The sequence below is a fragment of the Vulpes vulpes genome, chromosome 8, assembly GCF_048418805.1.
Source record: "Vulpes vulpes isolate BD-2025 chromosome 8, VulVul3, whole genome shotgun sequence".
Classification (NCBI taxonomy): domain Eukaryota; kingdom Metazoa; phylum Chordata; class Mammalia; order Carnivora; family Canidae; genus Vulpes; species Vulpes vulpes.
In genome coordinates this window covers 7,996,356-8,068,444 of record NC_132787.1, presented here as the reverse complement: position 1 = coordinate 8,068,444, position 72,089 = coordinate 7,996,356, and the positions used below count along the sequence as shown (strand labels likewise).

At 41.3% G+C, this 72,089-nt stretch overlaps 1 protein-coding gene and 2 long non-coding RNA genes across 4 annotated transcripts in view; 1 reads left to right on the top strand and 2 right to left on the bottom strand.

Moving 5' to 3' along the window:
- Positions 1-8,219, bottom strand: part of SLC38A2 (solute carrier family 38 member 2) — a 14,348-nt gene extending 6,129 nt beyond the window's left edge. Inside the window, exons 1-10 of one of the 2 annotated variants that reach the window (XM_072765474.1) lie at positions 7,799-8,219; positions 6,407-6,601; positions 5,915-5,996; positions 5,641-5,756; positions 2,619-2,692; positions 2,435-2,527; positions 2,225-2,306; positions 688-770; positions 233-291; positions 1-142 (exon numbers count right to left, since the gene is read on the bottom strand). The exon at positions 1-142 is cut by the window's left edge and continues 26 nt beyond it. In XM_072765474.1, the coding sequence (XP_072621575.1) occupies positions 1-142; positions 233-291; positions 688-770; positions 2,225-2,306; positions 2,435-2,527; positions 2,619-2,692; positions 5,641-5,756; positions 5,915-5,996; positions 6,407-6,522 (847 nt within the window). In that variant the 5' untranslated portion in view covers positions 6,523-6,601; positions 7,799-8,219. The remainder of the gene's footprint in view (positions 143-232; positions 292-687; positions 771-2,224; positions 2,307-2,434; positions 2,528-2,618; positions 2,693-5,640; positions 5,757-5,914; positions 5,997-6,406; positions 6,602-7,798) is intronic. The other variant, XM_072765475.1, reaches the window with a different exon arrangement.
- An 8,990-nt stretch (positions 8,220-17,209) lies between these two features.
- LOC140599882 (uncharacterized) lies at positions 17,210-26,113 on the top strand. Its single transcript, XR_012002883.1, has 2 exons — positions 17,210-17,693; positions 24,807-26,113. It is a non-coding gene; the product is annotated as an uncharacterized lncRNA (long non-coding RNA).
- An 8,124-nt stretch (positions 26,114-34,237) lies between these two features.
- On the bottom strand, positions 34,238-70,236 carry LOC140599881 (uncharacterized). Its single transcript, XR_012002882.1, has 4 exons — positions 70,086-70,236; positions 66,486-66,701; positions 44,969-45,019; positions 34,238-36,370 (listed from the first exon to the last, which is right to left on the bottom strand). It is a non-coding gene; the product is annotated as an uncharacterized lncRNA (long non-coding RNA).
- Between the last annotated feature and the right edge of the window lie 1,853 nt (positions 70,237-72,089).

Below are 72,089 nucleotides of genomic sequence, written 5' to 3'. Positions count from 1 at the left end.
GTCTGCAAGAATCATCATCAGTCACATTAAACACCATGTCAGATGCCAAAGGTGTTGGATGTGTTAAGGTACTGTTTATTGTTTCATTAATTATCAAACCAACTTCCACAGGACAAGGAATCTGGAATTTCTTGCAAATCACCTGCCAACATATTATTTTGCATTTGTTAAACTGGGTAACACGACTGGGCTTATAAACAAATCTCTAGCTTTAAAGAAAAGTTATACCTACCACAATTAGGAAGAACATCATACACAGTAAGGAAAGGCCACTGGTATATCCCAAATATCCTGTAAGGGGTGGCAGAAATTATTACTTCAATACAACAGACTTCAGGCAAATGTATCTTCTCAACCAAGCAACCCAAGTCTGCTTGGAAGACTTTAGTATGAACCCAACACCAAATTTCTAATTCTTACACACTAACATACAGAATTACTTAAAAACACTTGCTAATAAAATAAAAGGGACTTTAATTTCATATCATCATTTAAAAGCAAAGATATCCTCCAATATCAACAAAATATCCCAGCCCTGCCTGGAAGCCATCATGCTGGGATTTTGAAAGGCCTAGGCGTGTAATGCGGCAGCTCCCAAAGTTACATTCTTGGGGCTTTTTAGCTTTCAATTTCTATTAAGAGGACATATAGCTAGTGAGAATTCCCTTTAGAGATGGGTTTACTCACCTAAATTTCTCAGCAGTGACAAAGGAAGAATGAGCACCAGTGACACCAGCAAAACCAAATAATCACCATTCAGATACCACAATCTGAATTAAAAAAAAAAAAAAAGAAAAAGAAACAAGGTCAAAACCAATCATGAGAACCCCCAGAATACTAGACACTTCTTCTTACTGGACTCATTTCATAGATATACTATAAAAATAAACACAAAAATTAAGGCAGGTTTGGAAAAAAGCACTGCTTATTCACAAAAAACCTATACATAGGAATAAATTTCTAACTGTGTGTGCTAGCTGAATATTTACTCAGGTTAGAAATGGGGTATGAACAGTATAACTTTTGTCTCACTGTTTGCCCTGGGAAGGCTGCCCAGCTGATTCATAACATAAAATGCTTCTTAAAGGCTTGATACTAATGTAGTGTACAAAGCAGCATTGTTAAGGCAGTAATCTTATCTTTAAGCATTTTTAGAAAAATTGTACACCAACTCGGTCATAGCTTTAGCTTGCAATTTTTAATGCTAGAAACAAGGAAATTCAAAGCAAGTTCCTTTTAGACATCTATTAGCAAATATAATTATTCAACTCCCCAGCAAGAAAATTTTTTTATACTTAGGTAAAATACATAGGCAAAGACACATAACAAAACTCAACCCCCGCCCCCAACCAGGATTTATTCCAGACTGTCAGGAGTATGTTGTGACACACACCTTGACCCACCTTGACTCCAAAAACAGTCAAAAGGTCCCTTTCCGAACTTAGAGAAAATATTACTCAGGTCTCCTTTAAGAGTTCTAGCAGTTAGCAGTATCTTTTCCTTTCCAGGTAATCAACCATACCCTCTCTTAAGTCACTATTTTCAAATTCTAATGCCCTGTGAATTCCACTCCACTTACTTACTTCAGCAACAAAGACCCCACAGAAAACTCATGTTTAAAGAACAGCTTATTCAATTTCTAAGCCAAAGAGATAACCACACTTCTCTATTTTGAGATAATGAGCTTCAAGTAGGTGGGGAAGTAAATTATTCTTCCCCATGTTTACTTTAGATAAAAACCTGTTAGTCCGCTGGGAGGAATAGCTGTGTTACAAGGATAAGGTTTCTACAGCACCGCCATCCGTTTTCTGGTCTTATGCATTTGAACAGATTAAGTTTTAAAAACTCAAATTTATAAAAAAAAAAAAAAAAATCAGATAGGACTGATTTGTAATGTAATTCAAAGCTTCAACCTGACTTAGGTTGGACTTCGTGAGTTATTCAGCTACAATTTCTCAGGGAATAAATATAAAGTTCAGTTCTAGAAAAACCTGCTTTCACACACAGGTTAAAGATACTATCCAAAATTAGAGCGTGAGCTTCAATCTTCCGGCTTTCATTCTTAAGAGTTCAAATCAGTCCATGAGGGACTTCTTGGTCAATTTCAATAGGAACATTACGAAAAATAACTCATTAATAATTATTTTGTATCCACCTTTGAGAAAATGTATCTAACCATTTTAGACTGTAATTTTTCTTATGAGTAACCTTACTTAGCACCTACCCAGTTGTATCTTCAATGTTCATTAATGCCTGGATCACCAAAGGTAACTCATATTTCACTATGAAGAGGTAGCTTGACATAGCTGGAGGAAAACAAAATTATACCATTACAAGTGCAAAATGTGGCATGTGACACCAAAAGTAACGTGTCACCACTCTGCTACACAAAGAGCAAAAAGTCTACCCAAATCACCTTTTAAAAAATTCTTACCTCCAATGTTCTGCATGGTAATTGATCCAGAGGCTGCAAGCTTTCCAACTAATCCAAATGCTTTATGCCCCAACTGTTCATATAATAAAGACCCTAAAATACAAAGAACACAGAAGCATGAAGCAAAGGAGGAAAATCCTGACAGGCGTTAATTGCTTTAGAAATAGCAAGAATGCTACCATACCTCCTTCGTTGGCAGTTTTCAAAAGGAGATGAACAGAATACAGGGAAAATATTGACACAAACGTCAAGAGAATTCTGGTGAGAGAAGGAAAAGGCACAGGGTTATAAATAAGCACACCTATATTTAAAGACAATCTTTTGCTTGTTACTGAAACACTGAATATGGAACGTGTCCTAATATTTCTGTGCTAGATAGAAAGCCCCTAAGACCTGGTGTTTACAATCCTGGCTAGAGTGTCAACATCTCTGAATCTGGTACTAAAAACTCGCATCGCTTCTCAGGTGTTCTACAGTATTGGTGGAGAGCAGGGCTTTACCAACTGCACACCAAAGGTGTCGGGAGACCCAGGAAAGCTTAAGTTTAAGGTGGTGGAGTTATAAGACTTATAATTTGGTTCTGGCACCATAATATTTAACTGTACTCTTGCCACTTCTCTGCTTTTTTTTTTGTTTTTTTTTTTTAAATGATGGGTATGTCTGCCAGTAAATCCAGCCCACAAGGCACTTGTGAAATCCAAACTGAGACAGATTCAGGAAAGACCTTGAGACCACCTGGACTACATAAGAGGAATGGGACTAGAAAGGGACATCGATACTAACATTTCAAGTGTCAGGCACAGCTTTACAAATAACTGGGCACAAGTCAGAAGTAACCGCTGTGAAGATATGCTGTATTGTGTGCCATGGTGTGGAATACAGGCCTGGTATTATGACAACATTAAACAATGCCTGTGCTAGAACAAGGAGCCCAGCCCATCAGTCTGACGGGCTAGCTAGCTCTTTGCTCAATCGGGTGGATCAGGGAAAATAAAAAATAAAAATAAAATCTAAAGAAAAAAAAAAAAAAAAAGGAGGAACCAGAGGTTCCCTAATGTCACTTAGTTTTCCTTTAAGGATACAAGTTCTCCCTCACTCCAGATTCACTTTCCTCCCCTCCTGGGCAAGCCAAGGAAAATACAAATTTCTTTCTATTAAAAATAAAACAACCCCCCTCTCCCCCAAATCAGGGAAACACGTAGAAAACTCTGTAAACAAGATGGTTACTTTGATTCTGTACAGGAATACTGAATCCGGTACCATAGTAAGGTCTAGCAAAGAAACTGATGTCTGTTAGTTAAAACCTAGATAGTGGCACTGAATTGCCAGTCTAATGCCAAAAGCTTTATGGGGCCTAGTCTGAGGTGGAAAAATGACACCTCTGGCCTCACCTCTCACTGAACAACGTTGTTAGTTTAATCAAAAACCATGTTCAAAGTATGCTGACAAACTCAGTCCTAACTACAACGAGGGATCAATGGACTTTATAACCTTTGAGGTCGCTTTCAACCTCAGGTCTGCGTCTGCCTAATAAGGTTTGCTAGAGTTGTTTAACCATGCCGTGGCAGCCACATGGGTTTTGGCCCATTTACCTCTTACACCTCTATCTACATCCCCTAAAAGTACCTTGTAAAATACTGAGGAGGTTAAAAACTCACTTTCACACACTCAAGATTATTTAACCATTTATTAAAAGAGTTGCTCAAGCACATAGACCCTATTGCAGTGTAATTTCAGAAGTGCAAGGATAACATCAGAATTTTGTTTTTACTTATGAAACAGGTGCCATCTTATCTCATGATAAATAGAACCACGCTGGCGGCATTTAAAGTTGATCTCCAGTTTTCATAGTAAGATTCAGGAAGGATTTCGAATATTTTAACAATAAGGTCATTCGAGATCTCCAGTAAAAACTTTAAAAAACTCTTAAGAGTCCCTTCCATGTAAATTCCTGGTCCTTCACCTTAGTAAGAGAAGTCAGGGAGCCTCATGCTAATGAAGCAAGTTGGCGGGATCCTAGCTTCCCATGCTCAAAGCCAGGCTCAACTTCAGTACAGATATTCACCACAAAGCACAACTTTGCAAAGGTCCGCTTTTCTTTTCATGAACATTCTATTCTGGAGAAAATAACTTGAGTAGATGGCACCAGTCAGCTAACTAAAAACACAACTGTCACAATGGGACAAGTCCCTGCTCCCTGTAAGGCATGGTTTCTTCATTTGTGCAACAAATCATACTATCCTCCACAGAAATCGCCTTACCTAGGAGGTAAGGAGCCCAGAGGTACCTAAACTCAACAGCTACAATACAAACTTCATTGAAAATGTACGTTCAAGTTTACACGTACTTTTGTCTTGTACTATTCCCTCCTCTGGAAATAGGGTCCAATTTTTCTGATATTATCTGAGAATCAGTAACCCCACAACAGTTAAGCAGCACTGCTCTCAAGTCTTCTATAGATCCAAAGTCCTATCCTAGGCATTTATGCTAGGAAGCACAGGAATAAATCATTTTAACTGGGTAACTAGAGAAATAACATTTAAAAACAGGTACTATTAAAATAGTTATTTTATTGCTATGGCATGTGGCAATCACACAGACCTGGAAGAAATAAATATTAAAAAAACAAAAAGTGAAAAACATAAATAAAAAAAACCAACCCCAACATATGGGTTTCTTTTCAGTGTCCAGAAAATCATGACTCACTTTTCTTAGAACAAACATGTTCCAGGTTAAGCAAATACCACCACACCCCATATATTCTAAAAAGTCTTTTCGCCTTATACAAAGGTTTTTGGGGGAGACTATGCCAATTTATAAATGGACTTGGAGGTACCATCCTAATTAATTTTGTTTCCTATTTGGCCAGAACAAAACTTCTAACTACCCTGGATTTATCATCGACGGTTCTTTTCAAATATCCAACCCGTTACAACTTTTAACTATTCCCACTGATTTTGGTTTAATGATCAGTTTTCACTGTGGTCCTACAGCTCTTCTTAATTGGCTTTCTTGGTTATCATGCAGTTTACATATCAGAGTTAATTAAGGTTTCCCGGTTTCTCATTGTAAATTTCACACAAAGGATTTTTCTTTTTTAAGTCAACTATTTCAACTGTAAATTCTGTCTCTGGAGCCAAAAGTTTCACGTTTTATCATCAGATCAACTGCCCTGCATGGCAGACTCACTACTTACACATACTTACATAAAAAGAGCAATTCCAGTATTAGCCATGGCATAAGAAAGCCCAAGGATTCCACTGCCCACAATCGCATTGCTCAGATTAAATACTGACATTCCAAAGGAAGTAGTACCTGGATGCTACATAGAGGGAAAACGATAACCAAACATATAACAATAATTAAATGGAGAAAACCAGCTTTGGGCAAGTTAGATTGAAATCTAAAAGTCAAACTATTCTTTTTTTTTTTTTTACTCCATAAAGCCACAGACACACAAAATGAGTATTTCCAACTTACAAAGTCTGTTTCATACTTCTTCTTCCCCACGTTGGATTCAAGTAAAAAGTTCTGGTTTTCGGGATCTACGTCTGCATAATGGCTGTGAAGAGGGGGGGTGGGGGGTGAAGGAAAAAAAAAAAAAAAAAGCAATTCTCAGTCGTTTTGCAAAATACCACGGGTCGCGGGAACACAAAGAGCTAGCTGTCACACACCTTCCCCGAAATGCCCAAGTGTCAAGCGGGAGTCGGCTTTCACCCCAGAGACTGTCACTGCGACAATCGGATACTCTTTTTTTTTTTTTTTTTCCCCCAGAGATTGCACAGTCTCTCCAGATGCTGGGGAGGGAGCTGTGCATTGCAACAGCAGAAGCAGAGTCCTAGGTAAAGAGCCCCTGATTGCAAGCCGTTAAAAAAAATAAATAAAATTAAAAAAAAAAAAAAAGTCAAAAATTAAAAAAAAAAAAAAAAAAGGGAAAGAAGAGAGGAGAGGAGAGCTCACAACTTCTCCCACCTTTTCAGAGCGGCTTGCTTGGTGGGGTAGGAGTAGTTGAAGTCGCTGTTGGAACTGTAGCTGCTGCTGTCCTCATCGGGGGAGATGTTGAACCTTCCCATTTCGGCCTTCTTCATGCTGCTCTCGGGAGGCACAGGGCGCAGCGCTGGACACGGCGGCTTTTGTCCTTGGCGGTGCACCGGCCCGCGCGGCTGCCTGCGAGCAAGGTAGAGGCGGCGCGTCAGGACTGCAGCGCGCCCGCCCGCCGCCCGCCCGCCCGCCGCCGCGGTCACGTGACGCCGCCGGGAGGCGCAGCGCGGCTGATTCATCCCCGGCCAGGCGAGTGGAAAAGTACCAGCCGCGCGCGAGGGGCGGGGGCGCGCCGAGGGGCGGAAAAGTACAGACAGCGGAGCCGCCGAGAACAAAGATGGTCCCGCCGCGGCGCTGCGCTGCGCTGCGCCCGCAGAGGCCCGCGCCCTCCAGACCCCGGGGCCCCTCTCCGGCCGCTGCGAGCGTGGCGCGCTCCCCGTCACCCCCAGTCCGTCCGCGGGGAGGGGTGCACGGGGGGCCCTGGGACGCTTTTCCTGCAGCCTCGCGGGGCGTGCACGGGCGTGCAGCGCGCACTCCGCACCCGGGCGCCGGCCGGCCGTGCGCGCAGCCCCAGCGCGGAGCCCCAGCTCCTCGTCCTTTTGCAACGGGCGATGCGCGTCATCCGGCTTTTTCGTGCGCGGAGTCCCCAGGTGGGGAAATGCCTCTGCGGCGGGCAGCAAGGGCTGACACGGGTCCCCCCCCGACAAGGGGGAGAGCGCGCCCGTTCCCCGGCGCCCAGGGTTTGTTTACACGCGCACGCCCGTGCCCTCGAGCACACCCGTCCACAGGCATTTGGCTCGCGAGCGGCGCCCGGCCGGCCCCTCCTATGCCCGGAAAGGAAACTGATGCAATATCGATCGCCGATTATCAAATGTTCCTGGCCCGCCTTTCCCCGCCGTGGCCTCTATTCCAGAAGCCCCAACCCTCCTCCTCGGCTGCCCCCATATCCCAGGGCCCCTCCGAGCTCATTTTTTTTTTCTTATTAATGCAAATCAGTCACAAGACTTGCCGCAGCGGAGCCGCGGGGCCGGGCTGGTTCCCCTCCCCTCCCCTCCCCCCCCCCCCCCACGGGAGGATGCGGCTCCGCTCTCGGCGGGCACGAGGCCCCCGCGCCGCGCCCCTCCCCCGCTCCGAGGAGGGCGGCGACCCCCGCACGGGCCGCGGCCGGAGGCGGAGGCGGGTCCCACCGGCCCGTGTCACCCGCCAGTCCCGGGAGCAGGTGACCCCCGCAGCTGCCTGCGCGCCGCGGCCCCTCCCGGCCGCCCCTCCCCCACTCCCGCCCGCGCCCCGCGCCCCGGGCACGGACGCCCCCGCGCACGTTACCTCGGTGGTCCCCGCGCCTGCGATCCCGGAAACGTCACGCAAACGCCTTCAGCGGCTTCTCCTCCGCCGAACCGAAATCGTTGAACAACAAAAAAAAAAACCCAAACCAACAATGGGCAGGAAAATTTAAAAAAAAAAAAAAAATTTTTTTTTTTTAATTAAAAAAAAAAAAAAAAACAGGGAAATATGGCAAGTTGCCGCCCCAACCGTCCGGCGTCTCGAGGGAAAGGCGTGAGTGTGCGGGACGCGTGGCCGGGCTGCGGGCGCTGCTGCGGGCCGAGCGCTCCGGGACGGCGGCGACGCGCGGCTCTGCCGCTGCCCGCCGAGCCCGCGGGTTATAGCGGCCGCCCCGGAGGACGCGTCAGGGGGCGGGGCCGCGGCGCCCGGGTGCCTTGTCTTTGTGTATCAACACCACCTGGGCTCCGCCCCCGGCCCGCCCGGGCCCGCAGGCCCCGCCCCCGCCCGCTGGCGCCCCCCCGCCCTCGGGCAGAGCCTAACCCCTTCCTCCCGGGCCCCCCGCCCGCTCCTCTCGGCCCCGATGGGTGCCCCGCGCAGGCGGCTGCCTTTAAGGAGGCTCCTCCTTGCTTCAGCCCTTCCCTCCGAGTCACCAGCAGTCTTTGCTTTCTCCCCAAGGCGTTTTGGGGACACATCCCGCCCACCCAACCCTTCCCTTCCCTGCCTGTTATTTCTGGGGTTTGCTTGGGGTTTTTCTCTCTCAAACTTGGACCGACGCAACAGCGTCGTCTCCATGGCCGGTTTCTGTTCTGGTTCTTTCTTCTCCATGTAGACCTGCTTTCACTCTTCAGGACTAGCCTGAGCGGGTCCGTTGGCAGCTCCATTTCCGTCCACCCTTTTTTTGTATGAACGTGGAAAACCCTTGCATGGGGGAAATGCTGCTGCATCCTGACCTGCCAGCCAGACCTCTTGGAAGGGGATCCCGATGGGTCCTGGGCTGGGGGTGGGGGTGGGGGTGGGGGTGGGGGTGGGTGGGGAAGCTGGTTCTTTTGGGGAGGGGGACAGGGTCCCCCTTTGCAGACCCACTTCGCTCATCCCAGCACCCCCGACCCAGTTGGAGACCTCTCCTCGCCCTCCTCGCCTCTCTTCCCCTGTATTTACAGAGGCGCTGCCCCCCCCACCCCCCCCCCCCCACCCAATGCTGGTCTGGGAGACTTTCTCCCTTCCAGTGGTGATGTGGTCTTGCTGAGCCAGGCAACTAGGGGGCCCCTTCGCTGCGGAATACTTTGTGCTGCGGAAAAGGCACGAGTCCGTCCCTTGCTGGAAACAAAGGCCCCTCAGCAGAAATGCTTGTTGAATGAATGAACAAACAAACGAGTTTGACCTACTGCTCTCTTCCTTTTGGGGACGTGGGAGAGATTGGGCAGGGCAGAGAGGAAAGGGTTGGGTGTGATCACAATTTTTGCTTTCAATGTTTTCCTGAGGAAATCTGTACAGCTGTCTATTTCCGTGGCACGTGAGGCTACGGGTGCCCTGGGCCCGCACAGGCGGTTCAGGAGTGACAAGGGAGGACCCGATTTCCCCTCTGCACTCCACTGTTCCCCACCCCTCCTGCTGGGCAGACCTAACAATACTCTTCCTTGCTTTACAGCCCAACTTCCCCTCACCATCACTCAAGGCTCATTCACTGAGCCGCTCAGGCTGGCCCCCGTCTTTTTTGCAGGAATTGTTTTCTAGACCATGTGGTTGCTGGACTTCTTGAAACCTGTGCTGTCTTGTACTCAAAATTGTTCCAGTTTGTTTGTAGCCTGGTCTCCCCAGGGAGATTGTGCACTTCCCCAAGGCAGGTTTGGCATTTGACATGCACTGGGAGCTGAAAAGACTTACCTTTCTTCCACATTCATTCCCTAATAACACCCATCAACGCTTGTCAGGCGAGCACTCTTAGTGGTGGGTTGGAGGGGACTCCCTGCAAGTTTCTCTATATCAGGTTTCCACCGATAAAAATCAAAAGGTCTTAAACCACTTTTTCGTCCAGGTGAGTCCCCCTGCCCAGTCAGATGTGCTACGGAAGCCCTCAGGATTGGTGGTTTTGGCTGGCAAGTTGCACCGTTCACAGCTGGGTGGCCTGTCCTTTGGACTTTTTGGTGGTTTGTACTGCAACACATACTTAAGAGAACCTGTAAAATTCAGGGTGTCTGTGTGTGTGTTGAGGGGAGGGCTGTAATCTTGTTCTGATCTCTGTATAAGATCTTGAACGGTAAATGAGGAAAAAGAGAAAAAGGGGGAGACCTCGAAGCATCTGATTTCTAATTCCCAGTTTTTCAAAGGCCAATCTGGAGTATATCTACTAACTGAAGTGACTTCCAATGGAGGCCCTAGGTGCTTGGGGTTTTGCGGGTACGGTTACGCTTTGGGCTAAAATGCGTGCGACATGGTGCCCTAACCCAGTTCCTGAGTGCCTGTGCTGCCTCATGCTTGTTGGTCAGAAGTGCTACAATTTTGCTTCATTTCCAAGCCAATGTTTTAAAAGAATGTTTTTCAAATTGCAGAATGGAGCCCAATGGTGGACAGAGATGAATTCAAAGGATTACTATGAGCTTTTTATTTTCTTTAGTGCGGAAGAACAAACTAGAATAAGAGATACCACTATGCTATATATAGTAATGCTAAGTACTATTCTATAAAACTTTAATTTTGATTTATACATATGCATATATTCTGAGTTATGATGTAAAATGTGTTTCTTACTGTGGGTTGGGATCAAAGAATATTGAAAGCTACTGAAAGCAAACCTATCCGAAGACAGAAAAATAACCACAAATATCAGTTGTCAGCTTTGGATTTTCAGAAATGCAGTCAAGGTAGATTGTTAGAAGTTTCAGGGTGGGGTGGAGGATCCCTGGGTGGTTCAGCGGTTTGGTGCCTGCCTTAGGCCCAGAGCGTGATCTTGGAGTCCCGGGATCGAGTCCCACATCAGGCTCCCTGCATGGAGCCTGCTTCTCCCTCTGCCTGTGTCTCTGCCTCTCTCTCTCTCTGTCTCTCATGAATAAATAAATTAAAAAAAAAAAAAAAAAAAAGAAGTTTGGAGGGGTAGTTTTCTTCTGTAGAATTATTTGACCATTATCACTTAATAAAGTACAAGAGTTTTGTTTCCTGGGGGCATAAAGAGTTGACTTTCCCAAATGGTTGCTAAACAATTGGTCTTTAGGATGTTCTTCAAAATTCTATTAAATTTTTTTTTTCTTTTTTCAAAAACCTATTTATCCAGCATTTCACTTTGCCTGAAATGGGCTTAAATAAATTTGCTTCTTTCGGGCGCCTGGATGGCTCAGTGGTTGAGGGTCTGAGCCTTTGGCTCAGGTCGTGACCCCCAGGGTCCTGGGATCAACTCCTGTATCAGGTTCCCCTCAGGGAGCCTGCTTCTCCCTCTGCTTATGTCTCTGCCTCTCTCTGTGTGTCTCTCGTGAATAAATAAATAAAATCTTTAAAAATAAATAAATTTGCTTCTCTCTAGTCTCCATTTCCAACCAAACAGATTTGTTTTCCTCTTTCCTTGTTTTTATTTGAGAGAGAGAGGGAGCCTGGGAGGAGGAGCAGAGGGAGAGAGAGAATCTCAAGCAGACTGCCTGCTAAGCAAGCACCTTGATGCTGCATCTCATAATTTTGAAATCATGACCTGAGCAGAAATCAAGAGTCAAACACTTAACCGATCGAGGCACCCCTAAATGGTTTCTTTTTCAGTTTGGCTTTTGTGACTTTCTTTGATTTGGCCCTAGCCTATATTTCTACCTCTATCCTTTAGTTCCTGTGGTAGGCAGCTCCCTGCCATTACTGTATATCTAAACTTTATCTTTCCTTTGAAAATCAGCTTAAATATCACACCTTTCATTAGTCTTTTTTTATTAGATGCTTCCATTTGAGACTGTGCTCATTCTACTTGAACTTAGTGCTTTATAAATGCTTATCTCTTTGTGGCCCTTTTTGTGTTGTCCATGTAACAGATTTTACGTTCGTGTCTTTTCAGGATAGAGTCTGGCTAACCATACCCAGCGTAGTAACCTGTAAAAAAGAAGGTACTTACCGAGTCGATGGATGAATTAAATACGCTTTTTTCCTCTGTAATATCTATCCCTACCTGAATTATATTTACTTATTTGCTTATTTATTGTTTATCTCCCTCACTATAAGCTCTGTGAAAGCTGGAATTTAATCCCGTGAAAATTAATAAAGGGAAACCTCACTAAAGTGGATTTGGGATGCTAGAACGGGAGGCTGGTAGGGGTTCTGGTACCACTCAACATCAATTATGGAAAGAATTGTCAATTATAGACCCAACAGAAGAATCCTCAACAGGAAAGAATCAGGAATTACAGGCTCCAACATGAGAAGATGTACCTTGCATCTTATAAGAAATTACCCCTGTAACTCAGTACATGAGAAACTGTCATCACTAGAACTCTTGCTTCTCTCCAATGGACTTTTGTTCAAAACAACCCCTCCCAACTTCCTCCTTCTTCTCCATAAAATAAGGTTCCTCTCTTTTGTTTTTTGGACTTGCCTATGGTTTTGCCTTGGCTTGCCTGTCCCGGATTGTAATTCTCTGCCCTTTCCAAATAAACCCATTTTTGCTGGTAAAATAACTGGCAGTTTTATTTTTAAGGTTAACAATCTGCTTTGATCACTGTTCGCTCCAGCACCTATTACATGCCTGACAACACATTTTTGTTGAATGAATACATGCAGGAGTAAAGAGTTTTGAGCTTCTCTTGGACCAGGAGGAAACATGCTATCTGGTATGTCTAGAGGGCATCTATCTCATCCCTTACTAGCCAAAGCAGAACTCTTGATTTCTAGCAAAACTGTTCCTCTCTTAATTCTTAGAATTTAGAAAAACAAAAATGTCGTTCATGAGATAGCTTAGGCCCCAAATCACAGAGTCATCTTGAGCCCTGTTATCCTCAAATATCCAATCCATCAGCAAATATTGAGGGCTCTGCCTCCAAACAAATTCAGAATCCTGCCACTTCTTACCCTCTGCACTGCTCTGGTCCAAGTGACTGTCACTCCTCTTCTAGATCACTGCCAAAGCCACCGTCTAACTCAGCTCTGGGTTTCTGCACTTAGTGCTCACTTTCCATTCTCCACCCAGCAGTCAGAAAGATCTCAGAACAAAAATAAAATCCCTTGCTTAAGGGGATGAATTATTTCTCTTCCTTTAAGCCCTCCAGTGACTCCTCATGGCAAACAGAATAAAATCCATATTCCTCACTCCATGGCATTACCAGGTTGTGCCCTTGCCTACCTCCTCAGCCTCATCTCTTTTTTCTTCTCTGCACATTCTAGCCACATTGATTTTTATTTCTCTCCCTAAAGCACTCCAAGTTATTCCCTTTCAGGGAATAACTTTCTGCACTTGCTCTTTCTTCCGCCAAGAAATCTCCTTGCCTCAATCTTTATATGATGGTTTCTTATCACTTAGGTCTCAGTTTAAGTGTTGCTTCCTAAAAAAAAAAAAAAAAAAAAAAAAAAAAATCAAACCAAAACAAAAAACTTCCTTGACCATTCTGGCAAAAGTTGCCCCTTGCATGCAATCTCCTTTTTACCACTGTCCTATGTGATTTGTTTATAGCATTTATTTCATGATTTGAAAATACATTATTTAATCCTTTGTTTATTTGCTTGCGACCTCCCCCTACCTGTAACTCTCCCGGACGTCTTAGTGAAATAACTCCAAGAGGAAAAGTCCTTTGTTTTGCCAAATCACTCAGTCTTCAGTGCCTAAACAGCACCAGGTACATAGAGTTCTTTTAGAGAATTAGTATGTTTAACACAGTGCCTTGCAAATAATAAACTGAGTCGATGTTGGAAAAGGGCAGATTTTTCTTCCACCCAGTCTTCTGCAAGCCACAGTGTGAGAACTGATCCCAAGAACTTGCTCTCTAATGGCTCCATTTCACCTAATTAATATGACCTTTTGCAATGTACACAGCCTGACATCCTTGTCCAGACAGTGTTATTCAAAATTCAAGTATGGATGCTGGCATTATGAAGAAATAGTGAAATCTTGCCCTTCCCCAACCACAGCTGTCCCTTTATTCCAATGACTTACATATTTCTTAGCAGTCATCTGTCCCAGTTTCCTCAACAAATTTCTTATCATTTTATGTATTTTTTAAAAAAGCTTTTATTTATTTATTCATGAGAAACAGAGAGACAGAGAGGTAGAGACACAGGCAGAGGGAGAAGCAGGCTCCATGCAGGGAGCCCGATGTAGGACTCGAACCCGGGTCTCCAGGATCATGCCCTGGGCCAAAGGTGGCACTAAACCGCTGAGCCACCCAGGCTGCCCATTTTATGTATTTTATTCTTGGCATTATGTTTAGTAGGTGCTCAACAAATGCAGTGTTGTATTTTATCTTTATAAGACAGCTCTCAAGCCCAAAGCAATAATATTAACTGCCAGAGCCCTCTGGTGACTTGAGCATGTTTTTCTGGTGCTGAAGGATACTCCATTAGGTAGCAATTGCTGTGTAATAAATGATTCCACAAGTTAGTGGCTGAAATTTCAAAGTTTCAGTCTGTGAAGCGGACACTCAAGAGCAGGTCAGTTGTGCATTTTGGCTTCGAGTCTCCTATGAGGCTGGAGTCAGCTGACAGTTAGCTCTGTAGTTATCTGATGGCCTGACTGGCAAGCCCTGATTCGGTGTAGGAGGGGACTACACAAAGATGTGAATGCCAGGAGGTGAGGGTCATTGGGGTCTATCCTGGAGGCTGGCCTCCACAGAGGGGCTGTCAGCAGTGAAAACATTTTATTGCAAAAAACCCAATATGCAATGAAAAGTGGCTTAAGTAATAAGGACTCACATACTGTCCCATATAATAGGAAGCCGATAGGGCAGTCATAGGGTTAATTCTTGGGCTTGATAATCTCCTCAAAGATTAAGAGCTCACCATCTCTTTACTCTGACATCTTTGGCATGCTGGAGATGTCTCCTGTCATGGTCACATGTTGGCTGCAGTGGTTTCAGGGGTCATATGCAGACTTGGCCACATCCACAAAGAAAGGAATGTCAATTCTGTGAATCAATTTTATTATGAGAGATAACATTTCCTGGAAGTACTGTTGTAGACATCTTAGGTCCTACTGGCCAGAATTAGGTAACATAGTCCTGCACAAAAAATACAAGATGCATATTGTGAAGCCATATGTTTGGAAGCATTACTGTTCTGCAGGTAGACACCTCACTTTGCAGTCAGAAAAAGAAAATCATGGTGTCCCCGGAAGCTCAAATTAAAAAAAAAAAAAAGAAAAGAAAGAAATAAAAAGATTTAGGTAATTTTACAGATATTTTATTTATTTTTTTAATTTTTATTTATTTATGATAGTCACAGAGAGAGAGAGGCAGAGACACAGGCAGGCTCCATGCACCGGGAGCCCGACGTGGGATTCGATCCTGAGTCTCCAGGATCGCGCCCTGGGCCAAAGGCAGGCGCCAAACCGCTGCGCCACCCAGGGATCCCTTTTACAGATATTTTAGTATCAATATATTAACTTCTGTCAGGACTATAGAACGTTCCAGAGTGTCAGTACTCTGTTTTTCTTGTCTCCTCCCCAAGGAAAGGGGGAAGGAATGGCTTGAATAATGACCTTTTTGTGGTATTTATCCATTGGCCTTTTCATGTGACCCTGGGATAGTCTATTTTGCTAGGTGTGATATGTAATAATGAAAGTGAAAAAGAAACAGTGTCAGAAAGATGAAGGACTTATTGACCATAGTTCTTGCACTGGACAAACTGACACCTGCTAATTAGCAATAAGTGGCTTGGGAAGTGAAATGCGAAAGCAAAATCACAGACGAGAATTCTCGCGTGCCCGCTTCCAGGTTATTCAGAACGTGCCAAGTTCTCACTAAGAATCACAAATTAAGCTAAGAAGTCAAGATGTGTATATACTTAGTAGAGAGGAGATTTATGTTTTATGGAATAGAGTAGTACGTACGCTCCATTCCTTAGAAAATTAGAATTTTTCACTCTCTTAAAATTCTCCGAAATAAGGTGGTTTAAAAATACCTTTATTTCTAGGCTTGTTAGTGGTCTGTTTTCTCGCCCAAAGAGAAATGACAGCCAACTGCAGGATGTGTTCTACTCAAACCACTCTTAGGCCACAGTAGACTTGGGTTAGTTTCTGGATCTTTCTTTGCCCAGGGCTAAGATACTCAATTAGGGGTTTATTAAAATTAACATACCCGAAATTCTGGTTCTGAGACGGAAAGCATTCTAATATCCGAGCTTGGTTCTGGAATCCTGACTCAGGTTTTAGCACTAATCCCTGGCACCCCGTGTCTGATTGCGATGCCTCCCTCCAGCTCCAGGTAACCCTCACGTTGGGGACACCTGGCGCTAATGCCACTCCTCATCCCCACCCCGTCCAGGGACATCCGTCCACCCAGAGGGGTCGTGCACAGCCACCGGCCGCTCAAACTGTGACATGCATTTGCTTTCTGGAGGTGAACCGCGCGCATAGCACGCCCCTGGGGGGGGGGGGGCGGATAATGTCATCGTGTAGCCACGTGTCAGCCCTGGGGGGGGATGAGGTCAACCGACTCCCCAAAGTTGCCGTCTCGGGAATGAATGTCGCTCGCGGTTGGGAAAGCGAAGCAAGGAACGCTACGGGATGGAGAAAACAACTAGTTTATTTGCCAAGCAAATAAGCAGGGGGAAGTTGCAAGAAAATTGGGCCGAGCGTGCGCTTTGCCGGGGCGACGACGCGGTGCGTTGAGCGGCGCGGCAGGCAGGACGCCGATCGGGGCTGCCCCCGCCTTTGTCTCCCGCGCCACCCGGGCTGGGGGCGGGGCGTGTCCTGCGGATCTGGGGTGGCGGCCCCGAGGGCGCTTGCGGCGCCCCAGAGGCGAAGGCGGAGGCGCCAGGATGCCAGCGGGCTACGCACAAGGTCGGGGGCAAGGCCGCGCGGCGGCCCGGAGCCCCAAGGAGGGGCGCGAAGGAAGCGAGCGCGGCCAACCCGAGGGCGAGCGGCGCGGGCGGCGCCAGCCCGGGGGCCGCAGCGGGCGGGGCGTGCGCAGCGCAGCCCCCGGGGGACCGAGGAACCTCCGCAGGGGCGGGGCCGGGCCGCGGCCGGAAGACGGGGGCAGGCGGGCGGGCGGGCGGGCGCGCGGCGCGGCGAGGGGGCGGGGCCTCCGGCGCGCAGCCTCAGTAGGTCTCCGGGAATTTTCCACTCGAGCGCCGGAGCCGCCGAGACGCCGCCCGCCTCTGCGCACCGGGGGCCCACGTGACGGTGATTCACCAGGCGCCGCCCCCCGAGCCCGAGGCGGGGAAGCGACGGGGAGAGGAGCGAGTGAGGAGAAGAGGAGGAGGAGGAGGAGGAGGAGGGGCGGGCCCTGGAGGTGCGGAGGCCCCGCGGCGCGGCGCGGCGAGGGGGGGCGGGGCCGGGCGGGCCACGCTGGCCTCCGCCTGCGACGCGGAACCTAGACGGCGCTCGGACGGGGACGGCACGACGGGCCCCCGGCTGCGTGGAGGAAAGGGGCGGGCGGGCCTGCGGCTTCCCGCGGAGGGAGCCCCGCCGCGGACATCGCAGCGCGGGGCACGGCGGCGCCCCCGTGGCGCGCGTCCGCGCGTGTGGACGTGGCTCCTGACGTGGAGAGCCCCGGCGGCGGGGCGCGCGCGCCGGACGCACGCACGCACGCACGCTCGCACGCACGCACGCACGCCGGAAGCGAGGGTGCGGCCCGGCCCGACCCGCGTGCCCCGGGAGGCCTGCGGGCCCGGCCTTGCAGCCGGTCCCACGTGAGTCCCCCGTGGACACTCGGGAGGCGGCGCCCCGGAGGTTTCCTGTGTCCGCCTGCTGTGCTGAGTAGCCGCGGCGCGGACACCCCGGCCCCGGCGCTGCTCTACAGGAGCGCGCCCAACTGTTTCATCTCAAGTGCGTGCCCCCGTTTACGTTCTTTCTAGTAATTGTGGCCTTTTTTTTTTTTTTTTTTCTTCTTCTTCCTTTTCCTCAAGTCGTCCCATCAAAGAGTTGGAAGCAAATTAAAAGGAAAGAAACTACCAGCCTGAATTAGAAAGTTGAGATTTTTGTTTACCAGCTGTGCTGGCTGCGGAGGCATCGGGGGTTTGCTCTGTTCCGGGCCCCCTGGCAGCCTGTTCTGGGGCCTTTTCCTCTCTTTTCCACCTCGAGGCGAAAACACGGGCTAGAAAAAGCTGCTGGACCTGCCCGATGCCTTTTCTACGCTTTTTTGTTTGTTTGTTTGACTTTTGCACCAGAACGGCGTATATTGTTTCTGCCGTTAGAATTATTGTATCTAAGAAGAATAGTGAATACTTGTGTACTGCTTGAGATAGGTGCTGTCTTGTTTTTTTTTTCCCCCCCAAATTTTATTTATTTATTCATGAGAGACAGAGAGAGAGAGAGAGACAGAGACACAGGCAGAGGGAGAAGCAGGACTCGATCCCAGGACCCTGCAAGGGAGCTGGATGCAGGACTCGATTCCAGGACCCCAGGATCAGGCCCTGGGCTGCAGGCAGAGGCTCAACCACTGAGCCACCCGGGCTGCCCTGTTTTAAGTTCTTTATAAATATGTGACGATTCACGTATTTATATATGTCAACATATTTATTTATTTATTTATTTATTGTTTTTTTTTTAAATTTTTTATTTATTTATTTTTAAATTTTTCATTTACTTATGATAGTCACAGAGAGAGAGAGAGAGGAGGGAGAAGCAGGCTCCATGCACCGGGAGCCCGATGTGGGATTCGATCCCGGGTCTCCAGGATCGCGCCCTGGGCCAAAGGCAGGCGCCAAACCGCAGCGCCACCCAGGGATCCCTATTTATTTATTTTTTTAAAGATTTTATTTATTCATGTGTGGGGGAGAGAGAGAGAGAGAGAATGGCAGAGACACAGGCAGAGGGAGAAGCAGGCTCCATGCAGTGAGCCTGATGTGGGATTTGATCCTGGGTCTCCAGGATCACGCCCTGGGCTGAAGGCAGGCACTTAACCGCTGAGCCACCCAGGGATCCCTATGTCAACATATTTAAATTCGTCAGCTCTGTGAGGTGGGGGTTGCTTCTGTCTCCTTATACGCCTTACCTCATCCCTTACAGCTAGGGAGGTTGAGGCATACATAAATCAGATAACTTGGCAAAGGCCGTCCAGCTTGTAAGTGGAGCAACTGGAATTTGAAGCCAGGCTGTTGGAGGTAAATCCCTCGCTGTGGTCACTTGCTATGGAAATTTCCTACCAACAAACATAATTGTATTGAAATATTAAATTTACATTTTGGCAGGATTCCTTCCTCCCCCCCTCCCCCTTTTATTCATTTAACCTTCCTGAAGTTTAGTTCGAAGAACTGTCTAAATTTAGTTTGAGTGGAAAACCACACACAATTTAAAAAAAGAAACTTACGAAGAACTCCTGCATTCCAAGGCAATATTACATGTTTTATACATGGAAGCGTATTGACATATTTGACCTAGGAACTTCTTTTTCTCTGGAGTAGTGTTTGTCTTCAAAGACCTTTAGCCCCTAGGAAGTGGTGAGACCTCCAGGAAAGTGAGGATGAGGCTTCTCAATTGTCAGTGTTGGATAAGTATATATTGATTGAAACATACTCAAGAAGTGAACACCCTTGAAATGGTCAATGACAACGTAAAGTGAAAAGGAAATTTCCAAAAGAAACAGTAATATTGGGTACATTCACTAAGAAGGTAACTATGGGTTCCTTCCTCCCTCTGTCCCTCCCTTCTTTCATTTTTTTCTGGAACCTTCTTCTCTGCCCTCAAAACCTCCCTTGACCCCTTCAGGATTGGCTTAGAAGCCTCCTGTGTGTGCTCACTTGCCACCCAGAGGCTACTGTGGTGGCACCTATAACCACACTGTATTCTCATTGCTTGTTCATGTGGCTTTGCCTCCTAGGAGATGCGTAAGTTTCCTGAACGGCAGACATTCTGTGCTGCTCAACAGTGTGTCCCCAGAGCTCAGCACAGTTGTTTGTCCTAAAATAGGAACTCAGTAGTACTGGTTAAGAGGGTGAGTTTGCATCAGTCTTATCTTTTTTTTTTTTTTTTTTTTTTTTATTTATTTATGATAGTCACAGAGAGAGAGAGAGAGGCAGAAACACAGGCGGAGGGAGAAGCAGGCTCCATGCACCGGGAGCCCGATGTGGGATTCGATCCCGGGTCTCCAGGATCGCGCCCTGGGCCAAAGGCAGGCGCCAAACCGCTGCGCCACCCAGGGATCCCGCATCAGTCTTATCTTGTAAAGATGTACTGAATTGAGATTTAAGAAACCAGGAGACCAATGTGCCCTTGGGAACATTGTCCATTCTTGGTCCATACTGAACTACTCAACCTCCCTTCTTTCTTATTCCTTGTATTCCCTATCATTTACAAAAAAAAATTGATTTTTAAAAGATTTTATTTATTTACTCATGAGAGATACAGAGGCAGAGACATAGGCAGAGGGAGAAGCAAGCTCCTAGCAGAGAGCCTGATGCAGGACTTGATCCCAGGACCCTGGATCACAACCTGAGCCAAAGGCTGCTGTTCAACCACTGAGCTACCCAGGCTCCCTCCATCATCTTTTCATTAGGTACTAACTGCCCAATGCCAGGGATATATATTTTGTTTCGCTATGTATATATACTACTGCCCCACTTGTTATTTTGCACCTAATAGTTTTCTTGGAGTGTACTAAATAAGAACAAAAACAACTGAAAAATTCTGTATGGTTAGCCAATTTTACTTCAGTACCTAATTAATGTTCAGTTTATTAACCACAGGTTTAATCCTGGCGTCATAGTTTGGGATCCTTAGAATAATAGAATCATAGGATTTTTTATTGCTGTAGGGGGACCTTATTAGTGCTCTGTCTGATACATATCTACTAGCCACACAAAGTTGTTTAATTAAAATTAAATATAATAAACCAAGTTCTTCCTAGCATTAGCTAAATTTCAAGTACTCAATAGCTACATGTGACTGGTGGTTACCCTATTGCAAGCACTGAAATAGACATTTTCATTATTGCAGTAAGTTCTGCTAGACAGAACTGATAAATTACAAAAAATAGGTCAAAGAAGAGTTTATTGGCTTAAACATACCACTATTGCTAAAAATATTTCAGATTGCTTAGTTCTTTTACATGCAAAGAACATCACATATTTCAGATGTCTTACTCCTTGTAGATAACACTTTCTTCTTTAACAGTTGTGTTTAAATTAATGCAAATTTAAACCTATTCAGAAGGAGTGATGGTTCAAAACGATTTGTCTTTGTTTTCCGTAAAGTGACTATTCACCCTTTGTTCTCTCTCTCTGAAATAAATAAATCTTTAAAAATGGAGGGGGCGGGCAAGGTTGCTCAGTCAATTAAGTGGCCAGCTCTTGATTTTGACTAAGGTCATGATCTCAGGGTACTGGAATTGAGCTCCCCATGGGGCACCACACAGTGGGAGTCTGCGTGGCATTCTCCCTCTCTCTGAGCCCCTACCCCCGCTCATTTGCACGCTCTTTCCAATAAATACTTTTTTTTTTTTTTAACGATTTTATTTACTTATTTATGATAGACCTAGAGAGAAAGAGAGAGGCAGAGACACAGGCAGAAGGAGAAGCAGGCTCCATGCCGGCAGCCTGACACAGGACTCGATCCTGGGACTCCAGGATCATGCCCTGGGCCAAAGGCAGGCACTAAACTGCTGAGCCACCCAGGGATCCCAAATAAATAAATCTTTAAAAAAAAAAAAGTAAATATTCACCCCCAACAGATCCTTTGTGAATCTTAAATGTTTTTCTGTGTAAAAGCACTCTGATCAACTTGAGTCGCTGCACAAGTTTGACATTCATTAGATTCAGCTGTACATTTTAAGCTCACATGATTGAGAAACTAAAATAGTAATGTTGGTAAAGGACAAATGCCAGATAGTTTTGGAATGACCAAATATATATTTAATGATATCACACATGCAATACAGACAGTTGTCAGTTTACGGACACTATTCGGAAGCAGCCCCAATATGAAAGCATCCTGGCATACCTTTTTAAAACTTTCTTAGAACAGGTAGCCGAAGTAGCTATTGCGCAAACAAATTAGTAAATTAAAAAAATAAAGATAAATCTTGAAATTCTGAGAAAATGTATAGCTTGAGTTGTGGAGGTAATGCAAAAGCTATGAAAAACCCTGGGGAATTAGTACAGGTAATTTCCACAGTGGAGCAGATTTGCTTAAGTGGTAACCCCCTGACAAAAATAGTCCAGTTCCACCTTTCCCCACTAGGCCCCGCCCCTCCTTGCCCAGCCAATCCCACTCCCTCCCGGGGTTTAAAAAATCCTCCACTTTCATTTGTACTCCAGTTTAATTTCTGTCCAAAGTTTTGTGGTTCAGGGCAAGTTTGCCAGCTTCTGTGAGCCTCAGTTTCCTAAACTCTAAGATACGAATAATAACATGCTGATTGTTGAGAACTAAAGGAAAATTCATGTGAAAATATATTTTTTTAAAGATTTTATTAATTTATTCATGAGAAATGCAGAGAGGCAGAGACACAGGCAGAGGGAGAAGCAGGCCCCATGCGGGGAGCCTGACTTGATCTTGGGTCTTTGGGATCACACCCTGGGCTGAAGGCGGCGCTAAACCGTTGAGCCAAACCGCTGAGCCACCCAGGCTGCCAGTGAAAATACTTTAGAGATTAGAAAATATATAAAAAGAAGGCATTATGATTACATATATTATTAAAGGTCAAAGCCACCCCTCCCCTGAAGGTTAAATAGTTATCAGTCACTGCATATGATGAGAATCTGGCTCATCAGAATATTTACACCAGTTGATGCCTTGAAGTTTCTTGGGAGGGAAGGGTATTCTGGGAGGTGAAAGATTTAAAAAAGGAGCTGGAAGGCAGTGAAAACTTACAAAATTTGGAAGGAGGCCTGTAGGCACTAGTGTCTGTCCAACTAAACCCCCCCCCCACCCATGAGGCAGAAAAATACCATATATTTTTGAAGATTTTATTTATTTACTTTAGGAAGAGAGCACAAGAAGAGGTAGAGGGAGAAGCAGACTGCCCCCTGAGCAGGGAGCCTGATAGTGGGGCTCGATCCCAGGACCCCGAGATCATGATCTGAGCCAAAGGCGGGTGCTTAACCAACTGAGCCACCCAGACGCCCCCCCCAACCAAGTTTTCTTTTAAAGAATGAATATAATTGCTTGCATTTTCCCTCTACTTCCTTCTTCTGTTTCATTGATCATTGCTAAGGCTTAAGTTTCTCCTTTACATTTTAATTCATCTGACATAGCATGTTTTTAAAAATTTAGTGTTGCTTGCTTTGATTTTCCAGCTGTCTTTTGCTGATGGAGCTTCTGTGAAGGGCAAACTCAAAATACAGCCGGCTGCACAGCACAGAGGGAGGAAAGTGGTGCTTGCGATGGGGGGGACCTGGGCAGCTACACCTTTAGCCCTGGCAGAAGCAATGTGGGTCACAGCTACTTGCTGGGCTAAGGCAGAGGCAGCAGTAGTTAGACCAGACCAGACCCAACCAAGCAAAAACAAACAACAAACAAAAGGGAGAGAGAGAGAGAAAGAGAAAGAGAACAGGGGAATGGAAGTGGTGAAGAGGAAGGGAAGGCTACCAAAGACAGGAATGGATAACATCAATGGTTCTAAGTACAGTTCATGTACCGACTCATAAGCCACATGACAATACTGTGAGGTGAGCTGGATTATTATTATGCCCATTTGATAGATGAAGAAATTGAGGCCCAGAAATGTTGAGCAACTGTCCGCAATGTCACGCAGCTCGTAAGTGGTACAAGTGGGATTTGAAGTCAGCCAGGCTGGCTCTGCTGTACTTGTAGTTCTCAAACTTTCTGGATTTAGGACTCTCCCCCCCAATCCCTGTACTTCTAAAACTATTGAGGACTGCAAAGGGTTTGTTCAGGTGGGTTTTATCTGTTGATGTTTGCCATATTAGAATCTTAAACATACTTAAGTCGTTGAAAAATAACAAACCAATAATGTGCTAACATAAATAATATCCTAAAGTGAAAATAGCTCTATTTTTCAAAATAATTAACATTTAGGGAGAAGGATGGCATTGTACAGTTTTGAAAATTTCTGCACCATACCATATCCCTTTTGGTGTGATGGTGGGTAAGAAGTGGGAAGGAAATGAGAGAGACTAAAAGGTATAAACCATGGGAACTCAAAGCCTATTTCAGTGAGCACCCCATGTGACCTGTATGAGGAAGAAATGATAACTAAAGACTTGTCTGAATAGGATAGAGCAGCATCTGGATTTTCATGCCTGTTTTACTCTTCAACAGGTTGTTTGGAATCCCTCCTCCCATCTACATACACATACATCTATATTTGCACGTCTGAGGTTCAGTAAAAAACTTTGAGTCTAAGATTCTGAATTGGAAGAGATTTTCAAGATTTATCTGAACTAATTTTATGAAGGGAAGCAGTTGAGGCTGGGCACAAAATCAACATCACTGGCTTAGCTACTTACTGGTTAATGGGAAAACAGGGGCTAGAACCTAGGTCTCCCGTCTTCTCATTCCACTTCAGAATGTCATGTCATGGGAATTAATAAATCTTTTTTTTAAATAATAAATTTATTTTTATTGGTGTTCAATTTGCCAACATACAGAATAACACCCAGTGCTCATCCCATCAAGTGCCCCCCTCAGTGCCCGTCACCCATTCACCCCCACCCCCCTGCTCTCCTCCCCTTGTACCACCCCTAGTTCGTTTTCCAGAGTTAGGAGTCTTTATGTTCTGTCTCCCTCTCTGATATTTCCTACCCATTTCTTCTCCCTTCCCTTCTAGGGAATTAATAAATCTTATTCAGCCATTAGATAAATCTGTTTCCACCAGAAAACTTGTGAATTGACAACTGCACAATCTATAGTCCATTCATATGCTTTATCAATGACATCGTGAAAAATTGCTCATCTCTGAAAATTGCCTCTCCCAAAATGTCTTGGTCTGATGTTTTGTTAGGACTAGTTACAACTTCTTGCTTATTGTCTTTTGTTTCACAGGTTGTGCTGAAGAGAATATGGGCTTGACTTTGGAAAGAGAGTAAGGATAGGAGACCCAACGGTTCTGAGACATCTGAGAACCACTGATTGGCCAGTCCATTATCTGCAGGATCTACCTTTCTTAAGGATGAGCATATTTTGGTCCATAGGTTTCCAAGACAAGCACATTCCTGCCACCATGATCCCTGGACAAGCTGTTCTGGAATTTGAACTTGCTACTGAAAAGGGGTTAAGTCCAGGACACACACACTCATTTCAGTGGGGGGTGAGCCGTAGTTGGCTATGTTAGCACCTCATTATACAACAGTTTCAGAATAAAGTGATTCCAGATGTGTTCTCAGCAAGTACCTAGTACTTATGTTTTTAATCCATTAGGCTAAAATCCACCTTTCTGAATATGGGAGGAACCTGAAGTTAGTTAACTAGTAATTCCTAGTTACTTTATAAAGTTGATTCTAAATTGGCCATAATTTGCAGGATACTTTAAGCTAGCTGATTCCAACCTTATAAAACATAGATATTTACACATACATACGTGTATTCACACACATATGTATCTGATTAGGATTAGAAGTTCATTTTGAGTACCAGTTTGATGAACATGAAGTTCCTCTGTCCATCTAAGGAGTAGTAATTTAGTTTCCTTCTTCTGACTAATGAAACTGCTTGTCATTCTGAAGACCAACTTCATGGGAAGTCCTGGTTAAAGACTCCCCCTCTCCTTTGCCTTTTGTTTTGTTTTGTTTTTTTGTTTTTTAGATTTTATTTATTCATGAGAGACACAGAGAGAAAGAGAGGCAGAGACACAGGTAGAGGGAGGAGCAGGCTCCATGCAGGGAGCCCTATGTGGGATTTGATCCCAGGACTCCAGGATCATGCCCTAGGCCAAAGGCAGGTACCAAACCGCTGAGCCATTTGCCTTTTTAAACACAGTTGACATTTTTCACTTCATAAACTTTGTAACCTGAATTTATAAACAAGAATTAAAGAGAAAAAGTGCCGAAGGTCTTCTCTGACAAGTCAGATTATTGTTAATATGGGATATTTGTATCACTTGGTTCTGGAAAGTGAGGAGCTGAGGGCGAGTATTTCACTTTGCTTTAAAATATTTCAGATTTGGGGCACCTAGGTGACGTAGTTGGTTGAGCAGCTGACTCTTGGTTTCAGCTCATGTTGTGATCTCAAGGTCGTGAGATCAAGCCCCACATCCAGCTCCATGCTCAGTGTGGAATCTGCTTGAAGCTCTCTCTCCCACTCCTCCCAACCCCACTCTCTCTAAAATAAATAAGTCTTTGAAAAAAGTTTCAGATTTGTCTGCAGAAAGTATGTGAGTTTTTTTTTTTTGAATACAAAGCAAACCTGGTCTTTACTTACTGTAGTTGAGAACATTGCATTCTAATAGGCTCTTTGATGTGATACTAAACATATTTTTAGGGGCACCTGGGTGGCTCCATGGTTGAGCATCTGCCTTTGGCTCAGGTTGTGATCCTGGGGTCCTGGGATCGAGTCCCACGTCAGGCTCCCTCCGGGGAGCCTGCTTCTCTCTCTGCCTGTATTCGTGCCTCTTAGGAATAAATAAATAAAATCTTTTAAAAAACATTTTTAAAAATTTAGGCATTGTATCTGGTTTTCAGGACGACAACATTTATTTGTCAAAGACTTTAACCTAGGACATTACTCACTGGGTGGAGATACTGGAAAACATATTTCTCAGACATACCTGTTTTGTTGCAGCTAGAGTGGCAACCACAGCGGGCAATTTAGATTGGAGAATGGATTCTGGATCTAGACTGCCTAGCTTGATTCCTGGTTCTGCTTTTTGCTAGCTATGTGCTTCCGTTTTCACAAATGTAAAGAATGAATAATGACTGGTGAGGATTTAATGAGTCTGTGCTCGTAAAGAAAGCACTTAGAACTGTGCCAAATACGTATTAAACACTTACGCAAGTGTTTATTTAAACAAAAAAATCTCAAACTTTGTCTTTGCCCAGTCGTAGATGCTAATATCGAGTACCAGCAGAAGCAACATATCAGTAGTTAAAAGAAAAACAATCCTTGGGCTTAATCCACTGTTGTGAAGACTTGTCTTCTAGGTGCTTCCATTCAATGGGCTGAAGCTGGAAGACAAGAAGGTGAGGAAAATATACCAGAGTGTCATGCCCTTGCTTAAAGCCTCAGAGAGTGAGACCTTGCTAGATAATTTGTTTATGTTATTTCCAATTAAAGCTAAAGACCCTTGGTGTTACCCATCAGTGGGTGATGGATGGACATGGTCAGTGTGTGGATTGTCAAACATTTGTAGTTTAATAATATGAAGGGCTTACTCTGGATGAAATGAAAAAGTTCTGGTTTTCCCTAAGTCATATAGGGAGTCACTGCTGAGTCAGCAGGGCCCACTAGTCTATGTGACAGTTTTGTGACAGTTTTATGCTATTGCAGCCCTTCAGAGGCATGGGGCCTTTCCCTTGGAGACAACTCCTTTTCAGGCTGGCTGACAGAGCTTGTCCCAGAACGTAGAACCTGACAAGTGGAGTACAGGTTGGCTTGCAGCTCCCTCCTCCCCTCTATCCAGGATCTGGTGCCATTCACAAACTACACACTGAATGCCATAGCTCCGGAGACAGGTTTTTGCATATCACTTCCTATGCTTCTGCTCAGAGTATGCGTTGTTCATTCTGTACTTAGTCTACTTAAATAGCTGGGGTTGGGGAAGAGATGGTTTAGTGGTTTTTGTCATTGAATCCAATGGACAATTGCTAATCACTACTTAGGATAATCCACAAGCATCTTGCTGACAGTCCACAGCTGTTTTCTATCAGAGGTTTTATTAAGACACTTAATTTAGGGTTAAGGTACCACTGGACCTTTTAGGAGTCTGACAACAAAGAGAAAGACACACCAGAGTATTAGACCCTTTTAGCCATCAATCATATTTCTGCAATGCTATTGGTTCTTTTTTTCCTACATCCATTTATGATTTAAGATGATGCATTTTATTATTTTTAATTTTATTTATTATTATTTATTACTATTTTATTTTTATTTCCAATGGTTTGCAAGCTGTAGCTGAAAGATTGAAAGCTTGGGAAGGACCGTGGGTAAACCAGTCAGTCTGTCGACATAGAATCACGTCAGGAATGGCCTCACAAGATTTGTGAGTTTTGGCCTCTTCTGTTTCTCATCAAATATTTCTCTTCAATATTATCCACAGTCGATTCCTCATTGGATATGCAATAGGTTAAAATCCCCATTAAAGTTTGGACTTCAACCAAACATAGCAGAAAGTCTTAATTCTTTAACGTTATCTCTCCAGATTCTTTTATTACAGTTTCAGTGGTCCTGAAATTTGGAAGGTGTGGATCAGGATCTTTACTATCCCCTCACAAAGAGAGTGCCACCTATACAAAGTTTTATTGTTTCAATTGTATTTACTCATATTCTTAAGGAAACTTGGAATATATTCTATTGTTCTAATCTTATCCCTTTTCATTTAGAAACTCCTCATTTTTCATTCCCATCTCCTACTCTGGATTTGTTCCATTCTAAAATGAGTAGGAACTCTGCTTTTTTATTTTTAGTTCACTCATGGTCCAAGCATAGCTTTGGAAACAGGTGTTTTGATCATCAAACTTCTATCTAATAAGTCGTATGTATGCAACACATTATACTTCCTAAAGTACTCTTCAAAAAAAAAAAATAAAGTACTCTTCAAATACATTATCACATGTAATCAACCTGAGATTTTGCAATTGCTTTTATGATTTTCTCCTTTTTTGCAAACTGGAAAACTAAAGCTCAGAGGTCTACATACTGTGCTACCCAAAGGCTATGAAGACATCCAGGCTTTTCACTTTTTATTGACTAAAGTGAAAGGTTCCCCTTCCATAGATAGAATTACCCAACAGTACAATTTTAAGACATATTTTGCTCATTTGATTATGTGTAGCACAGTTCATGTAGTGGGAAATATCTATATTGGTAGCTAGCCTGTGATTTTGTTCCAACTTACTTATAGAATCTTTTGGAATGGTTTAAAATTCGTAGGGTTTTCAACTCAAACTAGACAAAAGGATAATGCACAGTTCTTCAGCAAAATTTACAGTAGTTAGCATATCTACAGCTTTTCAAAGTAATCAGTTGGAGAGAACCTTGAATTTCTTTTTTCTTTTCTGTTGTGCTTATCATGTGTCCCAGCTAATTCAACATTTTCACTTTTTCTAACTTTTTCTCAGGGTGTGTTGACACTCAGGTTAATTTTGAGCTGCTTTTAAGAATATTCAGGGCCTTGGGGTGTCTAGGTGGCTCTGTCAGTTAAGTGTCTACCTTTGGCTCGGATCATGATCCCAGGGTCCTGAGATCAAGCCCCAGCTCTCTGCTCAGCAAGGAAATCTGCTTTTCCCTTTTCCCCTGCCCCTCCCTCTGCTTGTGTTTTTTTTTCTCTCTCTCAAATAAAATCTTTAAAAAAAATTTTTTTTAAAGATTTTATTTATTGATGAGAGACACACAGAGAGAAAGAGAGAGAGAGAGAGGCAGAAACAGGCAGAGGGAGAAGTAGGCTCCATGCAGGGAGCTTGATGTGGGACTCGATCTGGGGTCTCCAGGATCACGCCCTGGGCTGAAGGCAGGCGCTAAACTGCTGAGCTACCCAGGTTGCCCAAATAAAGAAAATCTTAAAAAAAAAAAAAAAAAAAAAGACTATCCAGAGCCTAGCATATAATAGGTAGCACTAACTGCATTTCTTTCTTTCTTTTTTTTTTTTTTAAAGATTTTATTCATTTATTCATGAGAGACAGAGGAGAGAGGCAGAGACACAGGCAGAGGGAGGAGCAGGCCCCATGCAGGGAGCCTGATGTGGGACTCGATCCCGGGTCTCCAGGACCAGGCCCCGGACTGAAGGCAGCGCTAAACCGCTGAGCCACCCGGGCTGCCCCAACTGCATTTCAAATAAATGAATTGTTCACCATATGAGCATAGGGCAATTTGAAAGTTAGTATCCCTAAAATGCAAATAGTTACATTATGTTTATTGTTTCCAATTTTTAAAAATTTTATTTATTCGTGAAAGACACACAGAGAGAGAGAGAGAGGCAGAGACACAGGCAGAGGGAGAAGCAGGCTCCATGCAAGGAGCCCGATGTGGGACTCGATCCCTGGAGTCCAGGATCAAGCCCTGGGCTAAAGGCAGGTAGGTGCTAAACCAGTGAGCCACCTAGGGATCCTGTTTCTAATTTTTTTTGAAGTTTATTTATTTTTTAGTAATCTCTACATCCAATGTGGGGCTCAAACTCACAATCCCAAAATGAAGAGTCACATGCTCTTCCAACTGAGGCAGCCAGGTGCCCCATGCTATGTTTATTTTATTTTTTTATTTTTAAAGATTATTTATTTATCATACACACACACACACACACACACACACACACACACACACACACACAGAGGCAGAGACACAGAGGGAGAAGCAGGCTCCATGCAGGGAGGCTGACATGGGACTCGATCCCCGGTCTCCAGGATCAGGCCCTGGACTGAAGGCGGCACTAAACTGCTGAGCCACCAGGCTGCCCCTGTTTATTGTTTTAAACTAGAAGATTTTTAACATAGTCTAAAGTGTTATAGGGAGGATCAAAGACTTTGAAATCTGAACATTTCTGGGCTTGAATCTTCACTCTATAATGTATTACTTATACGTTATAGTATAACGTACCTTCCTTAGGCAATAACTTCTCTGGTCTTCAATCTCCTCACCTGTAAGTTTGGGATTATATTATCTACCTTGCAAGAGTGTTGTAAGGATGATCTGGAAAGTCATATGCAAAGTATTGAGAATTATGCTTGGTACATAAAATGTGCTCAAAGCTCATACCCAGCATTTGATTAAGACTGAGATAGCTATAGTAGCTCCAAGTTATTATACATTATTATAATTTTAAAAAAGGTATTTCTGAGTACTGTTATGTAGTAAATATATGAGAGGAATGTAAAGATACATGTAAAATTATCTTAGCTCCCCAAGATTCGTACATTTGCTGCTGAAGCAGTGACAAGCCTGAAGTTTCTGAATGTACAAAGATTAATTTAAATCCTATCCTAGAGGTGTGATTAATGTTGAGAACTCTGAGGGGCAAGCAGCCTGGAGGTGCTAGGGGAGTAGTAGTATAGACGAAGTGGGACATTTTCTTTTTTTTTTTTTTAAGATTTTATTTATTTATTCATGAGAGAGAGAGAAAGAGGCAGAGACATAGGCAGAGGGAGAAGCAGGCTCCATGCAGAGAGCCCGATGCGGGACTTGGTCCTGGGACTCCAGGATCTGCCCTGAGCCGAAGACAGACACTCAACTGCTGAGCTACCCAGGCATCCCTAAGTGAGACTTTTTTCAGTCTCACCTCCCATACTGATGCTGGTGCTAGGGTTTCCTCCTCCTTCAGGAATCATGGAAGCTCCTGCCTACCTAACACTGATCCAGAGGGGACAGTGAGCCACTGGCTACTGATGGTAGCATCATACAAAGTAGAGTGAGATGGCCGAGTCTGTTTCTGAGGAAAGATCCAAAGTCTGTCAATATCCATAATCAACCAAAGTCATTCAGCAATCATTTTTTGATATGATTTTGGCATATGGCATTTTTAGAATTCATATATGCAACTTAATTAGCATCCAAGCTCCCGCTGATCATATTGTATAGCACTTGATTTATCTTTGTGTGTAAAAATCAGTCACATAATCCATAGCGTAAAATATTTATGATGACAATAGCAGTTGGGCAAGATATTCTAAATTTTACATGGAAGAGCAAAGAGCCCATAATAGTTAAGATAATTTTGAAGAACAAGGTGCAGAATTTTACTTTAATAGATATCAAGACTTACTATGAAGCTATAGTCATTAAGGCAGAATAGTAATAAAGTTTAGAAACAGATCCACATGTATCTGAAAACATGGTATATGTAAGAGGCCAGATTGGGGAAAATTTTGATGCTTCAGTAATGGATTTTGGTACAGTAGGGGAAAAAAAAGAAAAATTAGCTTCCCATATCACACCATAAGCAAAAATTAACTATAGATAGCTTAAAGACATAAATGTGAAAAGCACAATTTTTAAACATCTAAAAAACCATTTTTGTGAACTTGGAATAGGTAGGATTTCTTAAATGTGTAAAAAACATAAAGAAGAACATGGACAAAAAATAAACTTGATAAGGTTAAAATGAGAAACTTCAGAAATTAAAAGATGCTTAAGCAATGAAAGACCAGTAAGCAAGGAAGAAAGAGATTTAAACATATAATAAAAAAATTCATGAAGAGGATACATAAAGAATCCCTATAAATCAATAAAGAAAGGCAACCCAATGGAAAAATGGGTAAAGGATATGAACAAGCAATATACAGAAAAGAAAGCTCAAATATCGAGTTGTCATGAGAGCACAGTGATCAGGGCAATGCAAAGTTTAAAAGGTCAGAAGATAGGATTTTGCATCCACCAGAGATCAAGTGTTGGTAAGGATGTAGAACAAACAGAAATCTTATGCATTGCTCATGGGAGGATTTCACTGACACTACCACTTTGGAAAACAATTTGACAAAACCTAGGACTGTGGGTGAAGCTGGCCATACTACCTTCACCTCCACTGCTGGGTTTAATCTCTAAAGAAACTTTCACAGCCCTGGCCACAGCCCTAATGCAAATTAGGGGCTCAGCAAATAGATCTTTAAAAAATGAAAGAAGGGAGGGTGGGAGGAAGGAAGAATATTTGTGTCATTGGCTTCAATTCTGCTTTGTTCTGAGTGGTGTGGAACTACTCCTTCCTTGCCAGAGTGGTCCCAACCCACCTTATAGGTTTGTCAAATGCCTGCAATTTTGAGAATCTCAGATTAGCCTCTAGATCTCCCAGATTCTAGGGAGATGACTGATGAATTAAATACATTCTTCTTACAGAATTCACAATGGTATAAATACTAAGCTCTAATTGCTTACTTAAAATGAATCTAATGTATAAAACGAGGTGTACCGGTATGTTACTGGTACCATAAAATATTAGTTAGTACTGGATCCTTACAATTATAATGGCAAAGAAAGATGACACCTGATGCCCTGCAAAGATAAAATGTCTTTTTGAGGCATATGAATAATCAAAAAATATTCTACTGGTTTATGAAGAAATGAGTGCTCTCTTTAAATAGTAAATATTCATATGCACTAAGCCAATCCTTTTATAACTATATTCCTAAGAGCATAGAAAACATGGCAGCTCTTCCCATAGCTGGAAGAATGTGTGGTTACCCTGGCAACAGCATCTTAGTTCCTGCTTCCAAGTACCACCTGGTGATTTCAAGTCTAACAGCTGTGCAGCATCTACATTTCCATTGAGGAAATAAAATGCATTCATGCATCATCTCATGGCGCATTTAAGAAGAAACAAGCTTGCAAATTTGGGGAAGGAGGGAAAGAAATAACACTATATATTAGCAGGGCCAATTGCAGTTTAAAAACCCTGACTGCAGTATTGGAAGCTTACCCAAAACAGCCAAGGCCACCACATAAGGGCTGTAGAATCCTGAGGCAGATTCTCCATCAGAACACTAACAATCACATAGGCCTTGTATCCCAAGCACATTTTCTTATCCCTTGCCCAAAATATGTACTTTTTTTTTTTAAAGGTTTATTCACCTATTTTAAAAAGAGAGAGTGTGTGTGTTTGAGTGCAGGGAGGGGCCGAGGGAGTGGGAGAGAAATTCTAGCAGACTCTTTCTTCGCTGAGCTCAGAACCTGATTGGGGCTCAATCTCATGATCCTGAAATCAGACCCTGAGCTTAAAATAAGAGATGGGTGCTCAACCAACTGTGCCACCCAGAGAGCCCCAAAATCTATACTTTTAAGTGGATTGACACTCTTTGCCCTAATAGGCATTTAAACAAAATGGTTGGGCACAGTAGAGATAGAGGTGCCCAGATGGCACAGTTGGTTGAGCATCGGACTCCTGATTTTGGCTTAGGTCCCAATCCTAGGGTGGTGGGATCCAGCCTTGCTTCAGACTCCTTGCTCAGCCTGGAGTCTACTTGAGATTCTCTCTCCCTCTCCCCGCCACTCCCACTTATGCTGTCTCTCTCTTGTTCTCTCCCAATCTCTCTCTGTCTCTAAAGTAATTAAATGAATCTTTTTTAAAAAGTTGAGGAAAATGAAGAAAATAATACCCTTTGTTTTGTGTTTGTTTCTCAATACTCCCAATTTCATCCAAAGTATCGGAATCCTTCTGAGATCTAGTCATATTAAAAAAGCCAAATCCTACAGTGATATCCAACAAAATAAGTGTTAGGGGAATTTCTAGATTATGTCACTGGATGCTAGACAGAAAGAATAGCATTAGTAGGCTGCAGGGGCCCAGTGAGCTAGAAAAGAATTTCCTGTCCTTTCAAAAAAAAAAAAAAGCTATAAACAGTGTTAAGATACATATTTAATTTTTTCCTTTCCCTTTCCTCCTGATTATTATGATTCTACACATACATTGTGAAAAATTTAGAAATAGAAAAAAGTATATAGGAACAACAACAAAAATCACTGAAGATAATAACCTTGTTAATAATTTTTATCTTTTTAATGCATTTTTTCCACTTTTGTTCTGCATTTTGGAAGGGAACCTCAAGTGATCCGATGCAACAATTAATTTTCTGAATACATATTATGATTCTGCGTCAAAGGAACATTTTAATTCTGATTTTGAGTTTCCTTGCATTTTTTTCTTATACCAGTGGCTTCGTACTCTCTTGTCCTTTCATCTTTGTCAATTCGTTCTTGAATTTCCTTCCTCTTATATTATAGAGATCATATCTTTATACGCTTCTGTTTAGGATACCAAACAGGACATCAGCATTTTCTTTGGTACTGTAGAATCTTTTCAAAGGCATCATGTCACTTTTATCCCACTTCATACTCTCACAGGGAGAAATTTACCTGATCCAACATAAATAGCACAGAACATCCCTAGCACTGTCCACTTCTCTTCTGACTTCTCCTTTCTGAACTAAACATTGAAGGCTGGCTGTGTGTACAGCCTCTGCTCAGTTTCCAGGGCTTAGGATTTCTTCACTGGAGCACTTCTTAAGTATCTGAATTTCTACTATGTGCAGACACTGCTGTAGGTGCTGGGGATAGGGCCATGAACAAAACAGGCTTATATAAAATAAGTAAACCTATACTTGTATAATGTAGATTGTAATATTAAGCTTCAAATAAGGGAGATATGTTAGGGAGGCAGTTATTTTACCTAGGGGGTCAGGGAAAGACTTGCAGACTGAAACTGGTATTTGAGCTGATGGAATTCAGGAAATGAATTATTTGGTTATCTGGAAGAACCTTCACAGAAGAGTAGTCAAAGAGGGCCTTTTGAGCCGTTCTAAAGCTTTGTTTTTTATTCCATGTGAGAGGTATTCCCATTCTAGGATTCTGAGCAGAACAAAGTCCCATAAGTCAAGCGAACCAAGGGTTTTAAGAAGTGAGAATAAGCGAGTGTGTCCAGTGTTGGACAGGGTGAGTGAGGGGAGGCTGAGAACTGACCTTTGTGTGTAGCACCATGGGGATCACTGGTGACTTCACACTAACAATTCCAATAAAGTAATGAGGGTGAGAGCTATTTGAAATGGATCCCAGAGGGAGTGGAAGAAGCTGGACAGGAGGCAGACTACTCTGAGGAGTTTTACTCTTAAAAGGAAGAGAAATGGAATGGTAGCTAGAGGAGGATGTGGCACAAGGAGAATTAAAAAAAATTATAATGGAAGAAGTTATTACAGCACATTTGTGTGCTAGGCATGATCCACTAGGGAACAACAACTCAATGATGCAGGAGTGGGTGGACAATTGCCAGAGGAATGTGTTGGGTGAGAAGGGATGGGCTCCAGAGCACAAGTGTCAGGAGCATGAACTCGCACATGGCTACAGGAGTGAGGCTGGGGTGTGAGTACAGAGGGACCTACATGGGTGGGAGAACAGACATCCACTCAGTGTGGCTCAGGTGAACTTCGTTGGCAGTTAGCATATTAGACTACGGTGCCATCTGCCATACATCCGGTGTATCATGTGCACCAGGGCACTCCATGGAAGACTAACCTCTTCCTCTCCCCTTGTGGGCACACACATGCAGGCATTGTTCACAAAGCTGTCTTTCTCCTCACCACTTCATGTTGGTAAAGCAGGCACTACATTTATGTTCATTGTGCAGTTTAAAAAAACTTGGGCTTGGGGGCGCCTGGGTGGCTCAGCCAGTTAAGCCTCCAACTCTTGATTTCTGCTCAGGTCATGATCTGAGGGTCATGAGATTGAGCCCTGCATGGGGCTCCATGCTGGGTATGGAGCCTGCCAAAGATTCTCTCTGTCCCTCTGCCACCCCCCGCCACTTGTTTGTGTGCGCTCTCTCTCTCTCTCTCTCTAAAACACAAAACAAAACAAAACAAACTTGGCCTCAAATCAGTTTGGCCAATAACATAAGGCCGCACATTGATAAACAATAGAGCAAGGAATTGAATCCAGACAGTTTGACTGTTTCTGAGTTGTTCCACACTGCTATCGGGATGGACCTGTGGAAACAGGAAGGGATGTTTTACTTCCCAAGATTAAGATTCAATGTCTTTTTCTGGCTCGTATCTACAGAGGATCCCACCACAGGGATGATTGTGTGAATGCACAATCCATTCAGGTGCACAGGGATGTCTTCGCCAGGTGGAGGACATATCCAGACGCATGCAATGTACAGATGGCCCTTTTATCCCATTCACTAGAGCAGATGCTTAAAGCACCCAAGAGCCTGCTCTACTCCCCACAGCCTTTGATGGGCTGCATTTGGACTGCACCTTCCCACTTGTTCATCCTCCAGCCACCTTTTGGTTGACATTCTACTGTTTCTTTTTGTTCATTAGGTCTAGGGAGAAACAGAGTTTTGTGTTCACTCAATTGCCATGAACCAGAGCACAATAGATTTTTGAACTTGGAATCATTCCAGGATCTCTGGTTTAACCCTTTCCATATGCACCCCATTTTCTTTATCTGCTATGTTGATATCTCAGGCACCGTCGAACATCTACTTCTAGAATTTTGTACCCTCAACACAGGAAAACACACACACACACACACACACACACACACACACATCTGCTTTGTTTTCTTTTGGAAGAAGCTCTGAGAAAAATGATGTGAGAGTTCAGCTTGATGCCTGCTATTTCAAGGGCTGTCACTGCAATCATTATGTGAGGCCACTGGAGGCAGGGCTTTAACATGCATCTGGCAGTTATCCCATGTGCCAGGTGTTTTCCTCAAAATCTGCTACTTTGTGCTAGGTGAGCTGTACGTTCCAAGTGGCAGGTGTTTTCTATTACACATGCATAACGTGTATTAAGTCTTTGTACACTATTGTGTCATGTCATGGCTAATCAGATCAAACTCGTAAGGAAGTGTTATTATTTAAAAAGTTAAGGGATACAGATGAATGAAAAGGATGTTTCAAGAACTAAAATTTAACACATATAACCGAGGAGTTTGTTTATTATTTATTTACTTATCTTAAGATTTTATTTATTTATTCATGGGAGACACACAGAGAGAGAGAGAGGCAGAGACACAGGCAGAAGGAGAAGCAGGCTCCTTGCAGGGAGCCTGATGTGGGACTCGATCGCAGGACCCTGGGATTACTCCTTGAGCCGAAGGCAGGCTCTCAACCACTGAGCCACCCAGGTGTCCCAAGGAGTTTATTTACATGGTACTTAAACATGCCTTAAAAAGGAAAGTTAAGGGCAGCCTGGGTGGCTCAGCGGTTTAGTGCCGCCTTCAGCCTAGGGTGTGATCTTGGAGACCTGGGATCGTGTCCCGTGTCAGTCTCCCTGCAGGGAGCCTGCTTCTCCCTCTGCCTGTGTCTCTGCCCCTCTCTTTCTCTCTCTCTCTCTGTCTCTCATAAATAAATAAAATATTTAAAAAAATGAAAGTTAAGGTTAAAAAGTATTTAGAAAAAAAATAATAGAATGTATATATATAAACTTTTTTATATATGTAAATATATTATTATATATAACATAATATAAATTACTTATATATATGTAATATTTTCAGATGCTCCTATGGCTGAGAAGTCTACTCACTTGAAAATATCTTGGAATAAAACATGTTTCATTCTGTCCCCTCACAGAAAGTTTTGCAGGAATTCTCCCATTGATTTGCTGCCTTTTGCAATCTCTTGCCCTAAAGACCCTTTCCTTTGTGGGAAAGTTCAGGCCTGGAGAATCATGGAGGAGAAACAGTCTAAGAGAATGAGATGATAGCTTTGTTAACATCTCCATATATGTTGATCGTGTGTGTTGTGGGGGTGTGTGGAGGTAGAGGATTAGGCAAAGCTAGAATTAGTCATATGAATTATGTGCTTGTTTGGACACTGGACCACTCCTGCCCTAATCAGTGCCAGTAAATCCTGCAGACAGCTCCAACACCGCCACTCTGTTTCTGTCCCACTCACATAAAATTCCATGCCAAGGTACAAACCACAATCCTCCCTTTCTTGGTTTTTCATGCAAAAACTATTTTAGAATAAATTTAAATGTCAAACCCTCAAGAACTCTGAACAGAGGGGACTTCAGCTCACTCAGTCCTCAACATGGCTAACTTTTTAAAGAAATTCTGATGAGAGTACTAAAATTTTAGAGATCTATATTTTTCATTGATTTCAGTTCCAGAGAGAAGCAAAATTGCTATGTTGAAGCAAGAGAATAAAAGAAGAAAGAATGAGAAAAGCATAAATGTCAACAGCAGCACTTTTCATGCCTGGGAGAGGTCCCACGGCCCTGTGTGTAAATAACATGGCAAAAGCTGCGTCACACAGTATGTAAACAAGCACAGTCCCCACACCATTTACAATTTTCAACATTGACCTAAACAGACATAGACACAGAATTCCAGTCCAGGCAGATGTGGATGAATGTACACATAGAACATTTCAGGAAGAACTTGGTGCTTTCTTCCCCCGCAACTATTTTATTATACAAACATTTCAGATTTAATACACATTCAGTGTTCATAGTCTGAGCAATAGAAAACACATTTTAATCAGTCCTAGACAGCAGGAAAAACTTCCTGCAGGAGTTCTAGGAGGTTTATTCTTCATTCAACAGATGTTTATTGATAAAATAGAAGGCAGGAAGTTATATGACATGTCTAGCTTCAAAGAGCTTAAAATATGGTTGAGATATTTAGGGGAGTTTGGTCATCAGGGAATTTAAGAACTTTTGTATAATTATGTGAGACAAGTATAAAACCATAAAGGGAAAAGAGAAGGTCAGAGTTTTGATTTCAGAATTACAAACTAAAAAAAGAATGTCTAGGTGATCTGGAAAAGTCTTGAGGTAGAAGCAATTGAACCAAGAACAATAGTATGCATTATCTAATTCAGTATTTCCCAAATTATGGAGTGGGACTCCAGTGGACATCTTTGAGGATCTGATGAAAGTCATGAGGCCAGAAATAGCCATCTACCCTCAAACTTTTATGCAGAATGTTAAGAGATTTGGAGTCTGAGTCCATGGGTTTTACATTTTCAATCTAACAGTTACATTTACCATGGTTAATGAGTTGACACTATTTATTCACATTCTTGTCTCCTCCAGTAGAATATAAGTATTTCTTGGACAGGATTGCATTATGTTTTATCTTTCCTTTAACCCCTCTGTTTAGCATTAACGCCTCTTCATTAAACCTCTCTGTTTAGCATTGTGTTGTTGTGTAGAAGGTACCAAAGGTGTTGACTGCCTGCCTGTCTCAATGTTTAGGTGCTAGGTTAATACAGCATCTTCCAAATGTCAGTCATTTGAGTAACTTTCTGAATTTTTGCCGTGGCTGTTTACCACCTTTGTTATTATTTAGTACCGATAGCTGCAAAATGATGAATTCTGGTGATAAATAATAGCACATTTCAGGATAAGTATGCATGTTATTTTCATTCTGTTTGTTTTCAGTTCAGTTTACAGCAAAGAGAGACTTCCAGTTTACTTCTGGTGTACCTTTAATACCTGTCTGACATTTAGGTATCTTCCTTTGGAACTAATATAGAGACTTCTGTATGCAGCAGCATTTGGCTAGAAGTGAATAATACTACTTTTTTTTATTGCGTTTAGTTTTATGAAAAAAGTGATACTAAATTTCCATCTATGGAAGAGACAAAATTTTCTTTTAACATGTACTTAAGTTGAAAAAAGTTTATTTAAGGAAAAGTAGTAAATCACTTATCTATTGATGTTTAAACAAGCTACCCTGCACATAGTGGCTTAAGAAACAACAGTTTATTAGGATTCTATGGGTTAGCTAGGCACACGTGGGCAATTCTTCTCCTCCATGTGATGTCTGCTGTTGGGGTCATTCCTTCATCTTGACAACTTGGATAGAGTTGGAAGGTCCAAGACAGCTTCCGTCATGTCTGCCAGCCCGGCTGGAGTGCCTGGAATGGCTGAAGCTGGCTGAGCCTCTCTCTCTCCACATGGCCTCTCATAACTTAGTAGTCCAGCCTGGGCTTTTTTACATCATAGGTGGATCTCCAGACATTAAAAAAAGAAAGCTGCAAAGTCTCTTAAGGCCTAGACTCGGGAGTCAAAAAGCATTACTCCTGCTACATTTCATTGGTAAGCAAGTCACAAGACAAATCTTGAACCAAAGGGAAGAAAAACAGACTTTATATATTTTTGGGAGGTTAGTGACACACATGTTCCAAGGTGGAAAGAATCTTTGGCAATAATTTTGCAAATAACCTACCACAAGTGGTAAGCTTAAAGTAAACAAAAGGACAAATTGTAGCAGATATGGCAAAAATTGTGAGTGTTACTCTAATGACTAGTATTTGGAAATGCTGTATTAACCTAATACCTAAATATTGTACTAGTCAGTTCATTGACCTTTTTTAGTACCTTATGCATACTAAATGCAGCACTACACACAAAGGGATTGAAGGAAGAAGATAAAACATGATAAGAACATGTCCTAGAATGGCATATATTCTAATGAGGCAGACGGGTTTGAAAATAAATAGTCATAACAAAATAACCATGATGCTTTTTATAGTAAAGGGTTTAAAATGTAGAGTCCTGACATTTTACATAGAAGTTTAAGAGCATGTGGATTTTTAGGGGACCCATGACTTTTATCAGATTTTCAAGAAAGTGTGAGACCCTAAAAGGACCTGAAAAGCCCTGACTGAATAAAGAGACACACGGGTGTGATGTACGGGGATGACAGTTGCTAACTGCAGTGGTAAGGAAAAGTCTTCACAGAGATGGTGACTCTTACAGATAGGAAGGAGTCATGACTGAGGAGGAAACACGGGCTTGAGTTGGAAGCCAATTAGATGGGTGAGGAGATGGAGGGTAACTTTTGCAATGGAAGGTGGTCTCTCTCAGAGATCAGATCACTGTAAGGGACTCCTCCCCAACCACCTCCACCCACAGACATCTGAATCTTGCCTATGTAGTCATAGAACCATGTGGAGTAGACAATGAGTATTACTGAAAACCCACTCTGATGGTCAGAACACCAGACAAGTGGAAACCACAGGGAGAGAGGAGCTCTAGAGGAGAGGGAAAGAATGCATAGAAGGATGGTGAGGAGGGGGTCACTCACTGACTGTTGCTAAGGTGCCATCTGGGGTTCCCAAAAGTAAGAGAGTGAGTTCCACTCCAGGTATGGTTACTACCTAGGAATGAGTTAGTCTAGGGATGCCACTCTCAACTCCTTGCCATACTTTGATGTTGTACAGGATGGATTGCATCACTGTATGAGATGGATTATATCACTTGGATTTGAGTGCAGAACCTGTTGTATAGGCTTTTGGGTTTGGGATGTGTTGATTTGAGGTAGTGGTAGGACATGAGCCTCTCTTGCCATCCACGGGACAGCTTTCTGAGCCCTTTCAGTGCGGACAGTGTGTTGAGAAGAGTTGCTTTTGGATCAGTCCACCAGCAGGCAGACATTGTCTTCTGACTATTTTACTCCAACCACACTGAAGTGAGGATATATTTAATTTTGAAAGAAATTTCACAGTATAATAGTATTTTATTATTATTATTATTATTGTTTCAGTTACTTATTTCTGAACACATCTGTCATCCTCCAGTGAAGAATGTGTACAATGGCTAAGTAAATAAGTCTATGTCAGTATTTCTGACCATGTCTACTTTGGCTGGTGTCAGGATCCCTCTAGATTTAGGGTGAAACAAGAATAAGTTAGGTTGAGACATGTATTGAAATTACAGGATCCCATAAAATGAAATTTTCAGTAACCAGAACATATTACTTTAGAGCTTATAAAGATTTCAAATATTGGATGAACAAAAAAGAACTTAAGTGATTGGATCTATTATTATTTTAAACCTTAGGTAAAATATTTCAAAACCCCAGCCTTTGAGTGTTACTAGAAATTTGGATTAGAAGAAACAAGTAATGTGCCAGTCTATTTGCCACAGCTCTGGACTTCATCCCGAGAGAAGAGGCTTGGGTTTGGGGATGATTTTAGACCACTATTTTTCTGCCATTTGCTGTTATTACCCTGATTCAATTCTATAAGCTGAGGCATTATTCAAAAAACAAAATGTAGTCAGGGAACAGTTAATTCATCAAACACAGGCAGTATATAGGACAAAAATCCTAAAAAAGTACCCATGACAGAAAAGCTGGGGAAAATTTAGGCTCGGTATCAAGGAGCTGCTGTTTTCCTTCTTCATATTTTTTGTGACCTTGACTATTTCCATCATGATGTAAACCCATGGAATCAGATCACTGACATGTTAATGATTCTCTAGTTACGTTTGGTAGTTATTAATACTAGAGAGGTGGCAAGGACACTTTCGACAGTGCCTCCTGTCAAGAGAAAATGAAAACCTTCCGGTAGAGGTCCCAGAGCATTGGCAGTAGGCTTTATTCTAAGCCAGGCTCTTTAAAAGGGGGATCTAAGTGATTCACCCTCAATGTAATTTTTTTTTTGAGAATTTATTTATTTATTCATGAGAAATAGAGAGGCAGGGACAGGCAGAGGGAGAAGCAGACTCCCTGTGGGGAGCCCGGTGTGGGACTCCATCCAAAGACCCTGGGATCGTGACCTGAACCAAAGGCAGACACTCAACCACTGAGCCACCCAGGCGTCCCATCCTCAATGTAATCTAAAAGAGGAAAAGATATCAGCTTTGGGATCCCTTGAGTTGGTGACAGAGAATACTATCATTACTAGTGCTGCTAACTGCTATTACCGCTAGTAAGAATAATATAAGCTAGAGCAATGACTTGGTACTCATGATGTCTTATGGACTGTTCTAAGCACGTTCCGCCCCTTAAGCAACATAAATGTCATGGCAGCAGTAGACACCATTGCTATCCTCCTTTTACAGATGGGGAAACTGAGGCCCAGAGAGGTCCCATAGTTGAGAAGTGGAGGAGCTGGGATAGGAGTGGGTGCCGACAGGACAATAAGACTGTGAGCAAAAGTGAGGAACGATGATTTGTCTATAAGGTTAGAAAGGTCACTGGGAGGAAAGCTGTTCCATCTCTGAAGCCACTGCTAACACTGAGGAGCAGGAGTGGTGTCAACCTCCCCCCCCCCCCCCCCCCCCCCCGCCCCCGGCTCCGCCCTGCCAACAGAAGGCAGAGGACCAGGACAGAGGGTTTGGGACTGCTGCTGAGACCTTTGTCTACAGCCATGCACCAGGAATCTCACAATGAGCTAGATGGATGGCTGAGAATATATTAAACTTCTTTGGAGCCCTGAAGAAGTGCCATAAGCACTTAATGCTGGGGTACAGGGACACTTTTTTCTTTTGGTCTTAAACAAGCAGACTTTTTCAGTTAATTGAACAGGCATCTGGAGCCCATTTTATTTGTCTTTTTTTTTTTTTTTTTAACCTCCTGTCCCCAATAGACAGGAATGACAAGGATAAAGGCTAGGATAAAGGGGAGGAGATCCTACCAGATTTTATGGAGACATATGTGAACAGGAACGAGACCTTTAGGCAGAATTTATTTATAGCTCTATGGGGTGTATGGATTTGTGTTTATGTGTATGAGCATTCAGGAAATCTGACGTTTAAATTCCTTTAGTGTTCTTAGAAGGTGCCCAGGAGGATTCATTATTTTAGTTTTCATATTGATGCCATTAAGAAAAGTTAGACAATTCAGATCATCTTATTTCTACACAGAAATTCTTACTGGCATCTCTTCATGTGCTGCTAACATGGGCATTTACTGGTACTCCACATTTTGGACATGCAGTCACCACTATTACATGGCCCTTTGTTGTGGACGGTGGTCCTACTCAGGCATGTTGGAGAGAAGACACCTTCCCTTCCTGCCATGTTTTACCCTAGCCCCTCATTACTGTGTTCAGGAAATCACTCCTCTTTCCACCCCTAATTATGCCTCTGGGTACTTTACGGTAAGTGTGACATTTTTCTCTTGACAGGCAGTATTGCATTATAGAACTGTCCTTGTCACTCTTTATTGCTTTTAATAACTATGAAATCTCTTACGAGATGTCTAGGGGTTCATCAACATATGTTGATGGCACTATTCTATCAGTCCTGAAATGGTCAAGGTCACCGACAATGTGCCAGAGGAAGGAAGACAGTCAATGCGGTATTATAAATAGATATGTACCTTGAAAATGACCCTTTCAGACATGGGGACATCAGTTGGCAATAGGAAGGAAGTGATGAAATGCAATAATTTTATTTTACTTAGGGAAGTCTCTAGGTGTATGCCAAAGGCTTGTTATATTTAATTTGACTGGCATGTTAGCACATCAGAAGTTTAAACGTTGATCACAATTATTCCACGATAATGAAAAGTGAATTAGAAGATAAGGATGGAGCAATACAGGTTGGATAGTCAAAAATTAGTATATGATACGTATTTTAACTTAGGAAATTGAAGTGAAACGTGTAAGAACAGTGTACAAATATTTTGTCATTCTGAACTTTTTAAAAATAAAAGCATTGGGGACCATGGTAGGTAGTAAGTTGAAATACTGGTACCGAATCCCATTTCCTTGCCTCTTGATCTCTCATCTATTCTCAGTAGATATACTTTAATAATGAAACATCTCATGGGTATATTGGTTTTGTTTCTTGGTGCTCAAAAATGTCCTCAAGGCATCGATTTAGACTTACCAGTGGAGAAGTTGATAATTTGTGCCTAATAGACTTCAGAACTCTCAGCATCTGGAAAGAGAGAAAAGCAACAAAAACAGTATCACCATCGATAGCAGTAGCACCAAGAATAATGCCAAGAGCATTAATCGGTGTACATTCTTAACCCTTTCAACATCCCGTTTAGACAGGTATTGTCACAATAGGATAAGGGACCAAGGGTTCAAGCAGTGAGGTCAGACATTGGGTAAGTTAATTCACCCCTCTCAGAATTGCAATTTCTTCATCTGTAGAGGAGAAAGTATTATAATTATTTATAGTAATGATTAGTAACACCTCATAGTTTTTTTCTGAAGATTACATAAGTAATGCATGTAAGCACTTAGCACAATGTCTATTTTATGATGGCTAGTTATCGTTGTCATCATCATCACTGTCCCCATTTTTCAGATGAGGAAGCGGGAGCATGAAGATTCAAAAAGCTGGCAAATGGGAGGCCGGAATCAAATAAGGAGGCACTGGCCTCCCAAACCCCTGCAGGTCACTGACAGTCATCACCACACTGGGTTAGGGAATGTCGCCTTTTGGGAAAGGAAGCCACAGGAGTGTGATGTAGCCTTTGGCCAGGAATCTAACTGTAACTTTGGGAAGACGTGGGGGATGTGGAGGAAGGCAGTTATTTATAGTCAGGGCCTCTGGGGCTTCAGATGCTGCCTCTGACTGGGCCCTTCTCTCCCCTGCATTCCTGTCTTCTCCCAGTGGTGTTGCCCTTTCCATATGTCATGGTTGCCCAACACTAGAAAATGTTTATTAGGTTACTCACTCAGGCCCACTTTCTCCCTTAATTCCCTTAATATCCTAGATTCCTTGAACTTCCTTAATTCCCTGAATAAGGAAAAGAAGGAAAGGGGAATAAACTACCAGTCGGATATCCTACCCCCACCTCCCCTTATGTTGTGTAGACCTAGGTCCTTTGCTTGTCTTCATGGAGCTACGCAATTTAAGCAGCTATTTGTAGCATCTTGTGGCGAAATAAATGTTAATCTTGAATAAGAGTCACTACAGGTGGGATGTAATGTTTTAAGAAGTTACCCTGGTCTTCTATCTATATAGTTCCTTTTCTGGTAAAGTATAAGCATTTGTACTGTGCAATGCCTCACCCCTTTCAAAAATTTGGGAGGAGAGGTTGGAGATTTCTTTGACATTCAACAAGTCTTTGTTTTGCACTTTTGTCTGTTTATAAGTGTTTTTAGAAAAGTTTTTTTTTCTACAGTGTAATCTGGGTAGGGATTGGTGAAATTACTATTCATTAGTATTTAATCACTTTCTCCTCTGTATTTTCATCTCTGTGATTCTCTCTCTCTTTTTTTAATACTTTATTTATTCATGAGAGACACACAGACAGAGGCAGAGACACAGGCAGAGGGAGAAGCAGGCTCCATGCAGGGAGCCCGATGTGGGACTCAATCCCGGAACTCCAGGATCATGCCCTGAGCCGAAGGCAGACACTCAACATATGAGCCACCCAGGCATCCCTGTGATTCTCTTTTGTGTTAGATTTAGTTGTTTGTATATGTTTGTTTTCCTCTGTTGGGCACAGGCTTCTTGCAGACAAGGATAAGGGGCTTTCTTCTCTTCACTTGTACTTGGTACAGAGCATTTGTCAATAAACATCAGAGCACGTAGAACTAGTGGACTAGCTGTGTACTAACCGACAAATGAGTGAAAAGGAGAAGGAAGCTTATAGTCTTGACTCCAGGAGACAGTAAGTTTAGCAAGTCAGGTGCCTTTAGCAGTCACTAATTGACACCAGCATAGGGTGGGAAAGAGGTCAAAAGAAAGAGACAAAAAGGGAGTGGACACAAAACATTTTTCTAGATAAGTCTCCTGAGTCAAGGGTAACAAATGCAAAATTAAATTTTTGGGACTACATCAAAATAAAAAGCTCCTGCACAACAAAGGAAACTATCAATAAAACTAAGATGACCTACTGAATTGGAAAAGATATTTGCAAATGTCATATTCAATAAAAGGTTGGTATCCAAATTATGTAAAGAATTGATATAACTCAACACCCCAAAACCAAATAAACCAATCAAAAAATGGGCAGAAGACATGAACATATTTCTCCAAAGAAGACATACAGATGGCCAACAGAGACATGAAAAGATGTTCAACATCTCTCATCATCAGGGAAATGCAAATCAAAACCACAATGAGCTATCACCTCACACCTGTCAGGATGGCTTAAAAAAAGGCAACACAAGAAACAAGTGTTGGTGAAGATATAGAGAAAAAGGAACCTGTGAGCACTGTTGGTGGGAATGCAAATTGGTACAGCCAATTTGAAAAGCAGTATGGAGATTCCTCAAAAAATTAAAAATAGAACTACCTTATGTTCCAGCAATCACACTACTGAGTATTTACTCAAAGAAAACAAAAACACTATTTTGAAAAGATATATGCACCCCTATGTTTATAGTAGCATTGTTTACAATAGCCAAATTATGGAAGCAGCCCAAATGTCCATCGACTGATGAATGGATGAAGAAGATATGGTATAGATAGATAGATAGATAGATACACATATATATGAATATTATTCAGCCATATAAAAAGAATGAAATCTTACCATTTGCAACAACATGGATGGATCTAGAGAATATAATGCTAAACAAAATAAGTCAGTCAAAAGAAGGCAAACCATATGATTTGGCTCATATTTGGAATTTAAGAAACAAAACAAATGAACAAAGGAGAAATACTGACAAACAAAAAACCAGATTCTTAACTATAGAGAACAAATAGATGGTTACCAGAGTGGGGGAGGGAACGGGTGAATTAGGTGAAAGGGATTAAGAGTCACTTAACATGAGCACTGGGTGGTTGGTGTATGGAATTGTTGAATCACTATGTTGTACACCTGAAACTAACAGTGTATGTTTACTATACTAGAATTAAAATGAAGTTTTTAAAAAAGGAGGAGAGGGCAGGTAGATGCAGAAGAAAGGACCTGGAGATACAAAAGAGGCTAGGATAGGGAAGATATTTTACATCACCAATCATTTCTCCTAGTTCCTAACCCCTGTCTTGGGCCAGTGTGCTCTGCTATTACAAACATCTTTATTTATTTGTTTGTTTATAAAGATTTTACTTATTTGAGAGAGAGAGAGAGAAAACATGAGCAGGGGAAGGTGCAGAGGCAGAGGGACAAGCAGACTCACTGCTGAGCAGGGAGCCTTACCCGGAGCTTGATCCCAGGACCCTGGGATCATGACCTGAGCTGAAGGCAGACCTGAGCTGGTTAACCAGCTGAAGGCAGATGCTGGTTAACCAACTGAGCACCTCCAGGCGACCCTTCATTTATTTATTTATTTATTTATTTATTTATTTATTTATTTATTTATTATTTATATTTATTTTTTAAAAAAGATTTTATTATTTATTCATGAGAAAACACAGAGAGGGGACAGAGAGAGGGGCAGAGGCACGGGCGGAGGGAGAAGCAGGCTCCACGCAGGGAGCCCGACGTGAGACTCGATCCGGGGTCTCCAGGGTCACGCCCTCGGATGAAGGCAGGCACTAAACCACTGAGCCACCCGGGCTGCCCTATTTTTTTTTTTTTTAAAGCTTAATCAAGAGATTAGGTTTTATTGGACTCTTAAATTAGAAAGAAGTCAGGGCTGAAACTATTCAGCAGTGAAAAGTGAGTCACCATTTTCCTTCCTTTAGCCAGATCCAGAGTTCTGGTATTAGCAGGGAGCTGGAGATGGTGAATCTGAATATCTGATCTCCCGGGCCCAGAACAACTGATAGTAGTGATTGGGAGAGGAAGTGCAAGAGGTAGGATCCACTGTATAATTAGAGGCAGGTAACACAACAGGTCACACACCAGTGTGGGGCAATTATGCATGTTTTGTCCAGAGCTAGGCAGAGTAGACCTCCTGCATTGGTAGATCTAAATCTAGGAATTTCAGTGGACTGGCTCTGGCCTGATTACTGCTTGGAAAGAAATGGCCTTTTCATTTTCTGTTTTCTTAAACCCCTTTTCCTCTTTTATTCTCCTCTGATGTCTTCCTGGACTAATAGAAAAAAAGGAGAACAGGAAATAAAGGAATACTTGGTTGTAAAAAGAATAAGCAATTTCCTAAAACCAGGTAACTTAATGTTAGCCTTAGGTTCTTCTAGAAAAAGTCCTCAGACCTATTTTTTACCTTTCCTGATACTCTTAGTAATACTTTTATTTAAATTTAATTTTGTTTTTAACCAATCATCATGAATTTCATAAAGGCTCTGTTGGGTCTCTTAAACCTGACTGTAAACAAAATATATTTCAGAAGGTTCTGCAGAATTTAAATGTCGACTGGTTGAGGGCCATGTGTTTCCTTTCTAGAGACATCTCTGAAGAGAGGAGAGGGTATAGGAGAAGGAAAAATAACAGGCAATGAGTAAAGTTAAGAGGAAACCCTTTTTGGGGGGATACTGGGTGGCGGAGTTGGGTAAGCATCCGACTCTTGATTTTAGCTCAGGTCTTGATCTCAGGGTGGTGAGATAGAGCCCTGCATGGGACTCTGCGCTCAGCATGGAATCTGCTTGAGATTCTCTCTCCCTCTCTATCTGTCCTTCTCCTCTCCCAGGCCCTCTCTAAAAAAATAAAAAGAAAGAGTGAAAAACTGATCACAGTGGATAGATTTGATTCCTGTTGTAACAGAATAAAGGAGCTTCTTCTTATTCCCAAAGATGAATACGATTCAGTTGGCATGTTCTGTGTACACATGGTGATAGTCAGCTTCGGGTCCGCTGCCAGCATTTTGGAGACACTCCATTCCTGGGCAGTGGGGACTATGAACAATGCAGCATTCCCCTCCTGTTCCCAGTGTGTTCCATCTGTGGCACTTTCTGTCATTTAGTTCCCAATTTGCTTGAAATAGTTTTATTTGCTCTAAAGTAGGATGGTGCTATGTTGCCAATGACGGGCTCTGCAGCTCCATCACCACTGAAAATGCCGTCAGCACGATATTAAGGAATAAAAAGCTAACAGGTGGAAGTCAGATAGAGCCAGCAGCACGCACAGATGGCAGTGCAGAAACCTTCACTTTATTCTACTTCAGGCATGCTTTGTATTTCCATATTCTTACTAAGGTAGTGCAAAGCTACCGTAAGCATGGCTCTCTTTATGCATCCTCATAGAAGGGGTAACCCTAGAATTTCATTTTAATTATTTGGTTTCAGCATTTTTTCCTTCTTCTCATGAAATCTGTTAGTCACTTTCCTAAAGGGTTAACAAAGGATGTGCTAGAGATCCATGAACTGGTCCAGAGGCTCAGCTCAGTTCACGTTTGTTGCCTTCCCTTACTGTGCTTCAACACAGGTTATGAAGATGCCAAGAGCAAGTTCTTGACTACACCAAGCTCACAGGTGAGCCAGGAGAGACAAAGGCAAAGGAAGTATGGGCTCAGGTTGAGACATTGTACTTCATATTACTTTTGGAAGAAATGAATCAAGTACTAGATTTCTTGAACAGCACTAACAATCCATTTTGACAAGCAGAAATGGAAAGCCAAAGGGTAAGTTAGGAGGGCAGGAAAAATTTGGTGGTAGTGGTGTATTAGAAGAGACTGAAGGGAACTTTTCCCTTTAGTTTATTTTTATTTTTAAAATTTTATCTTATTTTAAAGATTATTTATTTGAGAGCAAGAGAGAGCATGAGCAGGAGGAGGGGCAGAGGGAGAGGGAGAAGCAGACTCCCCGCTGAGCAGGGAGTAGGGAGCTGGGAGCCTGTTATGAGGCTCAAAGTGAGGCTTGATCCTAGGACCGAAGATCACGACCCGAGCTGGAGGCAGACACTTAACCAAATGAACCACCCAGGCGCCCCTATTTTATTTTATTTTTATATCCAATGTGAAGCTTTGAATTCACGACCCCGAGATCAAGAGTCACATGCTCTACTGACTGAACCAGCCAGGTGCCACTCCTTCAGTTTTTTAAATTGAACAATTTTGGACTTAGAAAGATAGTACAATGAGTACCAATATACCCTTTACACAGATGTATCAATTGTTAACATTCTATCATGTTTATTTGCACTATTTGTGTATTTTTTGAACCACAAAAGTAGGTTACAGAGCTCTTGACATTTTGCCTGTTTAAGAGGCATGATCACACCCTTGAGATACACAATGATTCTATATCATCCAATATAGAATCCATATGTAAATTTCCCCAGTTGTCCTAAATATGTCTTTTACAGATTTTTTTCCCTCCCCAATTCGTGATTTGATCACCGTTCCCACATTCCATTTAGTTGTGTCTTTTCACCTCTTTGAATTTATATTTTGTTTTTATTTGTTTCATGACATTGAATCTTCGAAGAATTTAGGCTGGTTACCTTGAAGAATGTCCCATATGTTGGATTTATCTAATTATTTCTTCATGAATAGATTCAGGTTAAACATTTTTGGCAAGAATCCCAGGTGGATGTTGTGGTATAATAGCTATGCATTTAGAGTTAATGGACCTCATGGATTTATGTGTATGGATCTATCTGTATTGTACTGGGAGGAGGGCTTTAGTTTTTATCAAATTTCCAAAAATTCCATGAGCCCCCTGAAAGCTAAGAACTGGGGTAGAGGAGTATGTAGTTATTAGCAGGAGGTAAATAGTTATTCAGCCTATGCTTAAATCTTAAATAATTTTAAACCTTTACATATTGTGTACATTTTTAAACATAGTATTTTATTTGTAGGTTTTTTTTTAAAATACAGTGCTATACATGGTAAAACATTCAAACAATACACAATATACCAAAACAGTATCCTGACTCCAGTTATTCAGGTCCTCTGTTCTTGGCAAAAGTAACCTGCATTTCCAGTTTCTTGATCCCTCTAGATAGTTCATGTACAGGTAGTACATATGTGGATATGTGTCCTTTAATTATTTTATACAAGTGGGAGAATTTTACAGAGGAGGTTCGCTATAAGTGAACCTGATTTATTAGATCAACTGCAAATATCTGAAGTGAAAAAAAATCAATTGTATATAGTAGGCAACAAACATATTAATAGTAAAAGAAACAAAACAAAGGAACCAAATCAGGAGAGAATCAGTGCTGGTGACCACACCTGCCATTTCACTCAGCGAGTGGGCAGGAGACTGACACCCCAACCTCCTGTTCCTTCAGCTGGGCTTACCCTCAGAGTGTGCATAGCCTGAGCCGAGGGTGAGGCTCACTTTTTATTTCTATTTCACTGTGGTAAGAACACACGAGATCTACCATCTCAACAGATTTTAAAGTGCACAGTACAATATTGTTAACTACAGGTGCAGTGTTGTACAGCACATCTCTAGAACTTCCTCCTCTTGCACCACTGAAACTTTATACCTGGTGATTAGCGGCTCTTCCTTTCTCCTCCTTGCTGCCCCTGGCAACCACCACTTTCTACTTCTATGAATTTGACTACTTTAGAGACCTCATATAACTGGAATCATGCAGCATTTGTCCCTCTGTAACCGGCTTATTGTACTTAGTGTAATGCCCTCAAGATTCATCCATGTTGTTGCATATTGCAGGAATTTCTTTCTTTGTGGCTGAAGAGCGGCTAGCTTTTAAAGACTGTATTTATCACACAGCATGGCCCCTAAAGGGAATTCAGCTTCATCTAATGTGTAACTGAAGAACTGAAATGTCTTTCGGTGCCAAAGGAATGCCAGCTCAATGCAGGATTTACCAAGAGAGGGTTTGTGGATTTACGGAGAGAGGGTTTGTGAGCCTCCAAACTGGCATTGCTCCAAGGGATCTTGGAGGGACGTTTGAACTGTGTGCAGTTTTATGCAGTGACTTGAGAACCCAGGCCGCCTTGTTCAGTTTTGTGCTTTTAACAAAGTTAACAGAATATCTTGTTTGTTCCACACTGGCATATAGAAACCTAATTTATTCTTTTTTTTTTTAATTTTTATTTATTTATGATAGTCACACAGAGAGAGAGAGAGGCAGAGACACAGGCAGTGGGAGAAGCAGGCTCCATGCACTGGGAGCCTGACGTGGGATTCGATCCCGGGGCTCCAGGATCGCGCCCTGGGCCAAAGGCAGGCGCTAAACCGCTGCGCCACCCAGGGATCCCTAATTTATTCTTTTATATAGCTACATAGTGTTCCATTCCATAAAGATACTAGAATTTGTTCAAAATTGGTTCTCTACTGATAGATATTTAGGTTGTGTTCAGACTTTTGCTCCTACTATTCTAATACTTCAAGGAATGATGTGTCTTTTTATAATAATACATTTCAAGGATCTTGAATGACCAAATGATCATAGGAGAACAACTAGAATATTTTTGCTATATTTATTGGAAAATATGGGCTTTGTTTTCTTTCCTGGTTACTTTTGTATTGATACTATTTTGGTACTAATTCTATGATTTCAACTTTTTCAAAATTGAGTTTAAAAATATCAATTACACCAGGCGGCCCGAGTGGCTTGTTTAGCGCCGCCTTCAGCCCAGGGCCTGATCCTAGAGACCCAGGATGGAGTTCCACGTCAGCCTCCCTGCATGGAGCCTGCTTCTCCCTCTGCCTGTGTCTCTGCCTCTCTCTCTCTCTCCTCTCTGTGTTTCTCATGAATAAATAAATAAAATCTTAAAAAAAAAAAATACACCTGAAAAAAATCCCAATTAGCATAGTTTTAATGGCATTTAATGGCATTAGAATCTCAAAAGACAACTCACCAAGTATCTTTAGTAGCTAGTGTTTATTCCACAAGTATTTCTTGTGTGCAGGGACAATATTAAGGGTTTTAACAGATTTTATGCCTCCTAGTATCATTGAAGTTCTGCTGAAATTCAAGACAAAGAAGTAGTTAATCATAAGATAATTTCTCATTTATTCCATTAAGTCTATAAAATTTGTGTACTAGTGAGGTGGAAAGGAGAAAAGTAATGTATTTGTATTAAAAATTGTATTTTAATGTATCTCCTAGGCAGCCGTTATAGAAACAGGTACTTTTCTTTCTTTTTCTTTTTCCTTTTTTTAAGTGGCTATTCTGAGTGCTAAGGCTTTTGGAAGCCTCAACTGTCCTAGATTCTAAGATGAAATTTTCAAAATATACCACATTATAAGCTATTTTTTATTACAGAGGTATAACTAATCTCTGATTAAGATTGTAAGCCTACTATACACAAGTGAATTCCAGACATTTAAATGTAATTGATATGCTTTCTTTAGTTTGATAGAACAGAAAAGTATTATCTTTATCCAATTAACATCTACCTATTAAAATTATTTTATCTTTTTAATTTTTAGATGGATAATACATGCATATGATGCAAAATTTTAAAATGGAGCAAAAGACACCTACAGAACCAACCAATATAGCCAATTTCTTCTGAGATATTCAGTGCAGACACAAGCAATTATACAGGCTTACATTTTCACCTTGCATCCTTCCCTCCCTTTCTTCTTTCACTCTTTAATAATTGGTATGATCAGTCCTTCCTAATTCTTCTTTTTATTTTTCCCTAAGTGCTTTTTCCTGGCTCTTACTGCTGACTTAGTTTTATATCAGAACCTTAAAATCAACTTGTCTAGATTGAAAAAAAAAATCCCACTAGTAATTTTGAGCGTGGAATGCACAATATTTATAAGTTCACTTTGAAAGAATTGACATCTTAAGATGATGAGCCTTTAAAACCAAAAAAACCATGATATTTTTGTTTTAGTCTTTTTTTAAAAAAAGGATTTTATTTGTTTTTTATTTGGGGAGAGGGAATAGAGGGGAAGGGAATGAGAATCTCAAGGAGACTCAGTGCTGAGCGTGGAGCCCCAACATGGAACTTGACTCCCAGAGCTCATCCCGTAACGGGGAGATCATGACCTGATCCAAAACCAAGAGTCAAATGCTCAACTGACTGAGCCACCCAGGCAACCCTTGTTATTTATTTATTTATTTATTTATTTATTTATTTATTATTTATTTATTTACTTTTAACCCTTGTTTTAGTCTTTTAAAAAATGACTATTAAGTTTATCTTGAGGAATTTTTATCTTTTTATTAATTTTTTGGGTAATGATTCCTTCTATTATGTTTCCTGGTTACTGTTTATATGTATGAAGACTATTGTTTTTCCATATTATGTTTCTTTATTGATTTTTTCATTGTTTGTAATAGTTGTTCAGCTGATTCTCTTGAATTCTCCAGCTAAGGAGTCACTTACTTGCACATACCTTCAGAACAATATTAAATTATTGATGATGTTAAGTTGTATGGTTCGGTTAACTTATGTGCATAGTTTCTAACAAAGTCTCTCTTGGCAAACTGCTTAACTGAAAAGCAATATATGCTATTAAATATGAACACACGGCAGCCCTGATGGCCCAGTGGTTTGGCGCCGCCTTCAGTCTGGGGTATGATCCTGGAGACCCGGGATCGAGTCCCACGTCAGGCTCCCTGCATGGAGCTTGCTTCTCTCTCTGCCTGTGTCTCTGCTTCTCACCACCCCCCATGTCTGTCCTGAATAAATAAATAAAATCTTTAAAAAAAAATATGAACACCAACAAAACAACCAAATCTACAGTCAACCACAAAAAGCAAAACAAAACAACCAGCTAACAAAAACTGTTCTCCTATGCAATCTTGTGAATCAGGCTTATCTCACTTTAGTGAAAACAAAACAACAAAATGAGATATTTTGATACAGAGGTTAAGATCTGTATCACTACCATGAATAGCCTATAATTTCAATTTTTTTGTGTTCCTTAAAACTCACTGTTCTCAGTTTATTAATCTTACATTAAACACATGTATCAATTTTGAAATGATAAAATATTCTAATAAAATATTAGTTTTATTGTCTGTTTTTTATGTTGTAGATCCACATAGAATTTAATTTGAAAACTGAATTTAGGGCAGCCTGGGTGGCTCAGCGGTTTAGTGCTGCCTTCAGCCCAGGGTGTGATCCTGAAGACCTGGGATCGAGTCCCATGTCAGGCTCCCTGCATGGAGCCTGCTTCTCCCTCTGCCTGTGTGTGTGTCTCTGCTTCTCTCTCTCTGTCTCTCATGAATAAATAAATAAAATCTTAAAAAAAAAAAAGAAAATTTAGTTAACAAGGAAAGTTGAAAACTCTGGATTTGGTTCTCTTGTCTCTCTCTTTGCTGGCATAGAGCTTGTCATTGTAGACCAAGAGTCAGTAGGTCAATGGCCCAATACAATAGTCCTTTTCTTTTATGCTGGAAATATCTGTAGAGAGGGAATCTTAGACTCTTATAAGTGAAATTCTTAACAATACTAATTGTTTGCTTACCTGCAATGTATGGATCGTTAAGATAAAGCAGGGTGGGAACCTGAGTTACCCAGGCATATCTTTCATCTGAATATGAAGGAAATGATTCATTGATACTCAACCCAAAAGACCTTGCCTGGAAAATAGCACAGTATTGCATAATCAAACATTTGAAAACAAAGTGTCCGAGAAAACAGTCTGGAAATCAATTCCCGTCATTTTCTCTTATTACCTTAACTATTGTTTGCTAGTGTCCATAGTAGTAACCACCTGTGCTTTGTTTTGCAGTGTTTTTGCAGTAGCCTCCTGAGGTGGTGAGGTGGGTCTCATCACTCTAATTTAACAAGTGAGGAGAGGGAGGCTGAGGCTCACAGAGGTTCAAGACTCATACAGGGTTGCGTAGGCAGAAAGTGGTAGAGCCAGGAATGACTAAATCTAGGTCGGCCTAGGAAGTGAGAGAGCATGGATTATATAACTTCATGTTTTAGAAACTCAGTTTTTTGATCTGTAGAATGAACATAATAGTCATTTTGTGTGCCGTATTGCTAAAAATGCAATGAGATAATGTAGGTAAAACATCCAGGTCAGTGTTTAACATATGCATGAAGCTTAGTACATATTTATCTCATTTACCTTTTAGCTCTTTATTCTCATTGCCATGTTTATAATTCTATAGCTGTAGGCTTAATTAGTACGTAAAAATTTCCACTACCTAATTCCTTATGTATAATAGTAAATTAGGGTATTGAATTCTCAATATATTTCCTGAGACTTAAAGCAAATTTCTTTGGGTATTTTAGTTTACTCACCCCTCCCCTCACTTTTGGGCTAAGGGCCAAGAGTATTTTGAAGGGATTAAAATGAACCTACAATTTATTGAATCTGACCATTTAATAGCGCTAGAGTGAAGTTATAATACATCTGCAAGGTGACATATCTAAAGAGGCAATATGCAGCGGGCGTAAGCAAAATCATAAAAATCCATTTATCTGCCAGCACATTTATGTAAGAGATTACACTACTGGTCAGGAATTTCCTGCCGTATGTCTTTTTCTTTTCTTTCTTTCTTTTTTTTTTTTTTTTTTTATGGAATTTTTCAATAGCTTGTAATGGGCTGTTGTGCTTCCTCTTCAGGCTTAGCTGTTATCAGTTCCACTCAGATATTCCTTCCTATTCAGTTGGGAGGGCTTTGTGACACTTATGAATGAATGCACCTATTTTTTAAATGATTAGAATGTTGATTCATATCATAGGAGACTCATCATTTCTGTTCCCCCATACACAGGACTGTGGTAAGAATTTACTCTTCTCAAACATACCTTAATTATTTGAACTTCCAGGAAAAGGGTGCCATCAAGTCAAAAATTGCATGTGGATTTTATAAGAATTAACTTCCTCCTAAAATATGCAATTCTAACAGTCGAGAAAATCTTCTAAGTAGGTGAGGAAACACACTTGAGTGTTTCTAATTACATGCATAATACTAAGTGAAAAGAAGAGCATGTAGAAAGAATATTTCACAGGTAACAGAAAATCAAAGTTTAGGTCTGAACTCTGGGACCTACTGTGTGAGCATGGGCAAGACACATAGGACTCCTGAGTCTCATTTTTTTTAACTGTAGAAATGGGCACTGTATCATGGCCCTTAATCTCTATTTTATTTTAATAGGACAAATGAATCTCCCCAGAAAATCTTAGTTTACAAATGTGGCATAAAACTTTACTCATGCTGCCTTATTTCAATGTGGTTAGATAGGCAAATGAAATAGTTGGCTATTGCAATATTCACATAAGGAATTAGTAAATTAAAATAATATAAAAAGTAAGAAGATTTAATATTTTCTAACTTTCAATGGAGAAATATGGTTTTATGTTTTGTTTCAAAAAACAATTAGATTCAGCAGTAGCTGGTTCAATAAATTAATTAGCCACCTAAACATAAATCAGCTTCAGTCTTCTTTCCTTTTTTATCAATTTTATATCAAAAATCTGCCAGTAAAGAGAAAGGAACATAAGATTTTCTCAAAGTGACCTTTACAGCAGTTGCATATAATGGATGTGGATTGTATCATATCAGATGTTTTGATTCATCTAAATTAAAATTTCTGGTATATTATACGAACCTAAAGATTTTTTTTAAATATGGCTTTTTTTTTTTTTTTTTTTTACTGTAAAAATAGTTTCCAGAAATTCAAGTGTGGGTAAATATAGGGACTATTGGAAAACTCCATTGTGCTAATGGATAAAAGAAAGAAAAATGATCTAGAGATGCATACCGTGGGAAAGGAGATACAAAATTATCACTAGTGCAAGTGATGTGGTTGTTTATTTGGTAAAGCCAGAAAATCCATCTTTATACTTTTGGAAACAAGTGATTTTAGTAAAAAGATAGGTTAAAAGTAAATGCACAAAATTCAGTAGCTTTCTTATCTACCCAAAATTACCAGTTAAAAAATATAAGAGAAAAAAAAGAGTTCCATTTTCATTAGAACGTGAACTCCATGAGGGCAGACACCATCTTGCTCACTGCTGTCTCCCTAGCTCCAAAGCTGTGCCTGGTACATAGTAAACAATAATAAACATTTATCGAATAAATGAGTAAGTAGTAACAAAAAAACATCACAAAGAGGAGCTTCTGAGTGGTTCAGTCAGTTAACCTTCTGCCTTCAGCTCAGGTCATGATCTTGAGGTCCTGGAATAGAGCCCTGCATTGGGCTCCCTGCTTAGGGAGTCTGCTTCTCTCTCTCCCTCCGCCTCACCCCTCTGCTTGTTCTCTCTCTCTCTCAAATAAATAGATGAAATCTTTAAAAAACAAACAAAAAAACAAAATCCCAAATGATTAGGAACCATTGTGATATGAAATACATAGGACCTTTATGAAGAAAATCACTCAAGTATACTGAGGGACGTAAAAGAAGACTAGGAAAAAAAGGAAAATAACTGGTTCATACTTGGAAGGATTAAATGCTATAAAGTTGTCAATTCTTTCTAAAACAATCTCTTTATTCAACAGTAATCTTATCAGAAACCCATGGATTTTTCTTTTTTAGTTGGTCAGATCAAGTCTATATTTCATGGAAAAATCGTTTTGTAAAAAGAGCTGGTGAATTCTCAAAAAAAGGGTCGTGGTTATACATAGGATGCTCTTGTCTACCAGATACTCATTCATTCATTCAACAACTATTTTTGAAGATCTACTCTGTGCTCGGCAGTGTTCTAGGCACTGAGGACGCGAAAGTGCATAAAACAGACCAAAATCCCTATTCTTGTGGAACTTAGTTTAGAAACGCAGACAACAAGTAAACTATGTAGGATGTCAGCTAGTGACATGTGTTAAGGAGAAAAATGAAGCAAAGAAGGGACTAGATAGAAGGAGGGCGCAGGGCAGGGTGGGGGTAGACGGAAGTTGTGGTTGTAAGTAGGGTGCTCAGGAAGACTCTCAGAGAAGGTGGTATTTGAGTGAAGACTTGCAGGGGGTGAGTCATGAAGTTATCTGGGATATTAAAAGCTATGGTAATTTAAACAGTGTGGTCTTAGCTCCAAAAAGCCACGGAAGGATGGAAAAAATATTGAGTTCAGAGATTGCCCCAAATATAGATGGAGATTTAGCATATGATAAAGTGGCCCAAAAGATGGACTTTTTATAGATGGTGCTGGGACAACTTGCTATAGCCATTTGGGGAGAAAAAAGTATGGGATTGTACTTACAGAAATTACAAATGGATAAAAGATGTGTAATCTTAAAAAACACAGACACATTAAGCTGCTAGACAACGCTTAAAGTGAACCTTTTTACTTTTTAAAAAGATTTTATTTATTCATTCATGAGAGACATAGAGAGAAAGAGAGGCAGAGACACAGGCAGAGGGAGAAGCAGTCTCTATACAGGGAGCACGACGTGGGACTCGATCCTGGGTCTCCAGAATCACACCCTGGGCTGAAGGCGGCGCTAACCGCTGGGCTACCTGGGCTGCCCAAGTGAACCTTTTTATACTCACACTCTGTGACTAGAGCAGGCTTGTGAGACCGTGACAACAGGGCCAGAAAATGCAAATGAATGGCTCACAAATCTGACCATAAAAGTTTAATGTGGCGAAAACAAAACAAAATAAACAAAAATCAAAATTGCCACCACGAAAGTTAGATTTCTTTCAAAAACCAACACATCACAGAAACACTGTATTTCCTTATTTTTTCACCCTTTCCAAGGTTAGTGTATACATAATGTCTCTTTCCCTTTGCTCTTAAGAACTATTAAATTAATAGTGCATATTCTAATAAACTGCCTGCTAGAAACCAGAAATAAGGTATACAAAGAATTTTAGAAAACAAAGAAATTTCTCTTTCGTACTCCAATAGCAAAAGTAAAAAGAATATGAACACAATTCACAAAGAAAGAAATACAAATCGCCAACAAAAGTGAAAACATGTCTAATCTTCTGAGGAATCTAAAAAAGATAAGCCAGAGCAATACTGAGATGGACATTTCTACCAATTGGGTTGGTGAGGTTGAGGAGGACTAATTATGAGAGACAAGGGTGGTACAGTGTTCTCAAGTGCGAGTGCACATTTGTGTAGCCATTCACGAAAACTAAATATGTTCAAGCCTTTAAAATTTTTTCAGATTATTTTCCAGATATAATTGGACAAATGATCAAAGAGGTATATATCTCAGATCAAAGAGGTTTATCTCAGCATTGCTTGCAATAGCAAAAAACTGGAAGTGATCTTGATGCTCATAAATAGGGGGAATGGCTAAGCTACAGGATCTATGGACTGTAGAATACTATGCAGTTATTATTTATTTATACGAAAAGATGTCTTCAATAAATCATTAATTAAAGAGCAGACTACAACAGTCATTTTGGAAGACAGTCTGGCAGTTTCTTACAAAGCCAAACAAACACAGTCTTACCATATGATCCAGTAGTCACAGTTCTTGGTATTTATGCAAAGGAGTTGAAAACTGATGTCCACACAAAAGCCTGCACGTGGATATTTATAGCAGTGTTATTTATAATTGCCCAAAATTGTAAACAACCAATTCTTCAGTAGGTGGATAGATCAGTAAACTGTGTGGTATATCCAGACAATGAAATATTATTTAGTGATAAAAAGAAATGAGCTATCACATCAGGAAAGCACAGAAAAGACACTGAGGAACCATCAATGCCTGTTGCTAAGGGAGAGAAGCTAGTCCGAAAGGCTACATGATGTGTAACATTCTAGAAGAAGCAAAACCATGGAGACCTTGAAAAGACCAGGAGTTGCTGGGGGCTGGGGGAAAGTGAAGGGAGGGATGAGTAGGTGGGGCATAGGGGACTTTTAGGACAGGACAGCTATTCTGTGTGATAGTCTAATGCATTTGGTAAAACCCATAGAAAAGTGAATCCTAATGTAAACGTTAGATTAATAATAATAATAATAATAATAATAATAATAATAATAATTTGCTCATCGGTTGTAACAAATGACCCCACTGATGTAAGATGTTCATTATAGGGGGACTGGGTGGTGGAGGGTGAGGAATGAATATACATCAACTCTCTGTTCTTACTTTCTGTTCAATGTTTCTGTAAACCTGAAACTGCTCTAAGAAATGGTGTATTTAAAAAAAAAAAACTTATAAAGATCACGTGTGTACAATTCTCTTTTGTAGTGTGTGTGTTTGCACGAGTGAGTGTGTATAGGGGGACCTGTGTAGAAATACTCAGGATGATTATGTCAAAATGTCAAAATGTTCATAGTATCATTTTCCAGTGTCAGGATTCTAAGTGATTTTTTCTTGTTTTTTTTTTTTTTTTAAAGATTTTTCATTTATTTATGAGAGAGAGAGAGAGAGAGAGAGGCAGAGACATAGGCAGAGGGAGAAGCAGGCTCCATGCAGGGAGTCCAACGTGGGACTCGATCCAGGTCTCCAGGATCAGGCCCTGGGCTGAAGGCGGCGCTAAACCATTAAGCCACCCGGGCTGCCCTGATTTTTGTTTTTTAATTGGTGTCTTTCTGCACTATCTAAATATTTTATGGTTATTTGATAACCAGAAACAAAAAAAGTATTTTCGTTTAAAAAAAAAAATAAGACAAGAACAATTGAAGAGAACATGGGGCACCTGGTGGCTCAGTTGGTTAAGCATCTGACTTCAGCTCAGGTCATGATCTCAGGGTCTTGGGATGGATCCCTGCATTAGGCTCAGGTCTGCTTGTCCTCTGCCCCTTCCCCACTCTCATGCTCTCTTTCTCTCTTAAAAAAAAAAAAAAAAAAATCTTTAAAAAAAGAGAACACCACCACCAACAGCAAAATGTAAACAAAACAATCTATGATCCTACCATCTAGAGATAACAACTTTAACATTTTGATATCTGTCCTTTGAGGCTACTTATAACAGAGGCAGCTTTGGAATATATACAAACATTACCTATAATTTTGCAACACATTTATACTATAAATGTATATTATACATGTATATAAATATAAATGTATATTTATAGTTTTGTTCCCTTTGTTTTAAGCTTACTTTACTTCTGTTAACCTTTACCATGCTGTTAAAATTCTTTAAAAGCATCATTTAAAAAAATGTTGCAGAGTAATCTACCGTAGGAAATCCAATCACTTGCTGATTTTTTTTCACATTAGGATGTTATAAACAACATTGCAGTGAACAATATTTTATGAAGAGTTGCTATTATGTCCTGATTATTTCAGAGCCAAGGATATTTCTACGGTGATTCAAAGTCATCCCTTTAAATAAGTGGCAAACCAGTAACTAAGTCCTTAAAATGGGAAGGGATATTAAACTGTTTAATCCCATCCCTGTTTGCATGGAAACATTGCATTGAACCAGTTTATTTTTTATTTTTATGTTTTTAAAAAGATTTTATTTATTTATTCATGAGAGACACAGAGACACAGGCAGAGGGAGAAGCAGGCTCCATGCAGGGAGCCTGATGCGGGACTTGATCCTGGGTCTCCAGGATCAGGCTCTGGGCTGAAGGCGGCACTAAACCGCTGAGCCACCCAGGCTGCCCACATCAAACCAGTTTAGAGTCCAGTTTTCTTTCTAACCTTAAAATTTTCCAAATGTACATGATGCCTTTATGAAAAAATTCCTAAAATAGAAATCTGAATTTATAGAATTAGAAGTGGCTATTCAATTTATAAATATCAATGAATATCATTTGGTATCAATGAAGATACCAAATCAGAATGATAGCACCTAACTTTTGGGAGAAGGGCGAGAAGCTGGTGTGGAACTTAAGATCCTTTGGAAAATCTCATGAAAACTATGGCTCCCACACTCAAAAAAATGTCCATGTGTGGGTACACCCATATGTTTGCATACTTTGCTGGAGGTGTGATGGTCCATCTGTGAACCTCAGGTTACTGTAGCATTTGAACATGACCAGGACTTTGGTTCATTAAGGCATTTCAAACAAACAAAAAAAAAATCACTTTCTCTTTGTATAGTTTTATAAAATCTTTTCCTTTACAGGTTTCATTCAAGCACCCCAATCAACTGAAATAAATAAAACATGCTTTTTTGATGAAAGGTTTTTTTTAAAAATAGCTTTACTATTGAGTTTTTTTTTTGTTAAATATTATTTATGAAGAATGTTAAAAACAACTGGAAAGGAAAATGTCACAGAGAACAATTCCCCTGGGTGGGGCCTAGGAGATTCATTCTGTGCATAAGCCGCCTCTTATCAGAAAGTTACCAGTGACGCCATATCCTTTTCAGGAAAGCAAGCGAGACTTTTTTTTTTTTTTTGACTTTGAATTCCTTACTGATATCAGAGCAGGCAACCCTGATGTATTCATATATTTTTAGAGTACGTTAAGTCCTCTGTTACTAAAGGTGTTACCAAAGGAATCATTCTACGAAACCCAAGGGTGGAGGGTATTCCTTTCTAATGATATTTTATTGACCATTGTGGATTGAAGATTAACTGAGTCTATACCCAGAGATTTATTTGGAGGAAGTGATGAGGGGAATAGCATATGAATGGGGTGGAGGGAAAGCAAGGAGTGTTTGGGAAGAAGGGCATTTGAGCCACTTGAGGGATGTGCCTGCTGCTCCTGAGTCTCCCTGTACTTCCTGGGCTCGGTGCTAAGTGTTCTATGCCTTCTCATTATTCTCCTTAACAAACCCAGGAGGTGGTAGATATTATTATCTTCTCTTAAAAAATGAGGAAATGGACATGGATAAGTTTAAGTAAATGACCTAAGTTCTCACAGCAAATAAATAGCAGAGTCAGAATTTAAACTCAGGAATGTTTGGGCCGCAAGCTGACCTACATGCTTTACCATGATGCATACCTCCATCCCAAAGTAATGCTGATGTTATGTAATTTGTCCCAATTTGGTTTTTGGTTAACAGCCCAGAACTTCTGAAAACACATGGCACATACTCCAGTTTATTTATTTATTTAAAGGATTTCTTTCTTTCAGAGGTCAGGGAGGGGCAGAGGAAGAGGGAGAGAGAGTGTCAAGCAGAGTTGGCTCTGAGAGCAGAGAGTGGAGCCCAATGCCAGCCTCGATCTCACGACCCTGAGATCATGACCTGAGCCAAAACCAAGAGTCTGAGGCTTAACTAAGATACCAAGACATTTATTTTTATTCAAAGGAGGAGGAAATGTTGTCACCAGGACGGCAACATGGGTCATTTCTGACTTCACTCTCCTTCACAAGAACAACTAACAATTATTCAAGAACAAGACAGTGCTAAGAGAATCACAGAACACAAGGATGAGGCTGAGGCACCCCCTATACCACAGACACTAAGATAGACAGACTGCATTAGAAGGATGAGGGAAGTGGCTACATGTTGACTGCACTTCTCAACAGAAACTTTTCAGGCCAGGATGATTATTCAAAATAACTGTCATCCAAGAATTCTATACCTGGAGAAGCTGTCCTTCAGAAACGAAGGAAGAATAAAGATTTTCCTGAACAAACAGAAGCTGAAGGAGTTCATCTTTATAACAGCATTTATCTATAGGAGCCAAGACATGGAAGCAACCTTCGTGTCCATTAATGGATAAATGGATAAAGAAGATAAGGTCTCTGTGTATATTTACACACACACAGTGGCAATTCCTGGCAAGAAGCACAGGAGGCATGCTATGGCAGGATTGAATGGTTTCTTTTCCGCTGGAGGATAACATTTCACAAAATTGGGAATTTTAAGAAAATATTCGCCATGTCTGATAATCATTTATTAATCAAGTATTTTTTTTTTTGGTAGTAGATGCTGGAAATATAATGATGGATTAGTCAATGTTCCTGTTTTCAAAGAACCCAGAGATTAGAAAGAAAGAATATAAAAAAAAGTCAGTACAGGGTATCAAGGGCCATAATCACAGGGCCTTATGAATGCACCTGGGAGAGGCACCTGACTCTACTGAAGGGGTCACAGAGAAATTGTTCCAGGGGAGGGAACATCTATTCTGAGCATGACTGTCTATTCAATTTGTGGAGTCCAGTGCAAAACAAAAATGCAGATCACTTGTTCAAAAATATTAAGAATGGCAATACAGAGACAAGAGTACTAAATCAAGCATAGGCACTTCTAATTGAATTTCCTTTCATTTAGACTGCAACACCCACAATGAGAACATTCCAAACCATTGTTTAGCAAAATGAACCCAGTTTGGGTACTTATGCCATTTGTTTCTTTTGAAATGTCATTTTTACACAAGTAACATCTGTGGTTCTAAGAGAATATATTTTAAATCAGTTAGGGTTAGGGTGTGGCTGTAATTTTTGAAAGAACCATAGAGTATTAAAACAGGTGATGGTTGTTTATTATTTATGGCATTTCTCTCAGAAAGTTGCAGAGAACTTTCTGGGAACTCCAGGGAATATTTAAATACTTTTTTTTTCAGTAGCCTGAACCTCTGAAAGAAATAATTTATGTAAATGATAAAAAGTGAGTGTTAGGGGTATTTGGGTGGCTTGGTTGGTTAAGCATCTGACTCGATTTCCGTTTAGGTCATGATCTCAGGGTGGTGGGACGGAGCCTTTCCTGAGGCTCCTCACTCAGCAAGGAGTCTGCTGGAGATTCTCTCTCTCCCATACCCCCTCCTCTCTAAAAATAAGTAAATAAATTGTAAGAAAAAGTGTCAGTATGTTTGTTGGGAATGAAAACAGAAACTTTACCTGTTGATTACCGAAAGCAGAGAACATGGAATCTATGGAATATTGTATTATTGTTGATTTTTTTTACTGCACCTTTTAATAATTTTACACGACAGCCATACAACTTACAGTGCTTCTGTGGGAGGAGTCTACTTCTGGGTCCCCTTGGTATCATGCTGGGCCATGTGATTTGTTTTGGCCAATAGAGTGAGAGGAAGCAATGTATGCCATGTCTGAGTGGAAGTTTCCGGCAAACACCAAGGGCCATTGCAGTTTGGCCTCTATTTTCTCTCCCCTGCCATGTCCAGTGTGTCTCCTAGAGAAGCTGCTCCTTCGGCTTTGATCCTGCATGAAAAAACAGGAGCAGAGCCATAGCCAACAAATGAAATGGGACTGAGAAATAAATCTTCGTTGTTGAAAAGCAACTGAGATTTGGGGGTTATTAATGACTATAATCTAGTGAAAACTTGCTAATTCACTATCTTATTTATTATAGGGCAACGATTCACAAACCCAAGTATTTGCCTGAAGGATGCTCAGTGATCCCAGTCCTCTAGAGAGTGACATTGCTCTCATAATGATGTAGGTTCTTCCAGAGACACATCCTCTGAGAATTCTTCGGATGGTAATCTGATCGGCTTCGAAATCAAGCTGAATCCTAGAGGTAGGAGCAGGGACTGGTGTCCAACACCCTCTGTTTTCACTTCCCCACTGCTGCCTGCTGTCTACTTGACCTGGAACACATTGCTTGGCCTCAGTTCCCCATCTGAAAACTTGGAATAGGACTGTCTACTTCATAAGGTTGTTAGGGCAGAGTCAGTTTCTGCTAATTTCTTTCACATCAGTGCCTCTTTCCCATCGAGTTTTTCTCCCTTATTCAATTAGCTTTTTTATTTTTTACTCTATCATTTTTTTCATATAAAAGAAATAAGACATTTAGGGATTAATGTTGAGTTTCTTTTTGTTCCTCTCCAAGTACCTATTCCTTTACCTCTCCCTGATGGCAAATAGTATCTCATATTTAGTACATAATTTATTTTAATATCTAGTTTATATCATTTATTACACATGTAATAAATTACATGTATAATGTGCATATATACACAATACTTATTAGTATATGATACTATATATAACCTAATATTTTACATGACTTATTAGTATACACATATCATATTAGTGTACACTATATTGGATTCATGTGTGTGTGTATGTATGTACATATATATACACACACATAAAATATGCATATAAACACAATCTTTACATAGGACACACTTAGGATAAAAGAATTAGTAAAATATTACCTTTCCCTAAAAAAATAATGGCAGGGAAAAATAGTTTCTCCCTGTGAGGTTTTTTAATTATTTTATGTCATTTGTCAGTTTTTTCTAATTGTCTCTGTAGGCCAGGCCCTGTAGTAGGAACTGGGGATGAGAACAGAAATGGACTTGTCCTCTTTGAGCTTACCTCCTGGTAGAAAGAGGCAGAAAATAAACAATTGAGCAAATAAGGAAATGCAATGATGGGCCATGAAAAAATTAAGGGTCACTCTTTAATGACTGGAGAAGAATAATGATTAATTTATAGCTGTTTTGAGGGAGGGATGTAATATTTATTGAGCAACTAAGTTTCAGCTAGTTTATCTGTATGATTTAACTTAAATTTTATAGTAATCTTGGGAGTAGGTCCCTTTTATGGATGAAAAAATTTGAAGTTCACATCTGTCAACTAACTTTCCTCAGATTACCCAGCTGGCAAATTGAAGAGTAGCCTTTTAATTCTTACCGCCTACTTCTTCCTCCTGCCTAACACCTCTTTTCCAGTGGGAAAAGCATACATTTTTCCTGTCTACCCTCGTCTCTATACCCTCCTCAGTTACGCTGTGTTCTAGATGATAAATTATTTTACCTTAAAAGAAGGTTAAATTTCATCTTTCCCTTCATGTTAAGGGCAGTACTTTCATAAACGGAGCAGGACTGGACTCCAATTTTAAACCTCTCAAACCGCAGTGCTGCTGACTTGATAGCTGTGTGATTTCTGGCAAGTCACTTAGCCTCTCTGAGCCTCTGTGTCCTCAAGTGTCCCAGGAAAGAGTGCCAGGTTGAAGGTTTTGTGACCTCAAATTTTAAGTGAGCAGGGTCTGGGTTAGTGAATTTTATTATACGTTGCATACTGATATTGCACACTCATATAGACTCTGTCTCTGGTGATGTGCTACTGGTGTGTGTTACTTCCTTGGGGTGGTGCCTCAGAGGCCTTGGAGAACTAGAAACTTGAATCCTGAGTCTGTAGAAGAACATCCCTTTCTTCTACATCTCACTCTCAATAATTTTTCAGGCCGGGGAAAAGTTTGCTTGTGGTGCCCTCTGCCCTTGTGGATAAAGGAGGCTCAGGATGACTTTGGAGACCCCTCAGTGAAGGTGGGAACACTGGAGAATTATCATTTTCTTTCTCTTCATTTGTCTGGGTAAGAGTAACTGTAATAAAGTATAGTTCAGGAGGGCAAAAACCATATTGGAGAAGCCTTGAAAGTGATTCAGTTTCAAGTCACAAGATCAATTAAGCAAGGTTCTAGAACTACTGCTACTATTACAGCAGATCCATGGCACAGGTTCAGAAGGTGATTCAGGATGTCTCTTTCCTTGGACATTAACGCTCATTACCTGAAAATTACTCAGCCTTGGCCCTTAGGGAAATCTTAAGAGCCCAGCCCAAATGGCATAATCCTATTTGAAATACCAAGATCTCACGATAATGAACAATGTAGAAAGAGAGAGGGCACTTGTCTGGGTTAGACCTCATCAATTTGATAATTTGCAACCAAGAGGACAATCATCTCTAGATCACTGTACATCTGTCATACAAAGGATCTCTAGACTTTTAGCTGTGTGCTTAAATTATCTCGAGAAAATGAGGCAGAGGGAAGAAGGAGGGGAATAAATTCTCACTTTTTTTTAGGCTCCTGCCTTTTTGACGAAATGAACTTCGTTTGCTGACAATTTCTCTTCTTGCCTGCAAATTAGACTAATGAGTCCTACCTCACAGGGATGTGATGAGACTATGAGACTATGAGACTATGTACTATGTACATGAGACTATGTAACTAAAGGCCTCACGTCATGTTGGGCCCAGAGCAGGTATGGAGTAGATGTCAGTTTTCCCCTCATATTTTGCTCATCACATACCTGACTGATGTCTGTTAGGTGCCAGGCTCCATGCCTTACACACCATCGGGGAGATGTGCAAATTTGTCCTCAACAAGCACATGGTCCAGGAAGGCAGATAAAGCTGTGTAAATGGACCACTTACTGGTGGGGTTTTTGAAGGAGCCCAAGAAATAGCACCCCTCTTCCTGGCTGGGTCAGGACCTTGGAGACTCCGAGAGGGACCCAGGAGTTGAGTGGATTCTGGACAAGATGGTGTGGATCTGTTTGCCCAGGAAACTTCCCAGGTTTTCAGACACTGCAAAGGCCCCGGGTGCAATCACTGGCAACCTAGAGAAGCCCAGGCCTCCTCTGGGTGAGAGGAATGTGCAGGAGCCAGGAGCTGATCCACAGAGGTGGGCGGACGGCCTGTGGGACTCAGACTGCCCACAAAGCTCCCCCCCAGCCCTGCCCCCCCTCGGAGGCAGGAGACAGGGGAAAGGTAGAAGGAAAGAAAACCCTCATTAAGTTTGTTTTCAATTTAAATAGAAGGATGAAGAACCACTGACGTTAATACTAATACCTCATTGGGATCCCTGGGTGGCGCAGCGGTTTGGCGCCTGCCTTTGGCCCAGGGCGCGATCCTGGAGACCCAGGATCGAGTCCCACATCGGGCTCCCGGTGCATGGAGCCTGCTTCTCCCTCCGCCTGTGTCTCTGCCTCTCTCTTTCTCTCTGTATGACTATCATAAATAAATAAAAAAAAAAATTAAAAAAAAAATTAAAAATACTAATACCTCATTACTGGTTGATTTATTTGGTCCCTATACCCTGACTGTCAGAATCACCTGTGGAGATTTAAAAAGTTATAAATACCTGGTTCCACCCTGTGGGTATTCTAAATTAGAGGGTTTGGGATGGGGCCCAGACATCTGCATTTTAAATGCAGGTCATTCTGACAGGCATCCAGGCTTTTGACCCACAACATTGAGCAATGTTGGTGTGGTTAATCTCAAAAACAAAACAAAACACCCCCCCCCCCCAGCCTTCTTTAGAAGAGGACCAATGAAGATTGCATTACACTTGTGTGTGAATAACTCCTTCAGATCTGTCTGCCAAAACAGATAAGCTTAAGAGAGTAGACAAATCAAAAGTAAGTCCTTCCTCTTGATATAGTTTTTTGTAGAAACAACCCCGCGGATACATTTTTCTCTTTGTTCCATACTTTGTATGCTCAAAGCCAGCATTTCAAAAGGCAGTTTTCCCTAGGAACGTGGATAGGATCATAAAAGACTCAGCTGCAGATTTACCCAACCTGTGGTGAATGCCTACTATGTGCTAGCAATGGGGCGAGGCAACCTCCTTATGTTTCCTCAGAGGAGAGAGTCAGGCTAAAAAGGTAGTGGGCTAGCGAAGATGCTAGGAACTGGTGAGGTTTGGGGACCACGACTTAATGAAAGTTCACCTCCAAGCTGATGAAGACCTGGTAATGCTGTGGCGTGAAAACCTCACTAGAGGCACTGGAAATTGGTACAGCTTTGGTACATACATTTGGTTATATATTTTAAGGACTAGATCTATGCAAATGTTCTTACAATTTTACTCATTAATCCAATTTCTGAGAATTATGTTAAGGAAATACTTTTTAAAATGTAACGTGCTATAGGTAAGAAGAGAATACTTACCATATTTTAAAATTACAGCGACATCTAGAAATTGCAAAAATTTAATCATTAAGGACGTAAGTAAATTGTTGCATAGTGACTAAGGACTTAGTTAAATGTCACATCGACACTTAAAAGTGATCATTATGAAGTCTATGTAGCATAGGTAATATGCTTATGACAAAATATCACATGAAAAAAATATGAGATGGATAGGGGTTTTGTGCATTGGAGTAGTTGGATTCGGAGTGTTTTTTCCGTTGTGGATGTAGTAGATAAATATTGTTTGGGTTACCCTGCATTCCTTTCTACCCTATACGGACCCAAGAGGAAAAAGAAACTTTCCACTCTTGGCCAGTGAACTGGGATGATGTATGCTTGAAGTTTTGGTGACTTTGCCCTTTTTTTCTCTGCCAAATGAAAAAAGCTTGCCTCCAAGAAAAGTGAAAGCTAGAGAGATGGATCAGGAGTCAGAGAGATGGATGGATGGATGTAGGGATAAAGGGGTAGATAGATAGATCGAAGGACCCACCTAATGACAGTTTGTAAGTCTCTGCAACAAACCCCTAAAACTGTCACTTATGTGAACCCACTAACTTCTTATACTAGTTAATTTACTATTGGTCACTTGCAATTCAAAGAATTCTGACAATAGAATTGATTTAATTGCAAACATTTTTATTTTGTGTCAGAATTTGCCAAAGTTGCTATTTGTTTGTTGGTTTTTAAATAAACTCTTTTTACTTTCTAAAGTCATTGGAACAAGCTGTCCTTGTGTGTAAATACTGCTTTTGTGAATCATTTCCCATTAAATTACTGATTGACTTTTGGTTTCTATTGACTGTAATTTCCTCCCGAGTCTTTCTCAGCTTTTCCTGAGACATCAGCCACATTAACTATTTTCCCACATCCTGTTTCTGACAA